General features: G+C 39.4%; 2 protein-coding genes across 2 annotated transcripts; both read left to right on the forward strand.

The window, feature by feature from the left end:
* The first annotated feature begins 13,598 nt into the window (after positions 1 to 13,598).
* Positions 13,599 to 27,556, forward strand: LOC311306078 (uncharacterized protein). The gene is made up of 9 exons (XM_084434261.1): positions 13,599 to 13,813; positions 22,425 to 22,503; positions 22,623 to 22,738; positions 22,860 to 22,932; positions 23,031 to 23,100; positions 23,251 to 23,787; positions 25,777 to 25,870; positions 26,157 to 26,244; positions 26,334 to 27,556. Exons 1-9 carry the CDS (start codon positions 13,725 to 13,727, stop codon positions 26,664 to 26,666), a joined length of 1,479 nt encoding a protein of 492 aa, XP_084290387.1. The 5' UTR covers positions 13,599 to 13,724; the 3' UTR covers positions 26,667 to 27,556.
* Positions 27,557 to 42,213: 14,657 nt separating this feature from the next.
* Positions 42,214 to 42,720, forward strand: LOC311306081 (eukaryotic elongation factor 2 kinase-like). The gene is made up of 2 exons (XM_084434267.1): positions 42,214 to 42,418; positions 42,581 to 42,720. Exons 1-2 carry the CDS (start codon positions 42,289 to 42,291, stop codon positions 42,688 to 42,690), a joined length of 240 nt encoding a protein of 79 aa, XP_084290393.1. The 5' UTR covers positions 42,214 to 42,288; the 3' UTR covers positions 42,691 to 42,720.
* The last annotated feature ends 29,369 nt before the right edge of the window (positions 42,721 to 72,089 follow it).

The raw sequence follows: 72,089 nt of genomic DNA on the forward strand, positions 1-72,089 counted from the left end.
ATCTGGCTTCCGCTCTAAACACAGCACCGAAACTGCACTCCTCAAAATCACCAACGACATTCTGCTTGCTGCCGACTCTGGTCTCCTCACCATCCTCATCCTCCTAGACCTCAGTGCAACCTTTGACACCATCAAACACTCCATATCCTCCTTTCATGCCTTCAGCACCTAATTGGAATAACTGGCTCCGTCCTAACCTGGTTCACCTCCCATCTTTCTGACAGACACATTATATCTCTATAAACAACTGCACGTCTTCTACCACTCCAGTCGCTCATGGTGTCCCCCAGGGTTCAGTTCTTGGCCCCCTCCTCTTCATCCTGTACATGCTCCCCCTTGGACAGATCCTCCGCCAACATGGCCTCCACTTCCACTGCTATGCTGATGGCACCCAACTCTATCTCTCCTCAAAGACCATCACAGCCTCCACCCACTCAACCCTTACAACCTGCCGCACTGACATTAAGGCCCCGTTTACACGATGGGAAAACGCAGATATTTCCCTGCGTTTTGGCCTGTCATTTACACGAAAACTCAGTTTTTATCCAAGAAAACGATTATTTCTAAAAACTCCGGCCAAAGTGGAGATTTCTGAAAACGCCGGTTATGTGTTGCCGTGTCAACTGGGAGAAACGGGGTTTTAGGTTCTCAAACGTCACATTATGCGCCAGAAAATGCTTACGTCATGTGAGCGCCCTAAGTTTGTTTGGCTACTATTTGATCATGGATGCTGTTAAGGTGGTACCAGAGCCAGTCTACGGAGAGCCTGCCCACTCCCTATTAAGCTCTATTGTACCGAATTTTGGTTGTAGTACCACCAGAGTTCCACTGGGGGCGATCGCCATCAGTGCAAAATGAATGGGAGTCAATGGGGCTAGACAGCTAAATTTGTCTCTTTCACCCGATTGCCGTTGAGAAATCTCAGATCTGATTGTAGATTTTGCAAGTTCAATATGGGTTTTAGGTCGAAAGTTGAATGAACGAGTACTTATGTCCTTTTGATTTCTTACAGGTTGAGTTGTTGTTGCCCATAACACGCTAGCATTCTGCTAATGAACGCTGATTGGTCAGTGAAGGACTGATTACGACCAGAGATACCGCTTGATGGCATCGTGTCATCCGCAGCGGGACCAGAAACAAACAAAACAAAAACTCTTCTAGCACGTGTGTTTACCTGTGTCAGCTGTGTTGTCGATGCCTCGAGTGAAAAGAAAGTGCAGAGCGCGAACGCACCAGAGTGAGTGAAGGATTGCCGTTAAGCAGTATCTCTGGTCGTACACGTGTATGACGTCATTGACACTTTAAAAGACTTTTTAAAGCAAATAAGTGACTCAAAAAAATCTAACACCCAGCAATGTGTAATTTCTTTGCATCTCCTTTCGAATACAACATTCAAATTACTAGACAAAAAATTATATCCTGAGAAAAGTGGATTTTTATTGGTATAGCGCCATAGACCTCCATTCATTCTGCACTCGTCCTGTGAGCGCCCTCATATGGAATCAGAGAGGAACTGCAACCAGTTCAGAAGCCGGAAGTGTACTGAGAGTGAAACTTCTCGCCATATTAGACATTCTCTGGTGGTACTCATTTTTACTTTTGTGCAAACGTTTTTGGCCTGTTTGCATTTGCTTCGCTGTCTGTCCACACAAACGAATCTCGCGCCATGTCTGTTGTTTTGAAAGGAACTGGAAGTCGCTCGTGCTATTCGTTGTTGTCGATTTTGAGGATTCTGATTGGCTTGCATGGCTTTACCCTTCTCCCTACACTGCCGCCCATAGGTTTGGCATAATTATGATGTTGCTCGACGGCGCATTTATGCGGGTTGATGTAAACGACAACTTTTTTGAAAACGATGTTGTGTGCACGATGTTATTTTTGAAAACGGAGGGGGAGAAATATTCGTTTCTCTAAATACCCGGCTATGTGTAAATGTGGCCTAAATCATGGATGCAAGAAAACTTTCTCCAATTCAACTGCAATAAATCAGAGATTCTCATAATTGGTCCTAACTCCCTCACCCAACATGCCCAGACCTTTTCCCTCAACATTGATGGCTCCAATGTCACCACTTCCACCTGCATCCGCAACCTTGGAACCATCTTCGATCCTACCCTCTCCTTTGTACCGCATGTCAACCACGTCACCAAAATTGCCTTCTTTCACCTTCGTAACATTGCACGGCTCCATCCCTCTCTGTCTACCATTGCAGCTAAAACACTCATCCATGCCCTTATCACCTCCAGATTGGACTATTGCAACAGCATTCTTTACGGTCTACCAAACAAAACCATCGATAAACTTCAATATGTACAGAACTCAGCTGCCCGCCTTCTCACCTCCACCTGCCGTCGTGATCATATCACCCCTGTCCTCTACAACCTCCACTGGCTCCCAGTTAAATACAGGATCAACTTCAAAATACTTCTCACATACAAAGCACTTAACAACCTTGCCCCTCCATATGGCCAGCAGCCATATCACCCTGTAGCCCAGCAGCCATATCACCCTGTAGCCCAAGACTGGTTGCCCACTGAAGCTAAGCAGGGTTGAGACTGGTTAGTACCTGGATGGGAGACCTCCTGGAAAAACCAGGTTGCTGCTGGAAGAGGTGTTAGTGAGGCCAGCAGGGGGTGCTCACCCTGTGGTCTGTGTGGGTCCTAATGCCCCAGTATGGTGACGGGGACACTATACTGCCAAAAGAGCACCGTCCTTCGGATGAGACGTTAAACCGAGGTCCTGACTCTCTGTGGTCATTAAAAATCCCAGGATGTCCTTCGAAAAAGAGTAGGGGTGTAACCCCGGCATCCTGGCCAAATTTGCCCCTTGGCCTCTGTCCATCATGGCCTCCTAATCATCCCCATACACTGATTGGCTTCATCACTGTCTCCTCTCCACCAGTAAGCTGGTGTGTGGTGGGCGTTCTGGCGCAATATGGCTGCCGTCGCATCATCCAAGTGGATGCTGCACATTGGTGGTGGTTGAGGAGATTCCCCCTTCTATGTAAAGCGCTTTGAGGTCTCAGAAAAAGCGCTATATAAATGTAACGAATTATTATTATTATTATTATTATACCTCTCCGTCCTACTAACCCGCCACACTCACATCCCGCCTCCTCAGGTCCGTTGGTGCTGACACACTCAAGACCATTAGAACTAAGCACCGGACCTGGGGAGACAGAGCCTTCTCAGCTGCTGCACCTACCCTCTGGAACGCCCTCCCCGACCACATCAAACAGTCAAGCACCTTAACATCCTTCAAACAGGCCCTCAAAACTCACCTCTTTGAGCTAGCTTTTTCCTGTTAACAGACTTTCCCAGTTCTTCATCTTCATCCCTTTCATCGCCTCCTCTCTTGCTTTGCCTCTGCTTGTCCTTGTACCTATGTGTTTTTTATTTCTTGTGTTATCTATGTAACCCTGTCTATATACCTTGTTTGTTTTTTGTTTTTTTCAATGTAAACCAATTAACTGTAAAGCGTCTTTGAGTGTCTAAAAAAGCGCTATAAAAAATAAATGTATTATTATTATTATTATTATTCCTGGAACATGACAGATCATACTGCCTCACACAATTCTTTTACCACCCTTGCTACTTTGCAGTAACCCACCCTGTAGCTAAAAGCTATTGATCTGAATGAGTCTCCTGTTGACAGATACCTGAAATAAATACAGAAAAAGTTGCAAAGGGCCCTTAGTTATAAATTCAATGAAACATCTATTTAAATAATACTTTCATTAGCTATAAATTCAATAAAACATTTTTAAATGATGCTTTAATTCTATTACATTTTATTAAAGGTGCTCTAAGCGATGTCACGCGTTATTTAGGCCAAAACATTTTTTGTCACTTACAGCAAACATCTCCTCACTATCTGCTAGCTGCCTGTCCCCTGAAAACACTATGAAAAAACTCGGTCTCTGTAGACAGCCCAGGCTCCACAAACAGCAACAAAAACTGGGCTAACCTGCACCACGAAACATAGCAAACTGTTCCAGCCAATAACCGACAAGAAGGATTTGGGGGTTGGTGTGCGGATGAGGAGGAGGGAGGGTCTAGCTAGCCTCCGTTTTGTTTGACAATACTTTGAACGTCAACAAGAAGTGACGTCACCCAACATCACTTATGGCGCTTTTCCACTACACAGTACCAGCTCGGCTCGGCTCGACTCGACTCGGCTCTGTTTGGTTTTCCACTGTGTAAAAGTTGTACCTGTACCTGCTTCCAGGTACTTTTTTTCGTACCACCTCCGGCGAGGTTCTAAGCGGGCTGAGGCGAGCTGAGGCGATACTAAAATGTGACGTGAAATCACGGTAGACTGCTGAAGTGGCGGTTCTAGGGGGGGACCCGGGGGGGCCAGTGCCCCCGTGTCAACAAGCTTGGCCCCCCCTCTGGCCCCCCTAAATTTGGAATCGTAAAATCAGACCAAACAACTGCGCATTTATTCAGTTGTGGCGCCTTCATCTAGGCTACACTGCAGCACGACGTATATTCACATCAAATGTTAACGCAGAGGAACGGGACACTGCAGTTCACAAAAGTTCATTATTTTCATGTGCTTTAAAGCCTTGCCGGTTAAACATGTCATTCGCTGCTGATGCGCTGTTCAAACATGCGCTTTACTGAGCGCGTACACTCGACGCGCACATGCACTAAAAGCCTGTTACTGGACTAAGTTATCTTTTGAGTCTTATATTGCGCTAATACTGTCAAATACAGACATTGTTTACATAAACAAAGTTGGTTATGTCTAAAGTGAAAGCAAACAGAAAAAATTAATTAAAATCTGCTTGTCATATGCGTGTATATTAGACGTGTCGCGTGCAGTTCTTAAAGAGACAGTAGCCCTAATAATAAACATGCTGCCGCTTGTCCTTAAAGAGATAGTTCACCCAAAACCAAACAGTTGCTGGTCCCCATTGACTTCCATACATAGTAGGAAAAAATATATACTATGGAAGTCACAGGGGTACATCAACTGTTGTGGTTACTCACATTCTTTCAAATAACGTTTATTTTCAACAGAAGAAAGAAACTTATTCGGGTTTAAAACAACTTAAGAGAGTAAATTATGACTTTTTTGGGGGAGAATTATCCATTTAATGTTAATAAAACAACAAAACACACATACCCCTTTTCCACCAACAAGAACCGGGTGCTGGTTCAGAGCCAGAGCCAGAGCTGGTTCAGAGTTGGTTCGACTACGAGCTTACTAAGAACCGGTTTGCCTTTCCACCGGCTAGAGAGCCACAACAGAGCCAGATCTTACGTCACTGTATACGTCTCATGTTGCCCAGCAACCGCTAGTGCGGTAGCGCCAAACACAAACACGCCAGGCTTGTTCGAGATGCATCGGCTTCTCGCAGATCGATCGCCGCATGACATAAAAGCACTGCGATAGCGATCTAAAAGCACAAGGAGTCGTATGCTCTCCAAACACTCCCGCAGCTCCGATCGGTCCTCGCCGCTCCGATGCATCTCGAACAAGCCATCAACAATAACGGACGTTGCAATACTATGGACGCTCATGGGTTTGCAAAAATACATCTGAATCCAACGCGTTCGTGCAGCTCGCCGTAACTTACATAGACGGATATTATAATCGAGCTGCTATTAGCTCGACTAGCTGCTATTTAAAAATGGCGGTCACAAGTTTCTATTCGTCTTGTTGGTCACGGTAACCCCGCCCCCAGCCCCTGATGCAAGCGGTTCTTTCTTGGCTCCGTTCTAGACCCTGCAATGATTTGGTGCTACTTAAGAACCAGTTTTACTGGTTCGGAGCTGGTGCTTTGGCGGTGGAAAAACAAAGAACCGATTTGAAACTAGGCTCTGGCTCCGAACCAGCACCAGCTCTGCCTTGGTGGAAAAGGGGTAACAGAGGAAATCATTCACTGCTCTTGACTGAGAACTTTAAGTCTGTTGTGTTTTATTTTCATATTTGTTCATTTAATTACTTTCTCATACTGTTAAATACACCTATAGCTGAAAAAATAAAGCAGTTTATTTCATTTGTATATTAAGTTGTGTATGTGTAATATGTATCTCTGTTCTTAATTTTTAATAACAAAGAAAATAATGACAAAGATTTTTATCTTCACCACTTTGGCCTAAATGTCTGCCATTCTTTTTTATTTTATATTTTGTTACCTATAAGGCTTTGTTTTTAAAATAGGGAAATTAGTTTGGCTGTAATGCTCAGTCGCTTGCAAAATAGTAAAACCAATATATACCAATAATACTGAAAATAGGTTAAGATGAATGTTAAAGGTGTGCCCCTAAAAGCACAAGTGGCCCCTGCCTGGCCCCCCCAGTTACTGTGGTCTAGAACCGCCACTGCAGAAAGAATCATCACTATTCACTGCGTCATCATTGCACGCGCCAGACGCAGTATCCTGAATAAAAAAACAGCAAAAACAAAAACAAAAACATCCAAAAACAGCATACACTCGATTTCCTCCATTGTCCTGTGTGTGTGGGTAGCGGGTGTGTCTCGCGTAAAAGATTAAGTCATGGCAGTTTCCTGCGGCGTCGCTATGACGACCAGGTACTATTGTGGAGGTACTATCTGCAATGGAAAACGGAACGAAAAGCGAGCCGAGCCGAGTCGAGGCGAGGCAAGCCGGTACTGGTAATGGAAAAGCGCCATTAGAGGACCTTTAAATGATAAATGTGTTTAGATGTGTAAAATATCTTGTATCACTGAAACTTAATTAGCCTACCTAAAAATAATTAAATTTTAGGCTATTTAATACATAAGCTTGGTTCCTCCTAAGGTTTTTTTTTCCTCTCCATTCTGTCACCTGATGGAGTGTGGGTTCCTTGCCACTGTTGTCTCTGGCTTGCTTAGTTAGGGGCACTTAGTTTTCAACAATATTATTGATTTAATTGCACTGACAATATCAGAAGATAACTGAACTGAACTGAATGACTCTTTTTTTCAGAGCCGGTTTAAGACCAAATTGTACTTCAGTAACTACTTTGATTATCTTCACATAGTTTCTGAACGTAACTGAAGCAACACTGAACTGACTTCAAATGAACAAAGACCGTTTTTGATAAGAATTGTACTGAGCTGGACGATGACATCACTGTTTTCTGCAGAAATGCTTAGCCAAATTGAACTAAGGCGCAAGCACCCAAACACAGAGAACATACTGCAGCATAAGAAAATATTTTATGTAAAGCTACCTTTCGAAAATGACTAACAAAAACAGTTAAATAATAGGTAACGTTAGACTTACAGCTTCTTTAGCATATCCAGCCACTAGCCAGTGACGTTACACTGCATCCATCCAACACCGCCGAGTCAAGTAACCCGCAACATTTCTGGAGATAAAACAGACACCAACAACTGTACTTAGACATTGTGACCCTTCATAATATTGATTGGAATAATTGATGACAGACCGTGTAAAAATAATGAATGTTATGTGTAACGTAACGTTAGCATAACGGTCGCTAGTTCGACAGACGCAAAATCTAGACTAGAGCATTTGGTCCGTCGTCAAAAATTCATAGTTCATTTCAACATAACTTCTTGTTGATTTTCTGACTTCTTTGACTAACGTTACTTAACGTTAGGATAGTTTTAATAAAACAGGGTTGCTCACCTTTATGCTCGCTCCTGCTTGAACCTCTCGTCCTCCTGTTGACGTAGTGAATATGTGATTTGAACAGTGTGGTCAAAAGCGCGCGACTCGCGAGGAGGTAAGCGCTGGGTCAAAATTTCCAAAACAAACCCAAATGCTGGGTCATTGTCAGCTGATTCCTGAGAAAATAACCCAGCAACATAGTCAAAATGCTCAACCCAGCATTTGGGTTTAAAAAATAACCCAGCATTTTTTAGAGTGTATGTGCATGTCTGTCTGTGTGTGTGTGTGTATGTGTGTGTGTTTGTGTTTGTGTATGTGTGTGTCTGTGTGTGTGTGTGTCTGTGCGTGTATGTATGCGTGCGTACATGTGTGTGCGCGTGTGTGTTTGTGTGTGTGTGTCTGTGCGTGTGGATGTCAGTGTGTGTGCATGCTTGCGTTTGTTTGTATTCCTGCATGTGTGTGTGTGTTACAGTATCATCCTAAACCAGCAACCCTTCGCTCAACAGCACCATCTACAGGCCGATGAGTGTACAGTCACTAAATGTGCACATAAATGAATTTATTTTATACCCCCCCCCCCATCGATGAAATTCTACGAAACTTAGCATACCCCCAGAGGATGTCAAGTTAATCATACACATGAAATATGGTGCAGTTCTGAACATCTCAACTGAAGATAGGGGCGATTAAAGCAGAATAATATTGCATTTTCATTTTTTATGGGAAGGGGCGCAAATCACTAATGAGTGATTATGGGCTAGGTTGATGTGGGCCCTTAAGACCAACATACCATAAAAAATTTCTTCATCCTCGGTGCCACGGTTCAGGTAGTTATTTAGGAAAAACTGCATTTTTTGGGTTTGGGGGGGCCCAGCGCGGGGGGGGGGGGGGGGGGGGGGGGGAGTGGCCCCCGGGGACCAAACGAAATTTTTCCGTAAAAGTCTAGTGGGGCTACATGCCCACCAAATTTCATGTTCCCCGGTGTTTCGGTGTCCCTGGTATCGTTGACGAAAAATTCAGTAGATGACAAAAAAAAAAAAAAAAAAAACCTTTGACAATCCCTATATGACCGCTTTCGCTAGCTATGCTAGCGGCGGTCATAATAATGCCAGTGGTTCCTTAACCTGTAACCAAGAAGACTAACACACACACCGACACACAGCTTTTCCAAGGTTGAATTTGGCCAGGCTCTAACTATAAACAGGAGAGTCTTCTCTAAACATCAAGATAATACATTCTTTCTCTCAAGGAGCACTACACTTTAGTCTAACTGGAAAGTAAGGCTTTAACAAAGAAACGGTCCTTTAAATTATTGGTTTCAATGACCCCTATATGTTTTAACACATGTTGAAGACCTTTCTCAAACACAAAACAAGTCCCTATTTCATTTCTGGAAGCCAGGCTAAATAAGCAAGCACTGTTACTGCATTCAAATATCAAATACAGACATTAAAGAATACATGAAAAGAACATTTCAGTAATCACACTGGTAAATTCTATAACAAAGTAAAATCTCCAGAGATGTCATTCAACTCATTTGATATTTAGAAGGAAAAATATTTATTAATATCTTGATTATAATCACTCATTACATATACATTGAAGCAGCAGTGGATTCCAATCCACCCCCTTCAATGTATTCAGGGCATCGGGAAGAGATAGATCTTGAGGGCACATCTATTCTGCTGTAGTCAGTGATGCTCTTGATCCCCTTGCACATTCTCCGGGGATCATTGGTGAAAAAGTGACCCTGCATTTTCCGAGCATTTGCCCCCGACCTCTAGTTCCTCTTGATCCCGACCTCTTGATCCCTCCTCGTCGCTCTCAATGCAAGTGCATCTCCTGTCCTAAATGCTAAGTCCTGTGCCTTCAGAAGACACCGCACCTCTCCATTCAGCCAGGGTTTCTGATCATGTAGTTCCCTGAGAGCCATGCTAGCGTTAGCACTAAGGGGGATGTACAATAGACACAATAAACACAACTGTAAACTCCTGAGGCAGGTAGTACGGTCGGTCGGCATTTCAGTGGCAAATATTCCACCGCTTCAGGACAGTGACTGCTTACCGGAGAGCAGTTCGTACACCAGCCTTTGTTTATGTAAACACAGATTCCTCCTCCGTGAGTAAGCTATATTTGTCAGTTGTAGTCCAGTCATTTTAAGCCAAAATGGGGGTCAACCTTGAACAAATTGCAACAGAAGCAAACTCAACTGATTTTGTATGCTCAGTATGTCCTGAGTGTAAACCCGTCTATTGGTCCAATGGAGGTCTCCAATAATACGGGGAAGGTTTCTCTGCGCGTTACTGTCTTTCCTTTTACGCAACACAACAGGATTAAATGCAATATATTTTCTCACATGCAATAGCTCGTTTCATCTGACTCCAAAAATGAAAAGGTTTTAATGATATCTGTGCATCATTAAAACATGAATGAATATTTGATTATTCTCTTAAACTCTGTTTATATTTTACCCACTTAGATCAGGAAGACTATATCGCTCCGAGTTCCTTACCAAGGTCTCCAACACAAGTGATCAGTTCCGAAGATCATAAGCTGAGGCAGTTGGCTAAATATCTCGGATTTTGCCGTACACGCGCAACAATCAAAGATATATTCAATTAGCCCCCTTGGATGTCCTTCAGGAACTTAAAGGGATACTTCACCTCTGGGAAGATGAATGTGTATTTAAAATAGGTCATTTAAGTAGCAGAAATGTGAAGAAATTTTTTAATTTGGAGCTTTCTAGACTGAGAAAAGCCAGAAAATGTATTTTTGGCTTATGTGGATGAAAGACAACAACTCCCAGAATGCACTTGCTTCGCTGCCTTAAGAGGCCACGCCTACCGGTAAGAGTGCGCACTGCAGTTGAAAACCACAAAGCTAGCCTACGTGATGAGTTTGCGAGGGATTTAGAGTTCGTCCAAAATGTCCGGGATTCGGCTTTTGCGTTCTACAGTCGCCATTCATTCATCATGTTTACTGTGGCGAGCAGGACGAGGCTGACGGCCGCGGGAGAACGGCGCGAGGCCGGTGGCGTCATTTCTGAGACGCGCCGGGTCTCGCATCTCTCACGGAGGAGCGGGAATTTTTCTTAGCAATGGTAAAACGCACATCAACCGATCACTTGTTTAGCGTTCATGTAAACACTACATTCAAATTCACCAATCGGAATGAATTCAGTTAGATTGAAAGATGTGCATGTGAACAATGAATGGCGACCGCAGAAAGCAAAAGCTGAATCCCGGACATTTTGAATGATCTCGCCCGCCGGACAAGTCCGGGAAAAGGACGATGGTTACTTACTCAGCTTTCTCCTACTATTCAGCTTTCTCCACAGAACAAGAGCCTGCTAGCTTAGCTTCCACAGAAAGACGGCTGACTGTGTGTACATTCTGTGAGTGAGATCCCACCCTGTATGGGCGGGCTGAAAACATGCGGAACAATGCCATCTACTGGCTGTAGTCTTTAGCCTCAGGACAGAAAATCCTCCGATGACGCAAAATGACGATTTTTGCGTCATCGGAGGATTTTTTCCAGACAAAAAATACATAAATCTCTTGTCTCAGGGGGATATGAGGGTGGAAAGCACGGTAATTCGAAAATACTACAGGTTTTCTAATACAAAGCTTAATGCTAAATCCTGAAGTAACCCTTTAATTCAATAGTTTTCTAAACCTATTAAATTAGAACAGAAGTCATCGGAAGCGTCCAAGCTAGGTTAATCAACCAGCGTCGTGCTGATCCTAGATAGACAAACACATCCACACATCCAAGTCGCCCGCACACTTCCTGATATCAGTTTTAGACGTCGCTAATCTCTGACGCAACCTGTGGCAATATACGAATTCGTTAATCTTATTTGGGAAAAAACAAGCCTCAGAGTCAGTCCGAATAAAATCAAACGTTTACAATTTATTAACCAGGTAATGAAGCAATAATTCAAAATCCAATTCGCAAGAATAAAATCATCAGTTAATCATAACATAGTAACAATTCAGGAATCGAATAATTTGTAAAGATTATTACCTGGTAACGAAAAATTACACACATGCGGTTGTGTGGGCAGTCAACCTACAGACTCGAACTTTCTGCACCTTTTCCTTATATACCCAGATAATTCAATATTCTTACCAAATGGTGGGGTCTGTCATTATAATTAGATTTTGGCTCCCTATTCAGGGATTCACACTATGAGATCAGAATTTGTATTGGAATAGGTTCTTGTTTTACATACAGGAGGTACAGTCTGAATGGAGTATCTGGGGGAGGGAAACACCTTTAAGGGACACATCACTTTTCTCATATTTCATAACTTCTTTTATCTTTTCATTATGATTGGGAGAATGAGACCATTTTACCAGGCGCACTGAGACACTTTAAATGATATCAAACATGAATAGATACTTCTTGTACATAGTTTACATTGCATAGGTTTTCAGTGTATTTCAGGTGAGGAGGAGGGGGGGATGAAGAGGAGATAGTGTGTGAAGTGTGAACTGCATGGTGTGTTGCGTCTTCAGAAATCCCTGTTGCATATGCAGGAGGTAGTTCAAGTGTTAATTCTCAGGAGGGCCTTTTGTTTCATCGAGGGGTCGACCAGACATACTGGCAGCAGCCTTACATGAGTAAGGAAAAAAAGTCCCGAAGAATCCCATTAGGGGAAAGTTTTGAAAAAGACCCAAATATTGCCTATTCATTCTTTTTCTTACGTGAATAGGATAAACATTTTACCTTTAGATATCACCATGAAAATTACTGTGTTGATTACTTGCATCAAGACAAACAAAAAATGTATTACAAGTTTTTTTAAATGGTTTGTTAACATGGACAAACGGTGCATAATCTAATTACGTATGTGCTAATTTGCATAAATACCACAACAGATCTAAACATATAGCCAGGTGAAAATGTCTTGTTGAATCTTGTTGACACATAACAGTAAAAGACTTAATGTTAAGGTCTGAATGGAACCCATTTAGGCTACCCATGAGCATTAATACATAGAGGCAGGAAGAAGTACTTTAGAAACCAGCCTTTATTCATTTTTAAGAGATGGGGTTTGGGGCTGGGTCCGTGGGACTGTTTCTGGGGGACGAGTCTGAGGGAAGAACAGGAGACAATGGTAAGGAGAATGCAGAAGTCAAAAGGTATGCAAAATAAAAAGTGAATCCCCAGAAACAGTCCCACGGACCCAGCCCCAAACCCCATCTCTGCAATAATAATTAATAAAGGCTGGTTTCTAAAGTACTTCTTCCTGACTCTATGTATTAATGTTCATGTGTAACTTCCATTCAGACCTTAACATTAAGTCTTTTACTGTTATGTGTCAACAAGATTCAACAAGACATTTTCACCTGGCTATACCCAATGTTTAGACATGTTGTGGTATTTATGCAAATTAGCACATACGTAATTAGATTATGCACCGTTTGTCCATGTTAACAAACAATTAAAAAAAACTTGTAATACATTTTTTGTTTGTCTTGATGTAAGTAATCAACTCAGTAATTTTCATGGTGATATCTAAAGGGTAAAATTTGTACCCTATTCACATAAGAAAAAGAATGAATAGGCGAAACTTTAGAAACTTTCCCCTAATGGGATTCTTCGGGGCTTTTTTTTTCCCTTACTCAGGACATAGGCTATTGAGGATACAAAATCAGTTGAGTTTGCTTCTGTTGCAATTTGTTCAACCTTTTTTCATAAAATGACTGGACTAATATTATATATAATATTATATAATACTAATACAAAATCCACCCACAACAATACTGTGGGAAACACAGTAGGCTATAGGCTATTTGATGGTCTACCTCTGCCTGTTTTGAGCCAGGAAAAACCCTGAAACTCCTGCAAAAGAGAAACTGCAAAAAACCCTGCTTCTGGTCCCAGCCAACCCAAGACTTCATCACAACTTCACCATTCAGCTAGTCTCAGTAGACCTCATAACTCTATAAAGGTCAGCCAGGAACCTTGGAGTTGCAATTGATGATCAATTGAACTACACAGACCACATTGCTAGAACTAGTATCCGGTTTTCATTGCCGTGTGTCAAATTTGTGACCCGTGACAGTGGATAGACTTTTAATTTTGTATTTTTTTGTGTTTGCTAAACAAGATAATTTGTTTTAAAATGCCTTTGCTGGGGAAGATAGTGGAGATCGAAAAAAATGGAGAAGATGGCACTGAATGTCTCTTCATAGCATCTTGTCTCTTCGGAAGGTCAGTAACATTTTATAATTATCGCTTACATGGCTGCATAGGGCCTTATGAGCAATTGCCCAGGGGCACCACGCAAATATTTCTCATATATTTCTCATTTTTGTCACGATGGCTGTGAATATTTTCAACTATAATGCTGTGAATGTACAGTGAGGAACATGAAAAACATTTTTTGTTGTTGTTGATAAAAGTACTACAATAACACGCACACTATCATTGCAAGTAGAACCACAGTGCAATTTGTTTAAAATGTCAACTAAATAGCAAGTGCCAAACATTTCCATTGTTTCACGTAGACCTTAGATCATTTCAGGAAGTGCTTTGGCGCCAATTCAAGTTAGAGAGACAAAAACTGATTTTTGGTAATTTGTAGTCAATAAATGCATTGATTTATAATCTTTTTATATTACACTGACATGTGAATGTAGTATGGATATGTAGTTACAGCAATGTTGTTTTTAAAAAATAAAAATGTGCTAATATTTGATGATTAGTGTGGTCAACCAGTTTCCTGCCTTTGTTAACATAGCCTATGGTGCCAAAATATAATGTGTTAGATTTCAGGTAAGCCACTTCTGCTTATATCTTTTAATATGGTACACAGAGTGTACCATAATAGTTGGTTCAAGCTTAAAAAATGCAAGATATTTGTTTTGACCATAACCTATGCACCAGAATTTAATGTGGATGTGGGGGTGCAGACGGTATGATCTGCACGCTGCAAGAAGCTCGTCAGCTTTGGTCAAAAGCATTATTGTAATGTGTGAACACGCTGACAATGCGTGTTGCTTGTTTTTTTTATGTTTTAATCAAATAGTTAATAGTGTAACGTTATCTGTTGCATTTACCGTTCAATCACCATTTTGAGTTCTTTGCACGAACATGCTTAATGTGTGACACAATGCAGTGCCTGTGAAATGGTGCAAGTTAAATGACATTATTAAGGTTCTAAAGCAGCAGTAGTTTATGTATTTCTCTTGTGTGTATTTGAGCGACACATTTGTGAGAAACCGCCAACATTTCCGCTTTCCACTTCATTAATGGAAGATCATCCCTTTAATATTTGGTCACTTCTTTACGATAGAAATGTTGCAGGTTTATAGATTATTTACCTTACAAATCTGGTGAAATGGCACACATTGCGTTCCCATATGAATGTCATTAAGCAACCAAAATGCAGAGATGACTCTATTTGTCCATTGTTTATTTCTAAAGAAACACGACAATGTATAAAAGGCTCCATTACCTTGTATCTTACGTTATGGCCCCGTAGAAGCAGTTTTTGTAAAAATAGGCTAATGATTGCGTCATAACCACGCGACTCTCTGGAAATTACCGTTGACAGGAGAAGAAGCTCGCAGTCAATCGGGGGGACGTGGAGGCATAAAGTCCGATAAAGTCAAGGGAGAAGCCCATAGAGAGTCAAAAAGTTTCTCCTGCTCCTAGCTCATGGACAGCTCATACTCATGCTCTCCGTTTCTGCAAGATTCGGAAGGGAATAATTCAGATTTCTCTTGGCACAGCTACTAGAAGACTTACAACTGTCAGACAGGCTGCTCACGTCACATCTACGTCGTCAAGCTCAGTTTGAGTTTGCGCAGTACGCTCAGCCATCAGGAAGTGAGTGCTTCTAATTTGCTTCACTTTTCTCCGTTGAAATCTATGGGGTCGCTGTGTCCATTTCTTTTACAGTCTATGGAAATCGCATACTTTCTTCTTCTTCTTCTTCTATGGCGGCTGGCAACCAGCGTTTTGTTGCATTGCCGCCACCATCTGGACTGGAGTGTGGATCAAGAGGTCAACCTACACTTCCTTAAATTCTTTTTAATAACCCAGTAATCTTCAAAAAAGAAAACAAAAAATGAAAACAAATTTCACCAGATCCTCTTTGCAGTATATCATGTAAATTTAATGTCATCTGGTTCTCACCAAGTTGTGAAATCAATCTTTGTCTGGCTTGATATCGCATACTCTCTTGAGTAGGTACTTATTTTGAATTTGAGTAATTATTTCAGGGCTGCTAAAAAAAGTAGCCTATGTTCTATATAGTATCATATGCACACCAGAATTGCGCTGGAAGTTGTAGGTCATCCAGGTACTTTTTTGCCTACTCTTTTATCAGTACTGTGAATTTGGACATATGCCTACTGCTTTTGTCACATACTGTTTTTCGTCTACTATATAGAAGGGAAGTATGCGATTTTGGACGCAGCTTTAGTCTAACACATTAAAAGGAAGTATAGCCTACGTCATCGTATTTATTTCCACTTTGCAAAATAAGGTGGATAGACGACTCTCATAAGCAATATATTATATTGCTAATATTTATGGTACTAATTCCAAATCTACAAATCAATCGATTAGATCTCCTTTTGTTAATATCTCTTCTCCTCCATCTAAATTGGTTTGGGTTAATATGTTTTCCTCACTTGAGTGGGAACATTTTTGGGGAGTTCTTAGTCGGTATTGTGTAACAAATAAAACCAAAGAAGTGTCATTTAAAATTGCTCACAGAATATATCCTGTGAATGACACATTAGAGCGTTTTCATCCGGATATTGATTACAATTGCTGTTTTTGTAATTGTGAAAGAGAGTTGTGCACTATTTTTTTGAACGTCCCTTTTCATCAATCTTTTGGTATGAAATGTCTCAATTTCTAGGTGTTAAAATTAACTGCAACCTAGTCTTAAATTTGTCTTACTCAGATGAATATGACTTTTCCAAAAGAAAAATATGTTATCGATTTGTTTTTGTTATTAGGAAAATTTTATATTCATCAAACTAAACGGAGTAACTCAAAACCCAAGTTTGCTCATTTTAAAGCAGCCTTTAAAATGCATTTAGAGACTTTACAGTTTTAAAAAAATCGAAAAGCCCAAAAATCTATATCTCTGCTAAATGAATTTAACATATGTTTGTGATGCCCTTTATTTTTAAGTTTATTTATTTTTATTTTTATTTAAACTATTGTTGTTTCAAGTTATAGCCTACTTACAAAATGTGAAAATGTGTAAAAGAAATGTGTCAAGAACTTGATATTGAATTCTGTAATTTTGAAAATTCAATAAAAATAACTAAATAAGGTGGATAAGGTCTGTTCTGATGGCTCATATACTACTGTACAGCCTCCCCCTACTGGACGCAGGGGCGTAAAACTGCCTGGGCCGTATATCTGTCGGCTCCAGGTCTGCAGCCTCTTAGATATAATAAATACATAGATTGCTGCGATACAGGGGCGGATCTAGAAAAATATTTATGAGGTGGCGAGAGGGGGGCAGGAATTTTTGAGGGGTGGCAAAATATGGCAGACGTATATATTCTGAATTTAATCACAGTTAAATTGGCCATAACTTTTCATTTGTTGCTGCCAACAGGGATGGGTATCATTCTGTATTACTACTCTTACCAATACTCCTTATCGATCCGGTACTTTAACGGTATTCTTATCGGTTCTTTTTGTTATATTAAAAAAAAGGGGGAAAAAAAATTAGAACACAATTAATATTGTTTTATATTTTGAAATGTAAAATAAATATCTATAGCAAAAGAAAAAGCAATGATTTAACAAAACAAATAAAACATACGTTATGCAGAAGGGTGCAGGCTTCTGTGTTTTATATTCAGAAGACATAGGACACCAAAAACAAAGTACAAACACATGGTCAAACAAAAAAAAAAAGTATACAATTAAACAAATATACAAATTATATATCCAGTAGTGCTTTAATTTCAGAAATGTCTACTGACATTACTGTTCAGGAGTAATATGGGCTAAAAAGACATCTAATAAAGTCAGATTTAAAATAACACTGCATAGTTTATCATAGATAGATTAAAGCTTATATCATTCAAGAGCTGCGACTGATTTTCTCTGATTCACATTAATGGAGCAATCGTCAGCAGGTTTATTAGACTGCTGCCTCTTTAAGACCAAATGCAGATCTAATCATTATTACGCATCATATTTTCTCCCAACTATTAACGCCCATACTTAATCCTATTGTATTTGTTATTTCCCCAGTTGTAACCTAGTTTCATTGCTGTGATATCTGAGAGGAATTGGATTTAATAGGACTGCTTAGCTAATCAAATTATCGATCTCCTAACTGGCACTGTATTGTGTGTTGTAACGTAACGTACGTCGGCATAACGGCGACAATCAGTAAACGTTATGGATACAAACAATATTTTTATATTTTTTATTAAGCTGTTCTTGTCTTTACTAAAATAAAAATTAGGCCAATCAAAGGGAAGAGTGCTCTTACAAATCACGAGGGAGCAATTTGACCGCTGATTTTTGGCTAACGTAATAGACTCGCTGTTTTTGCTGATGCTGAATCGTCTTTAGCACACAATACATTCATTACAAATGTAACTTTAAGTTAAACGTGTATTTAAACTACACCTGGGGAAACTCACTTCACCTTCAGAGGCTCTGGGCAGCTCAGTCTCTCCAGTCGGGATGCAAGACACTGCGTACAGATGCACTGTGGAGGCTGCCCTGCTGCCACTGGTGAAATTTCATTTTCGCGGGGGTCGCTGCCTTGCTAGTGATGGGTGAAACCATTGTGAGGGGGAGGGGATTCTAAATCGGCGATTTCTGTTTGAGAGGAGTTTGTTGCGGGTCTCCCTGGCCTTCAACGTGTAGGCTATGAACATAAAATATACTTAAAAAATATTATCTGATTTATAAATGGGGTGGCAACAGGGGTGGCAAGACTGTATCCCAGGGGTGGCAGCTGCCACCCTTTGCCACCCCGTAGATCCGCCACTGCTGCGATACGTGTCTGCCATATTGCTGAGGGCAAGACTGAGCTTTAAACAAATGCAAGTAAACGGGTGAGCAGCGGTTTTTCTGGATAAAAACAAAAATAACCTTTACATTTATCAACCGATTTCAGTGGTTTGTACATGATGTATAAAAAGTTCCATCTCTAGTTATTTAAAATCTCGATAGTTAGACTTATAAAATATTTTTTTAATAAGGAATTGTCAAAGCTCAGGCTTGTCATGTATTTGGCTTTTTATTTTTGGATAAGAATTGTGAAGACCCCCATATTGAGATATAGGCTAATTTAATTTTCACATTAAATGAAATAAAGTTTTCTTATTGTGGAAAAAGTATTTTCTGTCTTTGACCCGATTTTAGCAATAACAAAGATAACTGATGGATCCTTTATAATACATATGATACGGTACAGTGCAACTACAGTGCAATGCAAATAGTAAGTAAGATAAAGTGAGAAGTAATAGTGAATAGTTTAGTGTATAGACAAAAAAATAAACAAACAGTATACAGTAATAATAATAATAATAATGCATAGTATAATTACTTAATATCATAAGTACAATAATATAATAATAAATAATAATATATTGAATTGCATATAGTTTATGTATAATACTACATAATATGTATTAACACCATGAATTAGGATGACTTCCATAGATTGATTGACCTATGGCTTGCCACTTTTCTTGAACTGTTTTTCTATCCTCCTGTCAAAGTGCTACTGCTCACTGATAAAAAAATAAAATAAAAAAAAACAGCAAAAGTTGGATAGTGGTAGAAAAAAATGGTTACTTGTTAATGGCATGATGTCATGTTTGACCATTTTTGCCTTTATAGGGTCCTTACAGTACCTTATGTCAATGACAGGTCCTCGCAGAAATTTTTCCTCAGCCTTCAAGATGGACAAATGTCCCACAAAAGCCAGGGCACAGATGATGGACCACCAGAGAAAGAATTGAGATTGATCACACCCCAAATAAGCCAAGCATAATTTTGCATGTTTAATTTTTTGCAACAAAATCAAAAGTGCCTTTTCTATATTAACCACAAAAACTATTCTTTATAAAGCAATGGTCTCACTCTCACATTATAGATAAACTATTTGACATTAAAACAGTGACACGTAAAAATGTGATTCTGACACGATGCAGAGCACAGCTAACACACGAGAACTACCTCTGGAAAAAGGACATCCATAGTGAACTTGATCTTGTCACTGTGGGTGTGTGTGGGTGTGCTGTCCAGAATTGATGTCAGGTGAGTGTGGGTTGCATCAATTTGCTCCTGATCTTGAATGTACAACGGCACAGGCACTGTCTTGGTGGAACACTTGGAAAAAGTGTCACGCCACTTTGATTTCTTTTGGCCACTGATGATTGGTCACTGATGCCACTGACTGTGCAGAGAAAATTGAAAATGACATTAAAAACATGTCCATGTATGTCTCTTTAAGTCGTTTATTTACTAGAAAAGCTATTGGTTTGGAATGCAGTTAAAAAAAAGAGATGGGTGTTTATAGTTTATACAAGTTTAGAGAGAGAGAGAGAGAGAGAGAGAGATTTCATTATAAGTAGCTAAAGCAAACACACACCTTTATGAGAGGTGTGTGATCAGAGTACGATAAAACTCGTGCACATAAATTTTAGTCCAGATCAGTAAGCTATTTTAAGAAAAATGTATATTAAGATATAAATTAGATAATTAGATCATCTCATTTATAAGAAACAACTCAAACCAAAATCTACAGTAGCCTACATTCAAACCATATGGGACTAAAGTTTTTAATGTGGGTTTTATCATGACGTCGGAAATAATAAAAATATGTGCAGTTCAACTCTTTACTTAGAGAGAGAGAGGCATACATATTGTACATACATATATGCCTAAATGTGTACTTTGTGTGTTCACACCAAAAAAACAAGTTCCAATATCACTGTTACTCCAGAAACCATGTGGAGTTTGTTTTAATGCAAGGATCAAACAGGGTCTTACCAGAAGAAGCCATCTCACGCAAGCTAAAGACAGACAACACAATTAAATTAAAATAAAATTAATTCTGAAAGTGAGTGAGACAGTGCGGGTAAAGAGAAGACTAGGGGCAACTAAACCTACACGGTTAAGTTTGAGCCAGACAGAACATCACCCTGACCGTCAAGTACTTTTATTGTCTCTCGAAATAGCCTAAATTATAGAACCATCTATTGACATAAATAAATGAATTGATATCAACCCTTAGCTAATCATTTATAAATAATAAATGTTGCATCATTGCTAAACAACAAGTTCATTATTTAACATACCTCAATCGTGTCGCTTGTAGGCTAGGGGCGTAAAACTGCCTAGGCCATATATCTGCCGGCTCCAGGTCTGCGGCCTCCCCATATAGCCATTTTTGGGCATGAAGTAGCCTACATGTATTCGTGGGACATGTTACAAGACATTTTATAATTCATGTTAGGAATAGTTGACGGCGGGACTTTCAATTATTAGAAAAATAATGCACAGCCGAGTAATGCGGTTACGACGCGAAGTGGAGTCAATTATTCCGCTTATAGGCCTACTACCACACCTCGAAACATTGTTCAGATGATGTAGGCTATTTGATTTCAAGATGTTTGTCAAGTTTTTGTCAGTAAAACGCTCTTGTGTGTAGGACTAATATTTCTCACGCATCTAATCCCAAGCCTCCGTTGCTAATTCCAAAACGGCATTTTAGAGCTACGGAGGTTTGAGCCACTAATCTTGCAGGTATAAAAGCAATTATTAGAGAGAGAGAGAGAGAGAGAGAGAGAGAGAGAGAGATTGCAATAAGGAGCCAGAAAAGCATGTGCGTCAATATTATTTTATTTATTTATGAATTCGTAAAAAATATATATATATTATTGACAGTAGGCTAGCTATAATAACAAGTAGGCCTAGGCCTACAACATTTATTTATTTGTTATAGGCCTATTATCTGCAATAATAACGAAAACCCATGCAGCAGGACTATCAATTTATTCATATAACTTTATTCAGCTTAATTTTCTATTGATTATAGATAGGACTATATACTTTATTTAGCCTATTAAAATTAAACTGACCGTTTCCATTGATTGTGAAGTTAGACATTGAAAATGGCAGATCGAGCGCATTGGGCTGCATGTTAGCAGAGTTAATCCCTGCCTGGAACTACTTTAGCCGTGCGTTTCCCTGAAAATAATTGCACACCTTAGAACGTTCGTCAACCAGTCAGATTCAACAGCCGAAGTATAATTGTTTATTTTATTTACAGTTATGTTTGGCTGGTTTGGCTGTTGATAATAGTGATTTATTAAAGTGGACAAGAGTGAATGGTGACAAATTAAACTAAATTGTTTAATGTGTATAATTAAAAACAGGAAATCTTGAACAACAAATTAATAATGGAGGCTACTTGAATGTGTGGTCCATATATCGTTCGTCTTGCGAACTAATTATTTGAAATACTCTAGACATCAATGAGCAAAAACAAAATGTTACCTTAAAAAATGCACTAATGCAAGAAGCTATTGATAGAATTATATTTTAATCTATTTGGATAATTTATGGTGAAACTATAGAAATACATGGGAGATGCATCTTTGAATATCAACTTACACCACATTAAAACCAGTGCATAGAAATGATATTGTAATCAAGTTGAAATACTGTTGATTTTTGCCATGAATAGCCATTGCTGCTGATATGGCATTGAATAAATAAATACACCACATGCATCATAGTTTAATATTTCTCATTCACCAAAAATGCAAATGTGGCCAAAGAAGCAGTTTTAATGTAGACTCTGCCTTTTTAGGAAGCTGGACTGTGATATTCGTATTCAGCAGCCACAGGTGTCAGATGAGCACTGTAAAATAGAGCTGAATGAGAACGAGGTAATTATGCTGTGGTATAACACTATAAGTGTGACTTTATCTTTTGTTTCCTTAAACTGTTTCTTTGCATATAAGAACACATGACATGCTGTTAATTTATTGTCTCTCTCTTGTTTAAGCTAATTTTGACCAATTTAAGCTCCGTGAACCCCACACGTATTAATGGACAAGTTCTCAATCATTCTGAACGGTTAAAGCATGGTGATCTCATCACAATCATTGATCGTTCTTTCAGGTGAGTCTGATTTTTATTATAATTATTATGAAAAAAGTCTACAGTTTTCTTTAGGAGATTTGGAGAATCTTTGTTCTGGGAATAATTTGTTTTGTGTGGTTTCATCTTGTCATAATGCTAGGTTTGAGTGCCCACCTCCAAAGACACAGAAGAAGAAGAGGCTGTCCACGGCTGGAAAAGACAAAACAGCTCAGGTGTGTAGTTGATGTGAGTCTTGTGAAACAGATGATGGGTATTTTTGTTAATTTATCATTTATTTATTTTGTTAAAGTTTGGTTCTGTCATCCTGTAGGCTTTGCAAGACCAGCAGGAAAAAATCACACCCGTTCATGCAGAGAAGAGGAAGTCAGAGCATTCGTTGGGTTAGTGATCATGAAATCTATTTTCTGTAATGTTCTATAAATGTATTTGTTTGCAACACATTTTATGTAAGTTGTTTTTCCCCCTAGTTTTGCTAATTCTGCTAGAATATAATTTCATATCCGTGATTGTCATGTGTGCTATATTTACAGACACTTGTTTAAAAGATGGGTCAAATTTACCACCATCTGTGGATCAATCTGTTGAGAATGAACCAGAAGATGGCAAAATTAAAAAGGACAGTATGTCACCTTTTTGTGACTTTGCTGCTAAATCACCATGGAAATCTGAGCAACCAAAAACACCTCTTGCAAGACCTCAGGTTGATCACGAGGAAGCTTCTGCTGCAGATGTTAAAAGTAGCCCTAAACCGGTCACAACTCCATCTACCAAGAAGCGAAGATCCTTGAAATCCAGTGCTGGTGAGGTTGTCCAGCAAATTCTCTTAGAGCCTCAGCATGAGGAGAAAACTCCTAAATCCCCGGAAGGAAGGAGAAGTGTTGAATCACAGTATCAGAGCCTTGATCTCCAAATGCCTTTGGGCCAGCTTCAGACTCCGGGCCTAATAGGCAAGAACACTGAAGTGAAAATGTCACCAAGAACATCCGTAAGATCAAATTCTGGCAATAGGTCTGAAGTCCAAGGTGGTCCACATGAGATTAAAGCAATATCTAGTTACAGGATCAAAGGTGAGACCGAGTTTTTTTTTTCCACATGAACACAACTATTTTTAACACCCTAGAAGTAGAGATGCATAAGTAATCGCTCACTCAATCTCATTCCTAAATGACAACAATTCGCCTCTGTCTATTAAACATTTGACAAAATCACAACGGAACATTCAAATCTGTGTTTGCGCTGCTGCTGACCCAGAGAAAGCAGTTATTATGTGTAGCTATGAAACAGCTTCACAAACAGTATTTTCAACCACACAGTATCGTTGTTTCTGTCTTGCAAATATTAAAATGATCACAGAAGCACTGGGATAAAAGTTTATAGTTTGGATATAAACACTGATGTCTGCGGTAGCGATCATAACGGTGCATGTCCACTGGTACAGAATGAGCAGAGCAGAGCGAGCATTTTCAGTTCATTCCTATGGAAGTGGAGCTTCACACTCGCGCAGTGCATTGTGGGATTGAAAGCGTAGAGAGCGTCAAAAGGTTGGGCAGTTCAAGTCAAGTCAAGTCACCTTTATCCATATAGCGCTTTTTACAATACAGATTGTATCAAAGCAGCGTCACAGTGATAACATGAAAATAATACAACAAAATTTGTTTCTAGAAGAAAATTGCGTCATCGTCCATCTTAAGTAAGGCAGATCAATAATATTGTTGAATATTAAATGTCCCCAACTAAGCAAGACAAAAGCCAAAGCAACAGTGGCAAGGAACCAAAACTCCATTAGGCGACAGAATGGAGAAAAAAACCTTGGGAGAACCCAGGCTCAGTCGGGGCCAGTTCTCCTCTGGCCAACGAGCGAACAGTGTATGATTATGATTCAGGCGGCATTACAGGTCAGAAGTCAGATTGGATCAGAACATTCAGAATATTATCGAGTTCCATCTGGTTGGAAGTCGGAGTCATCACGCCGGTATGGAGACGAGTTCTTGACTTTATGCAAATAGCAAGCGAAATGTATTTACAAATTAGACGCTTTGGAGTTGTTATATGTAATATTAAATATTTCAGTTTGGATGTGTTCATTGTGATTATACTGGGTAGGTTTACAAAAGTTTATAAAATTGACAGAATATCTGTATTTTTGGAAACAAAGCTTGCCTATTTTTACAAATCTCGTGCATCTCTGATGATTATATTGTCCGTGTGTTAAATTTTTTTTTATTAAACACACTCGCAACAGACACACCCCAAAGCGGAGGTGTTATAGCGTTGTCAGCGGCACTGAGCAGAGTTTTGCCACTGTAGTGGACACACACTGTTAGAGCAATTCACCTTTTGTAAAAACAACGATTGTATCGATTACATTGTTATGCCATTGTACATTGTTGGCGCTTCAAACAACGATTGTATCGGTTACATTGTTATGCCACTAGTTGGTGACAAGTGACTGTTTATAATATGAGCTTTGTCCCAATTCAGAGGCTGCGTCCTCTGGAGAGTCATTTAAAGTGTGATTGCGTCACATCGGCGCAACGAAGGCTGGATCCCAAATGGCACACTTCATGTGGACTTGCAGTCTCGTGGCCTCAAATTGCGCATGCTCGGCAAGTGAACAAGTCTATAGAGTGTCCTATTCGGCATTTCAGCGCTCAGGAGTGTGCTCGCGAGCGGCGCCTTTGTGCCCCGCCTTTCGTACCCTCCACATGAATTGCCTACCCAGGAATCATTGTGAACGCCCAATCAGATAAATGAGGGTAGAGTTTTGTGGCTGTTTGACTTTTGGTGGTATGATATCATCAAGCCTGTCCCAAAATACACTCTCGCGTGCCCTTGTGGACTCGAAGCCAGGTCTACACTTCTTAGGTCTGCACTTCCTGAAGTCACCAAGTGTGAACTCGAAAGAGGTCCACAAGGCCGGAGTGTGCCATTTGGGATCCAGCCAAAGGCTACCCTGTTCTAAAGTGACTTCAAATGTGCCCTTCGTTTCTCGGGCAATTAAGGATACAACTGATGGACCCTTCGCTTGCAAAACTTGTAATTTTTTTTTTTTTTAGGGCTCCAGGTGCGGACAGCTGAATTTATTAAAATGAGGGCTGACAACGACCATTTATTTACCGGGAACAGTAAATCGAACAGTGTGGCTTGGCGGTAAGGCCTATTTCCACTAGGCTTTCTTGTGTATTATAGCAAATAGTCCTCACCCTACAAAGCCCACAACAATAAGACAACCAGGAGATAAGGCAATAGTCTTTCACTTTGTTGTTTTTTGTAGTGCTGTCATGCAAGGTACATTTACAAATGTTTGAACCAAACTTGAGGACTTTTGTATGCATGTCCTGTTGTGTCATATTTTGTAATGTTAAGATTGCATTTATGTCAAGATTGCGCTCGTCTTAATGTATTTCATAAGTGTTTCCTTTTTCTCTTGTTTTAGGACAGTTCTGAAGAAAATGGGCCTGCTGGCGAAGGCCACTCCCTCAGAGGCCAGAAAAAAATGGAACTACTTAGAAAAAAAATACAAAGTAAGCAAGTTAACTGGCACTTCTTTGCAGAAATTTATTGTGCTGTTGTTGTTTTTGTTAACAGGCATGGTTTATTTGCTCTGCCGTAGGATTGCAAGTGTAAGGGAGCGAGTGCTGAAACTTGGCCGTGGTTTGCCCTCATGGATGAGGTGTTGGGACAGAGGCATTCCACCAACTCCCCTATCCTACTTGACTCCTTCCCTGAGGACACATCAGGGACAAGTTCAGGAGTGGATGACGAAGATGAGGAGGAGCCACGATCACCACCAGCCAAGAGAAAAAGAGGCCACGTCGATGAGCTGGTCGAGGTACTTAGAGAAGACATCAATTTTCAACGAGAGGAAGATGAGAGGAGAGCACAGGAAAGCAGGGAGAGAATGGACCGACTATTTTCTCTTATTGAGAGAATGGTTAATAAATAAAATTTAAGTTAAAAATGGGTTCATTAAAAATGTTCTATATATTTTTTTTTTTTTCAGTGTCACTTATAATTTCTCAATGAAACCAAAAAAATATTTCTGTAGTTTATTTTTGTGATGCAAGTTAAAAATGAAAGTTGTATAGACCTTATGTAGCCCCGCCCCTTTTCAGCGCTGCGCTTGTTGTCTTTTGTCTTCCGGTTTGTATTTCCACAGCGATCTTAAGAATTTATGAATGAACTACCCGTTTTAAAATCTTCCTGGTCTACTGACATATGTTAAGACATCTGCTTTAAACATTACAATGCTCGTGATAACTTTCGTTAACTCTACAATAATTAAATCCACTTCACCAGCTAATTACTCTTCCACAGCGATGCCATAGAAATATACGGAGCTACCGCTAAAACGGAAGTTCAAAGACAATATTCTAAAGATGGCTGTGAGCATGTTTCTCTGGTACATAAGCAAAGAGTATAGTACTTGTTGTTGTACACTGTGACAAGCAGGATGAGGCTGAGGGCCGTGAGAGAACAGCGTGAGGCCGGTGTTCTGAACTATTCACAGTGTCTGAGAATTTCAGTGACACTGGGCAGAGCTTACATGAATATTCACAAGTTTCCTGTTTCGTGTTAAAGCGCCACTGAAAATATTAGTGCACGCTGCTCGGATCGCAGAAACTATTTTTCAGCACTGAATGAAGTTAATTTTTCTTCTTTTTTAATAACTGTTTATGTATGCTCGATAGTTTCTACATTGTATCATGTGATATGATTTAATTACAGCCACTGATTTGCATTGAGTTAGTTTGTTTTAATTATATAGGCTACTTCTGTTTTGCTTTGATGGTCTTTAAATTAGTTTAGTTTGATGACTTGTATAAGTGTATCTGTGGTAGCATAATAAAGATTCAGTGGTGATTATTTTGTCATTCGCTGTTGCTTTCTCATTTGGTAACCTGCCATCGGAGGTGGAAATATATGTCCATCCTCAACTTCCTGGAGCCATACATCACAGACAGGGACACCTCTAGCAATTTTAATCCATCTAGACTGGCATCTATTATGGAATACGTGCTTTTCCCATATTGAACCTATTGCCTTTTTTCCCTTTCACTACATTTGCTTCTTACATCTGCCTCGATTTTTGAGTCCAACACCCATATCTCAAAATCAATCAACAAACGATACACACAAAGCCCTACTTTCTTTTTCGACAATCTGTTACATTAGGACGTACGTCACAGTAAGAGAAAAAAAAGATCTGTTGATACTTTCATTTCATCATGACTTCAAGCACAATTAAAGCTCCAATCTAGAATTTTACAAGCATAAAATCTGATTATAATGTACAGCAGAGATGTTACTTTTTAGTGCTCATTTAACCTAGCTATTTACTATTTGAATATGAAAATTAAAAATAAATTATCAGCTTCAAATATCAGACTTTTGCAAGGAAAAACACAAATTCTTGCCTAATTTAATCATAGGTGTTTTCATTTTTGATTACCTACAAGCCTACCTTAATTAATTTAAGTTATTTGGTCATGATACTATTGAATTCCTACTCTAATATAGTATGTAAGGTTAGGTATCAGTGGTAGTCCTGTACTGTTTAGGAGATGTCTATGTCTACGTGATGTCTTGTGACACATGGGTAACGTTTCTATACTTAAGTGGTTCCCTGTAAAGATGACATTATGCCCATATGTGTCTGACATATATTTGAACTCTGTCTCACTTTGACCTTTCTATAAATAATTGGTTGAATATACTTGGCCACAGGATCTAGGTTTACTGGTTGTTTTAGCATATGGGCAGGTTTACTTCACTGATGACATTTGAACTTGAGACGTTTACTACAGCATAGTATAGAATGCTAGCTCTCTTGCAGTTGTTATTCAGAATTTGCAGCACAAAGTTGATAAAATAACCAAGCCTGGTGTCTACTCCTGACAAATTCTTTGTGGAATCACAGAACAGTGACTCTGTGACTCCGGGAATCAACATATGTAACGATTCTGCTTCCAATTCTGATTCCTATAGGGTGCAAGATGTCATTAAAATTATATATAGGAATCTAATACCATATTTGCTGATGGTATTTCTTTATTTTTATTAGGCTGGTATTAGGATCCCCTACATTAAATCTACTAAGAACTTTCCAGCTCTGATTCAAACTTTCTTTGTCCTTTTATTCTTGCATGTCCTTTATTGTAGCATACCTCTTTTCCTCCTGTTCTTTTCTCGCATCCATAATGTATAGAGTGGATCGCTACCATTTTCACTCTTCAACCCATATAGACAGATGTAGGAGTTTTTTATGGGACGAATGAAGATATTTCTGTTGATCCATTAAAAATCCATGCAACCGAAACTTTGACAGATCAAAGGTTCATACGGAGATTGTAAAAGTATTCTATATTCTGTATAAATGGAGTGATGAAGTTTGCTTTATATGATGAACAGATTTAATTTAGAATTTTATTCACATATAAACATTGATAAACATACATATAGAGCTCATCAAATATGGAAAATGGAAGATCAAACATACTTGCTTAACATTAAGCAAGCACATATAAAAACATGAAGACATCAGATGCAAAAGCCTCTAAGTGCCACCTCTGTCAAAAATGAGATAATGATTTTGAGCGAATGCTCTCTGCATTTAAAATCAAATCTGCTAAATACCAGCCTCAGCCCTCAGACTGTTCATTCATTTTTTAAGTCAGTTACATAAAAACGTAGATTAGTCTAATTTGATAATGAAATGTAAGGCTAACAACTGCTAGTTGGTCATACTAGTTCTTCAGACACAGTCTCAACTTAACGGCTTAGTGTTTATGCAACTGGAAGACGCAAATCAAATCATATAATTTCAAGATGAATGACGGCGTGCATGTAAAGAAAATCGTTAAAGTGGCAATAATGACATGATTTTGCAAGTATCATGTAAACACAACGTTTCGTGTACTGCTGTAACTCTGACAGAAACTGACATAACTTACATTAAAGAACAGCTGTAATACAACATGGACATGGCAGCCACTTTGCATCACAGTTCCCCCTACTGTGTGGATCAGTTTCTTCATTGTTTACTGAAGGGGGTGGATTGGAATCCACTGCTGCTTCAATGTATATGTAATGAGTGATTATAATCAAGGTATTAATCAATATTTTTCCTTCTAAATATCAAATGAGTTGAATGACTTCTCTGGAGATTTTACTTTATTATAGAAGTTACCAGTGTGATTACTGAAATGTTATTTTCATGTATTCTTTTTAATGTCAGTATTTGATATTTGAATGCAGGAACATTGCTTGCCTATTTATCCCGGCTTCCAGAGATTAAATAGGGATTGGTTTTGTGTTTGAGAAAGGTCTTCAACATGTTAAAACATATATGTGTGGAAAATTACTATGTTTATCAATTTCTTAGCCAATCAGAATCATTCAACCTGTAAGCAATGATGTAGCTTAGACCTTGGAAATGGCATAACTGCTGTAATCTTTGTAACTGTAAGCGGGGTGGCCTACGAACTCCTGTGTGAGTCTTGAAGCTGACTTCTGCTCATGAAACTGCAAACAATCTTCAGTAAAACCTTTCTTCAATTTTTTATAATTCTTCTTTCAAACATCTGGTCCTTGGGTCCTAAACTGTTAACCCCTAACATTACATTCCGAATTCTGCTTTCATCATTTTCAGTAGCATATTTAGTGATTTTGCAACTGATTCTCATGTATTGTTGTTCAAAAAGGTGGACTTAGAGGTTTTTGCAGAAAAAAAGCAAACATGGACTAAGCTGGTTTTACAGAAAAAGACAATCAAATTTGTTAAATACAAATAAATTGTCTAAAGTGATATTTTTTAAATTAAGGCATTTCAATAACTGACTAATAACCTTTTCATTGCCATTAAAGTGAAATTACTGTACCTAAACATAGGAGCCTGATAAAAAAATGCTCATTTAAAAGACGGACAGAGGTTTTTGCATCTGAACTCTTAATATGATGTACATATAAAAATTAGTGTTTTTGGTGACAGAAACAGAAAATACACCAAAAATTATTTTGGAAACACCTGACCTACTCTCATGCTATTGAAAAATGTGACGTTTGTAACGTCTCTACTTTTAATCAGTGACTCCGCAACACTGGCCATGAGATTGACCCTTGTGTCCCATCATCACTGAACCTTCAGCTTCCTCCTGCTACCAGTCCTGAGTTTTTACCACTGTGCCACACCACAGACACCTGACACACGTTCAAGTCAAACTCAGAGAATTTGTGATTGCATGTTAAATAAGAGACACACAATGTCAGATGGATCACAGTTTCAGCAACTTTAAACATTTGGAACTTCACACCTCTAAAAATATCCCTTGACTGCCTGTCAATGGTTGTGTGTGCCATTAAATAACTGTGTTTGATGGGTTGGTCTTGTAAGAATTGATTTTCCTGCTAAGACAAAAGCTGAGATAAAACTCACCCTACAATAAAGCAATAAAACGCACCCTGGACAGAAGATCGCAAAGAAAGAGCACAGGACATTGAGTCCAAACTTATCTCCTTGTTTATATATGCATCCCCCTCTCCCCATACTCCCTTCCTTTCCCCCCTGATTCAAGTCACTAAAAGTTCACTGAAAATGCCTATATCACATATGATGTATCTTGTGAATCTATTGTTTTTTCCTTTTCATGTTTGGTATCATTTTAAATGTCTCAGTGCGATTGGTAAAATGGTCTTAATTTCATTGCAGTCATTGGTATTATGAGAAAGATTGAAAACTTAGGAGAATCCTGTTCTCCTCTTTGGGTGGTGTCTCTTCAAGATATCTGATAATTCTCTCCTCTCCCCCGAAACCAGGTGTTACCCCTGGGGTACATGAATTGACCCAAAACAGGTCTAAAATATATTTGTATAACCCTTTTGTTCTGGTCTGGGTATTTAAGGGCAAGTGGCAGAACAGTCTTGGGGAACCTGTAACCAGGAAAACCCCCCATAAAGTGCTGTTTCAGTGTTTTCCTGTTGGAAAACACTCACACACCACTGTGTGTCTCTGTCAGGAATGCATTTCTTACACTTGGAGTAATATTTGAGCAAGTGATGTCATGTATTTATTATTTCTGAATTGGCTTTTAATCATTTACTTGTGTAATTGGCATGATACAATTTTTACCTGACAAATAAAATGTTATATTTGATTTAGTCTGTACTCTCCTGAAATCATTATTTTAGTAGATTATGAGGAGGCTGGTGCTACCACAGATCTTTGTCCAGGATAGGTCAAACTAAAGGCGCATATGAACGGAGCAGTAGGCACGTCATCTGAAGACCTTTTGATTTCTGTCTATCACTGACTTGGCAAGTTGTACGGAAGTGGCTAAATAAACTACTTTTTTTTTGTATGAGTGAGCAGTAGGCAACCAACTAAAGAGGTATTAGCAAACCCTGCACCCTCTGACCAAGATCAGACTGGCAAGACTGTGTCCGTGAGATCCACGTAAACCCGGGGCGTGTGACTCTGTGCGGCATCGGGTCCCTTAATGAATGAATAATTGAAAGTATGGGATACTCAGAATAATTAAAGATCTAAATTAATTCATCTATAATTATTTTCTAATAATAAACACTATCTAAATTTGATTATCATTTGAAATTGGAGTCAGATTAAGCATAGAGCTAAAGTAATATTGAAACAAAATTCTAATAAATAAAGTGAACTTCACTGGAGTGCTGAAAAGACATACACGCATTATACCTTCGCCCAAACCATTGGATTCCTTCGTTGGGCCAATGGGTGGTCTTTACAGTCTACATGGTACACAGTGTTTTGGGCCACGGAAAAAACAACAACACACACTTATGTAAATATTGGACGTGTGCCCTTAGGACTTTGCCCATCAGTATTTGCTGTATTGACTCTTTCACTCACTGTCCCAAAGAAGAAGAAAAATCACTTGTGTATTTTACAAATATTATTTTCATAATATAGAAGATACTTTTTTTAATGGTAAAATGCATTTACATCTCCTTGTAGCTCTCAGCCACATAGTTTGAGGCCGATTTCTAGTCACTGCTGAGGGTAAAAGTTTGATAACTTCTTCCTGAGAATGAAAGGGAATAGAAAGCTACATTTAAAGTGATTTGCATTGGTGTAAACATGTATTCTTGCTCTTTAGATACAATGTGTTTACTGGTGAATGGGCAAAAGACGACATATTTATCAAGATTTACTCTCAGGTACTTTGGTGCCAACATACACTTGTTTTCAGTATGAGCTGGAAGTTGCATTTCTGTAAATATGTTGCTAATACTGATTAATTGTTTTCTCGTTGGATTAATTGGGATATATTTCTTTTACAGCCGTTTGGAAGAGGAGCCATGAGAGAATGCTTCAGATCGTGAGTCAAGCAAATATATATTGAATATATGTACCATTGACTACGTAAATATTACTGCTTATTAATTAATATTTGGAATAGAAGTGAAAGTGTTATTCAGTTTTTCAGTTTTTTTCAGCCTTTTTGCAGTTAATTTAAGTTATCATTTTTTTAACCATTTGCCGGTTCCCACCTCCTCCTTCCCTGAGCTTGAACTGTGTTACACTTATGTTCATGCATCTTGTCATGCATCTTGACAGCTCTGCTCTCCTCTACTGGCACCGGTCACAAGCCGCTGAGAATGCATCATTGGTATGACCGCCTCCGCCAATACAACTATACTCTACAGTTTACCCCGGGCCGGGATAATGTCATTGCAGACCTTCTCTCTCGGTCAGTTCCTGCCCAGGCCCCGCCTGACTGAGTCCACAGTCACTCTACAGGAACTGAAGGCAGCCTCAGAACAGGATCCAGTCATCTCCCAGCTCTGCACCTACATTCGTCAGGGATGGCCAAGGGAATTACCAGAGGAGCTGTTAGCCTTTTCTCGGGTCAAGCAGGAGCTCTCTTGTTGGAATGACACATGTGTGGCGCGTGGGTTTTGCACCGTGATTCCAGGGGCCCTTCGCGCCCGTGTGCTGGCCATGGCACATGAGGGCCACTTGGGCATAGTGAAACTTAAACAGAGATGCCGCGACCTGGTGTGGTGGCCAGGCATACTGGTCGTCGACCCCCGCCACCCCTGTAACCTTTGGCCTGGCCCTCAAAGCCATGGGAGCATCTGCAATTAGACATATGTGGCGAGATCCACGGTGCCCCCCACTATCAGCGGTTCTTGGTCATAGTGTATGATCTACACTCCAAATGGCCTGAGCTGACCACTACCGGCTCCGTCACCTCCCAGGTCATTGTGGACTTTCTGGAGTCCCTCTTCTCCCGCTGGGGCTTTCCACAGACCATTACCACCAACAATGGTCCACAGTTTATATCTGTGAAGTTTACTTCATACCTGGAGAACAGGGGGATTCGACACATCCGTACAGCCCTGTATCATCCACAGGCAAACGGCGGGGTGGAACGCTTCCATCAATCCCTAAAAAATGGCATCAGAGCACATCAAGCCCAGGGCTGTTCCTTTAAACAAGCCATACGTCTAACACTGCTACACTACCGTGCTACCCAGCATTCAACCACAGAGGTTTCCCCAGCCTCACTCATGCTGGGTCGGGAGTTACACCTACCACTGGACAGGCTCCGCCCCACCGCAGTCCAGAACACACTCACATGCACCAATCAAAGCCTCAGTCACCAGCCGTCAGAAGCAGATGAAACAGTGGTTTGACAAGAAAAAGAGGGTCAGGATACCAGATATCACTGTGGCAGACTGGGTGAGAGCTCGACGACCGCACAGGGAAAACAATATGGCATCATTTTGGTCCACTCCACAGCAAGTGGTCCGCCAACTGGGACCAGCCACATACCTCCTAGATGATGGCTCCCGCTGGCACGCCAGCTGGCCTCAGAAGGTGCCACCACCTCCTGCAATGTTAACTCAGAACAGCGGGGACATAATGCCACCCAGAGCGGAACAGGAGGACTCCATACCACAAGCAGCCGCACAGCCTGAAGATACTCCCTCGTTGTCACACCCAGTGCCCCCATCATCATTGTCACTGCCCTTTTCCCCAGCCTCCACACCACTGTTCGCCTCACCTTCAGCTGTGTGTTCTCCGCGCCAGGGCACGGCCCAATTACCTGAAGGACTTTGTGTCTACTTTTCATAGTGGAACCCCCCAGAGAGGGGAAAATGTTATGTCCGCTCAGGACGAATTAAGCTGTTTTTGTCTGAAATGTTTAGTTCCGTTTTCTCCGTGAAGTAAAGAGAGTTGCATTCATAAATCTCTCATCCAGTGTCTTGTTTTATACACAACAGAGACAGCTGGTGATGATGAGTTGCAACTGGGAGGCTTGTGCGGTGATAGCAGCTGACAGGGCATTCATTGTTGCTGGATCTTCGTTTGGCGAAGTATTCTGTTGCGATTCAGAACGCAGAGGCAGGTCCATGTGCAACAATATTTATTGAACAGTTAAGCCAGGCAAAACGAATAAGCCAATAGGCCAGAATAAAGGCGTGAACTCGAAATCCAGAAACGGGCAGGGGTCGAGGCAGGCGGCAGACAACGGAGTGCTGAGACAGGCGAGAGTTCAGGGCAGGCAGCGAGAATCAGAGTCCGGGGAACAGGCTTGGGTCAGAAGTCAGGCTGCAGACAATCGAAGAAGCAAGTTAGGCAAGGATAAATCAGGAAAACGCTCAGACATGCAACACAGGGTGAAACAATACTTCGCACAGGACGCTGAGTGATTGAGTAAGATATAGTATGGGTAATCAGGGATGATTCAGAACAGGTGCAGCGCAATCAGAACGTAAATGATCTATACTAGGAGAAGTATGCAATGCCCTTAGTATTCTGGAGAGGGCGCTCGAGATTGAGTACAGGGAGAATCACGGAGACTGGATGCCGTAACAGTATGTCAGGTCCATACTGAAATGCATATTTTGTTTTGGGACAAATGCACACTAATTTTTATTAATTTCACCTCCAATTATGTCTCTCGAACAGGCTGGTCATTTATGAATGAAATGAATTAGACACATCGAGCTAACACAGATCAAAAGGTCAGTTTGTGAATAAGAATATATATCCATTGTTGACAGTGGTATTAAATTCAGTGATATTTTGTGGAAACTGATTTATACTATTAACTGTTCTTGCATTCACAGGACTCAGAGAATGGAGGAGACAGTGGTTACCCTAGTGAGAAACGCATTGAAGAAGACTTAGTGGAACATCACAGCCAGGTATCAAATATCACCTGGATATTTTCTTTTTCTTTTTTCTTTTCTTTTTATTAATAACAACAGTATTGGTATCCAGCACAGGGTTTTGGATGATTGTCAGCATTAAATCTGAACAAATACAGAACATTATTACATTTAAATTAAACTAGTTTACAACTACTGTTTTGTTTTTTAGATATAGATGGATATAGATTATGTTAATAATAAAGATATTTCATATGTTTAGTGCCAGGTTACTGAGAAATGTAGTTGAAATTATAATCTGTTCTTGCTTGATTTCTTTGTTACTCCGTAACAAAATTTCCTTTCTACTGCATTATAAACTTGTTGTTGTGTGCTGTGCTTACGTGCATCATGAAACGCAGCAGTTATACACTTTTGGGCTCCTAAGATATGTGATGGTAGGTTTTTAATTCATTCATCATTATTTAGGGACGTCACTTCTACAACAGACATTTCTCAGAATCGGATGAGGACAGTGTTCGTCGGGTAACTACAAAACCGTTGATAAAATCCCTGTATCTAATCATGATAGTCACCCATCACCCATTGATTCCTAATCTTTCTTCTCATAGAACATTGATTTAAAGTGGTGCTGTCTTGTAATCTACATTTTTTTAAATCTAAACCTCTCAACCTTTTCATCTCATTATTCTTTCATCTAAACTCCTTTATCTCATCTTACTTTAACCCCCTCACAAGTGGCAAGCTCTCCTTTCCCGTACTGTATACGCATATGCTGGGTCCCCCCAATGTCAGGGAATTTTAAAATTGTGATTTTTGAATGGCATGTAAAAGTCATGCAGTTGTGCTCAAAAGATATTTCATTGACTAGCAGTTGCTGCTTGTGAGTGCAATTTCTATTAAAATAATATATAAAAAATTATTACACTAAAAAAGTGATTTCCTGAATGCATTGCTTTTTTGTGCAGAAATATTTCAAGTGATTTTAAGTGTTTATTTTTGTTTGTGGTTTTCAAAGTCCACAGATGTTAGTTCTTCTGCTATCCATATTTAAGGATTCAAGGAATGTAAAAAAAGTGAAAGCAGTTACATCTAAAAACAGTTTGTCGAATGACAAACCGTTTTTATTGACAATAAAGGACCACTTCACATACCAGCTATGCACTGTTTTTGATATCACAACAAACTAGCGCTCTAAGCTATATGCTTTTCCTGAACACAGTCTATTTCTGACCTTGGTCTTGGCCAGTAATGGATACAAAAGTGTGGATATATTTAAAATTTGAACATGGGACAATTCATAAAGTCAATGTTGTTGTCATTTCTTGCCTCAGTTACTCTAGGGATAATATGTATTTTTGTTGTCTCTCTCAGCTGACAGAAGAAAAATGGAGTTTTTACCATTCATCTCGCTCCCACATACACAGATCCTCCTGTGTGGCAATGGTGGTGGAGAGACTGAACAATATGCTTCTTGAAAGGAAAATTGGCAAATCCATCCTAGGCAAGGTATAAGAAATTGTGTCATGTGTTTACAAACCTGGTCCTGAAACTGACAAATATATTTTTTATACTTTATTTCTGACTTAAAGGCTTCAGTTCAGGTTTTAAAGATAGGGTAGTCAATTTTGGAGAGGCTACCATCAGGTAGGCATTTTTAACTGAATGCAATGATTGGATGAAATATTTTTCCACGGAAGATAAATGTAAATATATTTTTAAACATATTTAGACTACTTTTATTATTGATTGCTATCAGGATGTGAAGAAAGTTTCAACCTGTATAACAAAAAGTGTTTATGAAAAACATTGCCTGCCCTACCTTTAATGAAAATGTTCTGTCCCTCCATTGAAAGTCCATGCAACCAAAACTTTGAAAAGGTCCAAAAAGGTCATAAAGGTGTCGTAAAACTAATCCATATGAATCGAGTTTATTCCAAGTATTGTGAAGAGATACAATCGCTTTATATGATGAACAGATTTAAGCTAAGCATGTATTTGACTTTAACATGAAAGCTCAAACTTGCATGTGTCATACACTAGAACAAACCTCACTGGTTCTCCTGAGGCATATACACGTTTGAGCTTCTGTTTTTACCATATTTGATGTGCTCTGTATGTTTGTTAAATTAAATTAAATCTGTTGATCATATAATGTATCTCTTCACAAGACTTGGATTAAAACACTCAGTTCATATGGATTAGTTTTACGACTCATTTATGAACTTTTTGTATCTTTTTGGAAAGTTTTGTTTGCACAGACTTCCAGTGAAAGGACAGAAACCTTTCATTTACATCATCTTTATTTGTGTTTTGAAGATGAAACAAAGTCTAATGGGTTTTGAGCGAGATAAGGGTGAGTAGATGATGACTGAATTTTCATTTTTGGTGATCATGCAACATCAAACCATCATTACAGAATCAAACTGATATGTCAAAGGTATATATATGCAGGTTATAATGTGTTTTATGTTTCTTCTCATTATGTAAGCATGTATAAACAATGCATTCGGTGAACATGAGAGTAGATCAGCACTGTGCCAGATTTCTTTTTTTTTTCTCTTTTTTTTTTACAGATTACTGTACTATATACTGAATATAATGCTGGAATAATAATGCCTGATAATAAATTATTTCAGCAGTAGTGAACAATATTATACTGAATAACATATCCTGCCATTATTTTGAAAATAATATTTTCCACAAAAAAATTATAAAATTAAAGCAATGTTGTATTTTGAAAACTGAAAAATAAGTGTGGAAAAGTATGGAATTTTAAAATGGAAAATCTGTTGGAACCACTGATCTATATAGAATGACTGGATAGCTCATGACGTCATAAACAGTGAAGCCACCGCGCCGCCATATTGGTATTCCCTAGTGAGCTCACGCGTTCTATTGCGCTCTCCGCTTCCGGCTCATGGGACCTTACTTCGGAAAAAATATGTATCAGTCAATGGCGAGAGACAACTTATCTTTTTATTCCGTCTGAACAGTGCCCTGAATTACACATATGATGTTTGTCAATTTAAAAGATAATTATGAAAGTCAAGAAAGTGGCAGTTTGTCATAAAACAGAAGAGTAACATTTAGTTTTATGTGAAAATTGCTCAATGAACTACATCTCTCGTCTCGCACTATGTACGTCACAAGATCCGTTGCTCGTATGTGTGCAGTCTGGTACAAAACACTCAGGCATGACGGCGTAACGTTACGATTATAAGGTAAGACTATAGAAAAAATGACAGACGTTAGCTTCAGTAAAGTTAGCTTCATTCATTGAGAGAAAAGGTATGACGTCACATGTGCGCCTTTTGGGTTTGTAGTCTCTGTAATTACGTATTTTCACAGTCTTATACCTCAACAGTTTTACATCAAACTGTGACTTTCTTGCCTTTAAAATGTATCTTTTAAATTGATAAACATCATATGTGTAATTCAGGGCACAATTCAAACGAGATCAACATATTTGTTGTCTCGCGCCATTGACTAGGCCTACCATACAATATTTTTCCGAAGTAAGGTCAAAAGCCGCGTTTCCACCGCAGGAACTTTCCCCAGGAACTAGGAACTTTGGGCTGGTACTCGATGTGTTTACACCGCAGGAACCAGGGTCTAAATGAAGTTCCGGGTAAATATTTCCCCCTCCGATAGTCCCTGCTCACGAGGTAGTACTTTTTCAAAGTTCAGGAACTTTCAGGGGTGGGACTTGTGCGCTGCACAAGCTGATTGGTTGTGTTCACGCCGCATTTTGGTTGGATGATTCCACGCAGCATTTATTTATTTTTAACCTCCCTTTTTAAAAAAAATCTATTGCGGTTCGTGTCGTTGCTTCATGCAAATATGAAATTTAATTTAAAAAAAACAACTGGTGGACTGGCGACGAGTTTCAGGCTTTATTAAGGGTATTTGTGGAAGAGGAAACTTTCTGCGCGTTCGTCCCAGCCATCTCACGGTCAATGTCCGCAATAGCTGATAACATACAAATGTTATATCTAACGTTAGCATTACGAGCTTACTGAACACGCTTTATCAAAAAAAGAGTATTGGTAAGGTCCCATGGTGGTCTACCGGAAGGGGAGGGACTTCTATAGGAAATTTTATGATTTGACTGAAAAAACATTGCCTAACCAGACACAGTTTTTAAATCTAAAGTCTCCCTGTACATTCTCACAACGCAAACATCCTAAGCATTTGAATGGGTATTTGTTTAAAGTCGGAATTTTGTCCTGCTTATTAAAAAAACGGCAATTTCTTTGCAAAAGGAATAAAAAGCTGTACGAGAACACTAGTCGGCCTTCACTGAAAAGCTATCTTCACAGGTTAGAAAAACAGTTTGATACTATTATTTAAATAGTGAAAGGTAAAGACCTATATTTTTGTGAATTGGTGAATATTCAGGTGAATATTGTTTCGTAGCGACGAATTAATGATAATACCTCAGCACCTTATACTAATTTGTTCCCTCGTTTTATTATATTGTAGCCACGTTGTAATTCGTTAAATCAAAATGAGGGAGGGAATTAGTTCATCGTTCAAGTCGTCGTAACAACGAATTATTTAGATCAGTGGACAGGGCGCATAAGAACAAGCAGAGAGCGAGAGCCCCGGTCGCGCGCGCGCACTCTCATCGCCTTCAAACAACACGAGCGCTGTATTGCTCTCTCTCTCTCGCGCATATCAACATTAATTGACACAATATAGTAAAAGGTCGGTAGACCGATTGTGTTTTATAGATTTGTAGTGTGTTCATATAAAGTGTTTGATTAGCAAGTACATGTTCAGGAAATGCATAATACAAATTGTATGGGTTAATGTAACGGTAAACGGACTCTGCACGAAGCTCTTTTGAAGCTGTCAAATGGTGTCGCTGTTGGACACTTTGTGATTATTGCTGCTCTGAGGTTTCTTATTGTTTTTTTGAAGAAGCGGCAGCTCTTGCCTCGGAGAAAACAACACGGGCATAGCGACAATTTTGCATATAAATTACTACTTATAGGGCTTGAATTACAACCTGTGGGCAGTTTTTCCTACATCCTTTTGTGAACGTCGTTTTACACTTGTATACTGCACAGCGGGTCATCTTAACCCTCTGGGCTTCTTCGCCCGAAAACGGGCGAAAACTTGAACGTTTCGAATTGTTAAATTTTTTTGCTTCATCGGATGGGGGTGAAACTTGGTGACTTTTGTTTTATTACCTATATGAACACACAAAAAAAATCAAGGAGATGATTCTGATATGTTAAAGGGTCGTAAAAAAAAACGGGCGACATAGGAAATGAATGGGAAATACGAAAAAATAGGAAAACTCAGAGAAACTTTTGGTGGTACAAGCTACAGATCAGCCACTGTGCTGAAAAAAAGTGTTCAGCAATGAAGGGGTGACACTCTAAAACATCAAGAGTGCAAATAAATACAATACTTGCAATACTTAAAGAGTTTTTCAAAGTCGATACATTCACTGTAAAGTTCAGACTCTAAGCTTTCAAATGACATCAACTTTGTGTTAATCAAGGCAAGATTTTTTTTTAAATATGGTAAAGAATATTTTCACAGCGAGGTGGCGCCTGCTGGCGGTACACTCGGTTTTAGAGGGATTACTCAGCACTCGTTAGGAGTTAATAAATGTAGTTAGATTAGATGCATTAAAAAGCTGAGATCCTAAGCTTTAAAATGATATATAATTTGTGTTGTTCCATTCAGTGGTTGCTTAGTAATACATTTTTTTCTTTCCGAATGGGAATAAATCAAATAAATAAATAAAAAAGCTATAGGCCGCCTATAGGCGGTTATAGGACATGACACAAATGAATAAATTTTTAAGCCACTAGATGGCGCTCTTCTCACTTGAAATTTTTTTTTTAGGCCTGCACTCTATTTTGATGTGAAATGTTGCATTTATTGAAAAATAAAATAAAATAAATAAAATAAATATATATATATTAATTCTAATGGAAAAAATAGCTCATAAAAATTATATAATTAATGCAAAGTATCATAAAAAATTCAAAAAATTCTAAATAATAATCAGAAAACATTATAGAACAAAAATATATTTGATTGGTTATCCTGGGAAAAAGTAAAATAAAATTTTAAGGCTTCGCCCGTTTTCGGGCGGGAGGAAGCTAAGTGTGACTATTTTACGAAGAAGCCCAGAGGGTTAAAAGTGCCGTCGGAGCTACCAATCTCTGTATAACAGGCATTGGAGCCCTTTGCTGGTAGGGAATCGTAAGATGACCGCTCGAACACTTCCGGTGGCTTCACTGCCTAGTGGCAGTTTAGAACGTCATGAGCTATCCAGTCATTATATAGATCAGTGGTTGGAACCCACTTTAGAACTGAAAGTTTTATTTTGAAAATGCAGGGCATTGGACTGGAAGCACGCCGTGCACTGGTACGACTCTGCCCTTAAGATGACAGACTATGACGAGGGCGGAGAGTTTGATGGGATGCAGGACGAGCCGCGCTACCTTCTGTTGGCACGATTGGCTGAGATGTACCAGGAGGGAGGGTTCAACCTGGATGCAGACCACCAAAGAGCAGGTGAGTGTATCTCACGGTCTACATTCATCAACATCCAACAGTACTTCAGATTTAACATCAGAAAATATTACAACAGTATGATATCAGATTGACAATTTTAGTTTTTAAATGTGTCCTGAATTTGCTGTAATGTTTTAAATTGGAATTGTATGCATTTTGTAGGTGATCTTTTCACTGAGGCAGCTGATGCAGCTATGGAGGCCATGAAGGGTAGACTGGCCAATCAGTACTACATGAAAGCAGAGGAAGCATGGGCTATGATGGAAGAATGAAAGCGCAGATTAGCCAAACAAACAAACAAACACGAAATGATTCATTTTCTGCATCCAGCCCCTGTTTACATGCTTTTTTCGATGGTCTATTTGACAAATGTTCCATTTTGGTCTTGATAATGTTGATCTTGGATCGAATTTTTAATGAATGTGACAAGGGCATGCGCTGATTCTAGATCAGTGATATACTAAGGTGCTAAATACACACACTCTCATGGTTAATTTCTTTAATTAAGAATAGTTGCGCAGTGTCTGCAGCCTGTTCTAGCTGCTTCATGGGAATTTGGGATATGCGCATTACCTGTCAGTAATTTTATTCTCTTTATTCTAAAAGGTCAACTGGATGTTTTCATAATAAACCTGTTGTGACTGTTAAAAAAACAAAAAAACATCACTGATGATTTAACATACTTCTGTAAAATTAATTTACTATATTGTTAGATCTGACGTGTAAGGATTTAAACCATCAAAAGTTATTGCTGTGAGTTTTAACCTGTTTTTGCATTGATACTGTCAAAAAACTGTACCAGTGTGTGTGATTGTTTGTGCTTTTTTTAATGATTATTAAATGAAATAATAATAATACAATATTTTTTAAAAAGTAAGTCTCATTTCACAATATGTCTGTTTAACTAGAAAGTAATATGATCTGTTGTCTTTAAAGTTCATACCAATATGTCTTTGCAGATAAATTAATGGTAGGAGAAAATAAAGTATAATAAGATGGAATTTCAGGCATGACAAGGACATCCAGCAACTCTAGCTCTTCAATGCACACCACAAAGATAAAATACATTCCTTCAGGGTGGTATAAGATTCTGATCACTCAGTCTGGAGTTTTACAATAATGCCAGCCATATGTGTGCAATGTCATTTCTTATATAGACAGTTGTAGGATTTATTTATTGCCCATTATTCTAGATTTTATCAGCATTCATTTAATTTCAGATACAGTTCTTGGACATAATTTAAGTATTTTAAAATACTAATTATTTTATGTGATAATTACTTATGTATCGTATTTCAATGGAAATGTGTTGTTATTACTGATACGTATGTGAGTGTTATGAATGAATGTTAGTGCCTAAGACAAAGAATCAGACATGTTCATCAAGCCAGAGTCCTCATTTCTCACACACCCCGTTCTATATTCTTCTCAACAAGAAGAGGTGTTGTTTTTCTAGAACATCTGTATCTGTGTTTCCCGACACCAGTAGGATCAGTGTTAAAACGTGAAAGAGTCAAAACATTTATTTAACTCACTGTGAAGGTGTTTGCGAGTCGAACTGGCGGGGGAAGTGTGCGTCCTAAATGTGTTTGTTAATGGTTTTACGACAGTTACTCGCACACAAAAGAGATCTTATATTGATTTAGTGTATATAAATTTGTCGTTACTTTTAATATTTAAGTATTTTTTAAAGAAATGTTTTAGTTTTTAACCCAACCCATAATGTGTGTATGTGTGTTGCAAACGAACAAATTACATATTTTAGTAAAATAAGACGTTTAAACATCTATACATTTGCTTGCCCCAAAAGCAAGGCAAGTTATCTATTTTCTTTAAATAAAACTTTAAGGCTAGCCTACTTTATTTAATTAATTAAAACAGCATTTTTATTAGTATAGCCGAGCAGTTTCCTAGGAACGAGTAAAACACAATTTTCACTTTTCACAAAACTTTTTAAATGTATGACTAAACCTTTTTCTTTTTTCTTTTTCACACCTATAACTGAGGTGTGTAATAACCACAAGGGATACACATTGATTCCTAAGTTTCAGGTACAGTGCAAAGATGCAAAGCTCAAGAAAGCTAATCTAGTGTAATCTTTGTAAGGCCAGAACACAAAACTTTGTGTTGGGTGATCCAGACAGAGCTTCATACTAGAAAATATTATGGAAGTCATTTTCAAACTGTGAGTAATATGATTCAACAGGTAATTATACAATATTTTCAATATGAATATTATGGTTTCATGTTGCTTTAAAGTTTTTGTTTGTTTTTACTAACATGTTTTTAACGAGCACTTCAACATTCAGCACAAAATAAAGGAGATGAGCTTAGGATGTTTCAACTATTACCATCTTCTTTGACCTCAAATAAACGGGTAATATCAAGGTTCTGTCAAAGCGACACAAGTTAGATATTTTTGTGTGTGTAAATAGTTATGCTAAAATCTTTGCGTATTTTTACATGCCATCATATTTTGTCAGGGGCTATGTCACTAATGTGATGCAAAGTTTCACACTCTTGTAAAGGCTATGGATAACTTTCAAACATAATCTTTATACAGAAATTACTATACATGTGTCTAAAACACCTGTCAAATTCAAAAGACCAAATTAAAAAAAAAAAAAAAAGTACCATTTATAATAAATACACAAAATCCATTCATGAGCAATTATGAAAGTTTGTAAATTTTGTTTTGTAAGTGAAGTTGTTATCACTCAACTAGTGTTAGTTATCTTTTTTTGTTTGTTGGACTCTTCTTTGAGAACTATCAACATCCAGTGTTTATAGGAATAAATGCAAATTAGGATTTAAGTGATAGTCTTTCTGCTTGAGAGTGTTTGATTAAATTGATATTTCTTTTAGTGCAACTTTACAGCTATCTATGATGTGGGATCACATGAAGCATAAACAAGAAAAGTAAGTCATGCTGTTTTACACTTTATCTGTTGCAACTGAATCACATCTGACTATTGCACTGAAAGCTGCGCATTCATTAAAGTTGAGGCTGTTAAACAAAGTTCCACACTCTGGTAAAACCCGCAGATAAAATTTAAAAAACGATTTGTGCAGAAAACACCATGTAAATTCAAGAGCCCAAATCACTAAGAAAATAAGGTACACCATACAAGAAAAGCGCTGTTTATGATGCATACAGAATACAGAAAAATCCATTCATGGGCAGCTTGTAAGTTTTTAAATGTGGTTTTGCAAACGACTTTTTATCACTCCACTAGATTTAGCTATCTTGTTGAGATGATAGTGCAGGGCCATATGTAGCAAAATAAAGTGTTTGAAACATTTCATATAGATTTTTGCAAATTATGTTATTTGACTTCTTCAGACCCTATAGTTTGCAAAACTACCTGTTTCCGATTTTTTCCCGCGCTGCACAGGCCCAAAATCCAAGATGGCGGATATATCACCAAATATTGCAAATAATCGTCTTTTAAAAACATTTCAAATGGATATATGTTAGGTATATCATTATATACATACATTTTCTAATTAATTGATTGACTTGGGTAATAAATATGACCATGGGTAACATGAATTATCATGATTATCAACCAATGATGGGTGTAACCACCATTATGCTATTTATTGGCATACCCAGAAAAACGCATTGACTGATTAAAAGTTTCCTTCATATAACCTAATAATCATTTTAATTAAAATAATGTTCTGCGCTCACCACAATAATTCTGTTAACAATCAGATGACATGGAAAATTATTGGCGAGAATGGATTACATGAAGCCAATGGGAAAGATGGGAAAGATAGCCAGCCCTTGTTACTAGGAAACGATAAACAAAATGAAACTTTTCAGCTTTTGCAGGAAGAGGGAAATTATTTTTCCAGCCTGGGCAACTGGTGTTTTTTTTTACTTGCTATGACCCCACTGAATGCAAAACAACCTATTTCCAATTTTTTTCTTCATTTTTAGTGCCAAAATTCAAGATGGCAGACAATATATGCAGAAAAATCACAGAAAATAAAATATATAATTTATTCACTCCTATAAAGGCTTTAAAATGGTAAACTTTTTGATGAATGTATTCCTAATAAGGCAGACAAGTGAGACACAGACTATTTTCAAAATATTTATTGGATCATTTGCCAAAAAATTGGGTGAAAAAAATAGAAAAATTGGAAAAAATGGAAGAAAAAAAAAATCTGCATTTTGTTTCATTATTGAAGAGTTCAACAAAACAGTCAGTCATTGTCACTCAAGTATTTATCCTCATCACTCTCACTGTCACTGTCTGACTTTTCAATATTGGTGCATGTCTCCTCAGAGCCCTCACACCTGCAAAGTTGCGTGCATGGTAAGTTGTTGCTCTTGCAAGAACACCTTTAGTCCAGACGTTTTAAGCCAAAATGGGGGTCAACTGTGAACAAATTGCAACAGAAGCAAACTCAACTGATTTTGTATCCTCAATATGTTCTGAGTAAGGAAAAAAAAAGCCCAGAAGAATCCCATTAGGGGAAAGTTTCGAAAAAGACCCAAATATAGCCTATTCATACGCCTATTCATTATTTTTCTTTTACATGAATAGGGTAAAATTTTTAACCTTTAGATATCACCATGAAAATTACTGAGTTGATTACTTATATCAAGACAAACAAAAAATGTATTACAAGTTTTTTGAAATTGTTTGTTAACATGGACAAACGGTGCATAATCTAATTACAGATGTGCTAATTTGCATAAATACCACAACAGATCTAAACATTGGGTATAGCCAGGTGAAAATGTCTTGTTGAATCTTGTTGACACATAACAGTAAAAGACTAAATGTTAAGGTCTGAATGGAACCCATTTAGGCTACCCTCCCCCTGCCGCCGAGCCAGTGTCTCCGGACAAGATGGCTGCCGCCGAGTCGGTGCCTGTTCCTGTTCTTGAGCCGGTGCCTGTTCCTGTTCCTGTTCCTGAGCTGGTGACTGTTCCTGCGCCGGTGTCTGTTCCTGTGCCATGGCCGCCCAAAGGGTCATCTCCACCATGGTCGTCCGAAGGATCGACAGGGGGAGGGATGGGGGACCAGGACCGTGGAAGGGAATAGGAAACAGGATGGATGGCTTAACAGGTGGTCCGGGTGGAGCAGGTCGTGCAGGCGGCCAGGGTGGAGCAGGTCATGCAGGCGGCCAGGGTGGAGCAGATCGTGTAGGCGGCCAGTGTGGAGCAGGTCCTCTATCAGGTGGCCAGGGTGGATCAGTCGGTCCATCGGGCGGCCAGGGCAGATCAGACGGTCCATCGGGCGACCAGGACGGATCAGGCGGTCCATCGGGTGACCAGGACGGATCAGGCAGTCCATCGGGCAGCCATGGCGGAGACGACCCCTCGGGCGGCCACGGTGGGGACCACCCTTCAGGTGGCCATGGTGGAGACGACCAGGGCGGCGCAGGCTGTGCATGCGACCAGGACGGGGCAGGCCCTTCGGGCGACCATAGCGGAGACGACCAGGGCGGAGACGATCCTTCGGACGACCATGGTGGAGATGACCCTTTGGGCGGCCATGGCACAGGAACAGACACCGGCGCAGGAACAGTCACCAGCTCAGGAACAGGAACAGGAACAGGCACCGGCTCAAGAACAGGAACAGGCACCGACTCGGCGGCAGCCATCTTGTCCGGAGACACTGGCTCGGCGGCAGCCATCTTGTCCGGAGACACTGGGTCGGCAAACGTGACGTGAACAGTCTCTGGATCAACAGATGTGACGTGAACAGTCTTTGGATTGACGGACGTGACGTGAACAGTCTCTGGATCGGCAGACGTGATGTGAACAGTCTCTGGATCGGCGGACATGACGTGAACAGTCTCTGGATCGGCAGACGTGACGTGTCTCTGGATCGACAGACGTGACGTGAACCGTCTCTGGATCAGCAGACGTGACGTGAACCGTCTCTGGATCGGCAGACGTGATGACCTCCATGTCTTGAGGAACGGTGGACGCCTGCTTCCCCCTCCTCCTTGGATCCAATGATGGTCGGTTCGTTCTGTCAGAAGGAGAGTCGTAGATCCAAATGCAAGCAAACAGTTTATTGAAGGCAGGTTGAACAGATGAATAACTCAAAACACCACATATAGCAGGCGGGCGACCAGGATATAATTACAGCGGAGAGGATGAGTGCTATGAATAATTCTGGTTGGATGCCAACCGGGAACTGGAATGAAGAGAACTCTACACGATCTCCAGAAGTATGGGAACACAGACGAGATCGAGGAAATAACTCTGTAAGGAACTCAGGCACCGGAACTAGGTAAGAGAGCATAAACAACACTCCCGCTAGATATAGGCAGCTAACAAACAGAATTAACTAGCTGCAGCTGCGGGCTGATTAAATGATCAGCTGGTTTCTAAGCAACAAACAAGCAACACACACACAGATCCCACACCCACAAACATATCAACAGATACACAAAACCAGACACTGTGACAAAAACAACCTATATTGATCAAAATTATATAAAACAGCCGGGTCTCTCCATTTGATACAAGGAAAAATAACAGTGTGTGTGTGTGTGTGTGTGTGTGTGTGTTTGTGTGAATGAAATCCCGGATGCATGAATGAATATACTAACAAACTAAGTATATTTGTATTGAGATAAAGAAGTAGGGAGGGAGAAAGGTGACAGTGATAAAATAACCAATTATATTTTTTGAAGTCTGAAGATAAGAACACATGTGGACCAGAGTGAGAGATCATTACGAGGCTAAGTATAGAAAAAAAAAAAAAGATGCATTTAAACAGGCATTAAAACAAACCAAAGGCATCAAGAATCACTTTTGATTAGAAAAAGAGTTTATAGATGATGAAGGGCAGAGACAAGAGTTGACAGGCCATAGACAGGACAAGTTCTTATGAAAATTGACAAAGATCACAAACTTGAAGCAGCTTGAGCAATAGTGGCCCCTAGTGAATTGGCGTGATGTGATCAAAAAACAGATAACTCTTGAAGCCCTACCGCACCTGAACAAATTAAGCCTTCCCAAAGCCACCCTTTTGGAATCACTGCTCACTGCATCAGAAATAAAGATAAACCCAGTATTCATCCCATATTTAAAAAGAAAGGCATGGAATCGCTGGCCTATAGAGCTGGTAAGTCCTGCCCCCTTCGCTAACCCCGCTGGACCTCTAGGTTGAAAAATCGTCAATGCAAGTGAATGGGAGAAAATAATTATTTTAAATAATAGGGAGGGGAAATCAGACCAGCACTGGTAGATAATTGGACACTGGAAAAACTGATGGTAGTGGCAGTGTTGAGGAGCAACCCCAACCATACCAGTCATATGTGGGTAGAAATTTGTGAAAACAGAGAAGAGATAGAAGAGAAGTCAGTAACAACTGAGAATGTCGCAACAATGGACGAATAGGAGGGGCAAGAGAGGAAATGGGGAGAAAAATCTTAAACAAAAAAGATAGATTTTTTTTTATTGATTTATTTGAGCCATTAAAATTAGAAAGAAATTAAACATTTTAATCACCATGTGGGGAGGCCATAAAGTGAAATTGACCCCATCTCTCACTTATCTATAAAGGGCAGGAAGTGTAACTGCACAAGGCCGGTGGGTTGAGGGGAACATAATCTGGAGTTTCGAACTGATGTGCCTGGGGGAGGACATCATTTGGAAACGCAATATACACGATTGGCTAGGAGACGTGACGCCGAAGCCATTGACTGATGTACAAATATGAACCATCTTGAAGTATCTTCAAAAAACTAAACAGGTACCTGAATTCCTCAACATAACAGAAAAGTGAAAAACAAGTGATTTGGCTAATTGGGTGGGGATATAAACAATTGGAATTAGAGCAATGGCTTCGACGTCACCACAACAAGAAACCCCTGTACTTGACTTGACTGTAGAGCAGCTCATATCACAATATCCCAAATGTAAAGATACTATAAAAAAAAAAAAAAAAAAAAAGTGCTGCCTGGAATAAGTTTTATGAAGTGGTGAATCAGGATGACACCAGTGCAGGCTATGTCATTTGCAAAACCTGCGAAGCTGTTTATGTTCATGACAGTCACAAGACGGGTACGTCTAACATAGTGCATCACAAGTGTGCTAAACCTCAAACTTCCATGAACACCTTGACAAGTTTCGTCCATCGAGATCCCAATAGAGTACCATAGGATGTCAAATCAAAGCTGACAGATGCATGTGTGGACCTGTGCTCTCTTGATATGCGCCCATTCAATATAGTTTCTGGTAAAGGATTCCACCAAGTGGCCCAGATGTTGATTGACATAGGAGCTAAGTTTGGTGCTGTTGACGCTGGTGCTATCTTACCCCATCGGCAAACTGTGTGCAATCGGGCAAAGAAGCAGGCTTCCATTGATAAGCAGAAACTTTCGGAGACCATCCAGAAAGCTCAACGGTGGTATTGCCGTAACCACAGATATGTGGACAGATGAATTTAAAAAGAGGGCATACACAGTCCTTATGTGTCACTATATCAGTCAGTGGAAGCTGGAAAATCATATTTTGGCAACGGTGGAATTTGACCCTACCCTGAAAAAAAAAACAGCGAAAACCTTGAGCAGATAACCAGTGTGTACATTCTACGGAATACAGAGAGACAAAATAGTTTTTGTCAGTGACCAGGGCTCGAACATAAAGGCCGCACTCCGGTCATACCATTGGATTCAGTGCTCCGCACACATCCTTAACACGGTGCTGAGACATACGTTCAACACAAAGGGGGACTCCGAGTCCGATGGCATTGAAGATGTAGTGGACATGATCAATTACTGCAAAGAGCTTATTGCATACCTGAAGAGAACCGGTGCGATCGCCAGCCTAAAGCACACCGTGAATCAAAAATGTGATGTGCGATGGAACAGTAAAGTCGCTATGTTGGAATCGATACAGAAACAATACCAAGACATAAGAGAGCTGCTAGAGAACAGAGACCAAGAACATCGCCTTGGTGGCATCCACCAGGATCAACTCACACACTTGATCGACTTTCTCACCCTTTTCAAGTTAGCAATCAGCGTGCTTGAAGGGGAACATTACCCAACCATTCACATGGTGTTGCTCTGTTTTTTTAAGCTCAAAAAACACTGTGAGCCCAAGTTTGAAGACCCACCTTACATGAAAAGTCTTCGCTCTCGCGCGTCTGCCCTTCTTGATGAGAAGATGTGCCCTACTGCTACTCTTAAAATTGCCACCTTTTCTCCAGCCGAAATTTAAGTCCCTGAAAATGCTGGTAGAAGAGGACAGATGATAAGTAATTAAGCAAGTTCGCAAACTTCTACCAGAGGAAGGCGTCTGTCTCAGTCATGATGGAGAAGGAAACAACCCTGTCACTGAGCCCATGCCAGCAACAGAGCAAAATGGGTCGATACTTTGCCTAAGGCCAGGGGTCGGCAGCCTTTTTATTATAAAGTGCCATTTTTAAGTTTCCTAATTCATCACTGTGCCACAATCCATATATACAAATAATATATATATTATAATATAATAAATAATATATAAATAATAAATAGTATAAATACACATAAACATATTTTAAATATTCATAATGGCTAACATAGAAATAGTACAGAAATTTAAATATTTCTCATAAAATTAGTTTTAGATTTGTCATCTTTGTTTTCAGGCTTAAATTAGACTTTGAAGAACAGATTTTAAACCTGGTCATTCATGTGTTTTATTCATGACTACTTTGCTATCCGTTTTGTTATAAGTGTTCCACTTACACTTGGCAACATAACTGCATCTTCTCCGCACGCAAATCTAATTAAAAATGAATATTTAATTCCCAGGCTATATGCAAATTCACTTCAATGAAAGCAAGATATGAGCTGCATTTTATTTATCATTAGCTAATTTCAAGAGTGGCATCAGCACTGGTAATATCATTTAGTGTCACTATTTTAATGAAGAACACTGTGTTGAGCTTCAGGATGTGAGCTAAACTTTCAGTTTAATTTGCTTGCTGAAGAGATGCTCAGCCATAACTGTGGCGATGCGTGTTTCAGCAGCGCGTCATTTATAAACCGGGAGCCGTCATTACGCGCTCTCGCGTGTTCATTTTTTACCATTTTGGCAGGAGTAAAATTTACATATATATGACTTCAACGAGCAGATGCATTTTGTTCAGTTTCATCTGGAATATGAAAAAGTGTCCTCTCTGTTGGAGGGCATTACCAAACGCTTGGATAGCTTTCCGATCAGAGAAAACACATGAAGTGACCAGGTACGCATGAACGTTTTTCCACATGCATCACAGTCATTTTAATATGTATGGAATGTTAAATAAGGACTCTGTATACTTGGCTGAAATTTAAAGCATTAACTATTTACAGCGGAACAAGTTGTATTGTGTGCGCTGATGCGCAGGTGGTCGCGCTAATGGTTTGTAGAGCTGCACGCTTTCAATGACTTGCGCTGTTTAATTCTCACACTTTAATAGTATTTATAATTCCTAACTTAATAAAACAAGCTGTTACTACGAGGAATTATTACATAAAAAAAAGTGGATCTATATGCAGGTGGGAGGTAGGCTACTGAATGAAATACATACGGTACACCTCTCTCGCTTTTTTTTTTTTTTTTTTTTTTTTTGTCAAGGACTTTTTTTTTGCTGCATGCCAGTGATTAACCCTTAGGTTGTCGACCCCAGGCCTAGGCTATTAAGTTTAATTAGGCTATCTTGATTGTGTAGGCTATTTATCATTATAAGTGTAAAATATTAGGCTATGTACCTACATGGATCAATATTAGATTTCATCGGTCTTTTGTAAGTATAGCTGATGGGGCACTAATGAAAAAGCCAAGGATTGACTTCATGGAATGGGAGAAGGAATCGGATACAATAATTGTGGATGAAGTACAGGAGTATTCCTCTACAAACTTCCATATAGACGGATCAGCAGAGGAAAATCTTCTTTCCTTTTGGGAGAAACTAGGCCAGTCATTTCCACGACTACAGCACCTTGCCAAAGAGAATTTTATGCATTCCAGCAACAAGTGCTGCGAGCGCTCCTTCAGTGCAGCAGGGCGCGTTATAGAGGCTAGGCACTCTCGCCTGAATCGTGACAGTGTAGATGCTATTTTATTCCTGCATAGTGCTAAGAAAAGTTCTAACTAGACCTAAGGTCAGGCATATTAAACCAATTAGCCTACGTTACCATGGCTACACCAAAAAAGCCCATGTCTAACCTAAGCTTTTGAGTTCGGTCAGCTGAATAATTTTGATGGTTATGTTCGTATTGGTTGAGCCTATAGATATATTGTGTCATAATTATTTGGCCTCGCTTTTATGTTCTGGGACGCGTCACTTAAGGCCAAGTGAAGCGGATTTCTGATAGACTACATGTTAGACTATTTTGCCAGAATTTATTTTGTCGCAACTGTGATGGCGTATTTCATTTTAATTCAGGTTTGTGGGGATGATCTTAAGTCCATGGGCTATTTGGGGCATAGACACCCCCCCATTATTAATTTTCATAATAATAAATAATAATTTCATTATTTAATTTCATAATTAAATAATGAAATTTAATTGCTTGAAAATAATTTCAAGCATGGTAGCCGATTGCCGGACCAGCCAGGGCAGACTCAACTGGTGGTTTAAAAACCCGCTGTTTGCTCCAACACCCGATAGCAAACCTAGGCAGGACCAGGGCACTTCTGGCAACGATGGAGGAACCCAGATAGCACTCCAGGCCACCAGAAGCACCTGTGCAGCTCCTCTGGCACCGTGGGACCATGGTCAGGCCCCCATTGGATTTGACTTTGAAGTGTTAAGCTGATAGCACAGCGTTTTAAAATGGGTTCCCATAGCGTATAGCTATGCAATACGAGAGACCGTTCTCGAAAGGGAACGCACTCGGTTACTAACGTAACCTCGGTTCCCTTAGAGTAAGGGAACGAGGATTGCGTACCCTGCTGTTCAATTATGCTTGGTACAGGTGCTGTCGCTTCAGTCGATTTAAACCTGATTCCAATGGCAAAATGGCCCGCTTATATAACAAGAAGCCACGCCCATTCTGGCGGGCTTCGGCGCGCGAAGCACCATAATTGGTTCGTGCGTCAGCCGCTTCGCCATAGGTTTGTGCAGTTCCCGCTGCATAGCCAATGAGTGCGCTAGTCAGCTCTGCTCTGTGCTCGCTGTGAAGCTGCACTGCGTTTTAAAAAAAAGGCTTCAATATTCTCGAGAAAAGGAGTTTTCCCATAGTGTATAGCTACGCAATACTCGTTCCCTTACTCTCAGGTTATGTTAGTAACCGAGTACAATACCTTCAGCCTTAGCAAGCAGTACTCTGCCTCTCAAGGTCAAGTCTCTCTGCAACCATGCATTAAATCTTTTTTTGGGCTTTTACTATAACAGAATCAAAGTTCAAGGTACTTCTATTATCTTGATTTTTAGTGATCACGATGCCTAAATAAGTAACTTCAGGTTTAACTGGAATATTATAAAAGTGCTGTGCAATCTTTAATAGACATTAACTCACATTTACTTATGTTTAAAGCTTTAAAGAGCCGTTTTGTACAGTCAATTGCTATAGGGATTTGGGAAGCAACTCTTAAAATTAAAGTGGTGTCATAATAACTTCCCGATCTGCTATACGGATACTCTGAATACCGCTTTCACAGAGAGACATTGAGATTAGCTGCACACAAAGTAAAAATAAATAGGGAGAAATGGGACACCCTTGTCTAACTCCTCTAGATAAACGAAACCTTAGGGAAGTCCCATTCTTTAATAAAATCAAACAGGTTCCATTATTGTAAAGGGTTTTTATTACTTTACAAAATATATCTCCAAAACCAAATCTATGTAAAAATGTAATAATAAATTGGTGCTCTAAAGCAGTGGTTCCGAAACCTGTCCTGGAGTACCCCCAACACTGCACGTTTTCTCCCTAATCAAACACACCTGATTCAACTCATCAGCTCATCAACCCATGTTATAATGAGCTGATGATTTGAATCAGGTGTGTAAACGTGCAGTGTTTGGGGTACTCCAGGACAGGTTTGGGAACCACTGCTCTAAAGAATCAAAGGCCTTATAGAAATCTAAAAAAAGAATGAAGCTGTCCTCCTGTTGTAACGCATGTGTGTAGACAGGCAGACAGACAAGGATGAATAAAGTTCCAACACACGGTTTAATAGAATAATCCAAACTGGCAACGAGTCTAAACAGGTATGAGTCTAAACAGGCAGCAGGGTACACACACATAACTTGAAACGTAGACCGAACAGAGAATGAACGTGAGGGATGAACTTATTAAGTAAACGAGGAAAATTAATAGAACACAGCTGACACGGATGAACTAACAATGATTGTAACCAAGGAGACAGATGAGTGGCTGGAATCTGAACAAAGACATGTGACAAATGACAACAAACTGAAAGTCCATGAAAACACGAAACAGAACATAATGTGACATAATGCCCCCTCCCGGTAGGTATGACCTCGTGCCTTAACAAGTGGTGAGGGAGGGATGGGCGCAGGCAAGGAGCCAGGAGATGGCGAAGGGATGGCAGAAGCAGGCAGATGGGACCATGGAGGTGCAGATGGATGTTGCCAGATGTTGCCGATCCAGAGCATGACCAGGATGATAGCCAACGGCGGCATGAATGGAGGAAAGAGCCATGATGGTGACTTGATTGGCATCATCCTGGTGACGATCGACGGACAGACAGCCACTGGAAGAGCCCCTTGCGCAGACATAGAGAAGAAGAAGCGATGACACGCCGACGACCTAGGCGGCCACGGCGGATCTAGAGCGACGACCCCCCGAGAAGGAAGTGGGGACCCTGAGTGCTGAGGACAAGCTGGTGTGACCAAGGGCGGAGGTGATGACAGAGGGAAGGCGGAGCTTGCCGGAGCCGAAGGGGTGGAGGGGCCGGAGGGCAGCGGACCGCAGCGGAGGCATGGCAAGGTTTGACCCAGGCGGAGCCGTCGGTGAGGTCGAACGGCCGAAGGTCAATGCTGAAGTCGAGGGAGGAAGGAGCGCAGGTGCAAATGCCAGAGTGACGAGTCGAGGTGGATCTGAGCGCTCTGAGGCAGGAGGCGGAGCCACAGGCTCATACTGCCCAGGAGGGATTGGCTCCTCGCAGGTCCAAGGTGGAACCATGCCACTGAGAGGAGGTGACACTGATGACGACTGGGTGGAAACAGTAGCTGAGGACTGAGGACGAGCATAGAGACAAACAAAATCCTACCAACAGCAGTCAGGAGAGGTGGTGGGAGAGATGTGGTGGGAGAGGGAGGCTGAGGCAGTACTGTTAACATGACTGAAGACGATTAACCTACAGGTAAGTTAATGGGGTAAAGGGGATCCATTTCTCCACTCCTTTGAAAAGTGTCCATAGAGTCTAGCTGGTACTCACTCTCAGTGACAGGAGGGTGGACGGGGCTCGCTTCAAGATTCAAATAGCTTTATTGGCATGGTAAAAGAAATCTTTACATTGCCAAAGCATTCATAACACTATACAATAAAAATAAATAAATAAATAATATTAAAAATAAATAAAGCACACACACACATACATATATATATATATATATATATATATATATATATATATGACTGTAAAAAATTTTCCCGTTAATTTACAGTAAAATGCAGGCAGCTAGATTTACCTGTAGAATGCTGTAATTTTACAGTGGACCTGCTGTAATCTGAAACAACAGTTTATTACTGTAAAAAATTTCCCGTTAATTTACAGTAAACTACAGGCAGCTAGATTTACCTGTAGAATGCTGTAATCTGAAGTAACAGTTTATTACTGTAAAAAATATTACAGTACTGTGCTGTAGAAAATATAGGCTGCACAGTATAATACTGTCAGGTGTTCAGCTGCATATACACAAACTGTGTATTACTAAAAGTGTATTAAAGTACTCTAAAATGTGAGCTTTACATTGTAATTAAAACATTTACATTAAAATTTGCATTCTAAAACACACTGAAAATTGCTTGCAAACAAATGGCTCAAACAAAAGATGACCTTAAAACATGCTTTTATTAAAGCTAATACCTTTAAGAACAACACAACACTAGATAAACTTTTAGATTTATTCTCATACAACATTAGATAGACGTTTACCATATGCCTTAAAACAGGCATACATAATTACATACATACATACATACATACATAACCTGTTCATAAAATACAAATATACTCTTAAGTCAGGCTTCAGTGAACACTAGCCAATTTTTTTATATCAAAACAAATAGTTTATAAAATATATATCAGCATTTTATACTTTTGGACTGATGGTTAAAGTCTTTTTCTGCAGTTTTCCCAGTTATTTTACACACCTCTTTTCTCTGTGCAGCTTTGGTTCTCTTTTCCGGATTTATTCCAATAAAGTATCTGAAAAATAAGAGGAGAAAATTTTCAATTAAAATGATTTGCAGTGTATAATTTTAGTTATCTAAAAAATTCTAACCAAAAACTACTGGATAATTCACTGAAGACTTGGAATTAACTGCAGAGATCATACAGAGTACATTTATAGTCAGTAGATTCTAGCATGAGGCCCATAAATATGGATCTTATCCTGATAAACAAAAGTTATGTGTCAGTCTGGAGTGTAAGCTTTGTTTTAGAGAAACAAAATGCATGTCTAACATGTCTAATATGACATACTTACCAAGAAGGATCAAACAAGGAGACACAGGCAAGCATTTTCTCAAGGTCAGCAGGTTTGGCAGACATCTATTGGTAAAGAAAACAATTTAAGATGACTGACAGTATTTGTATCTGTAAATAAAAAATGTAAAACTTAATGTGCTACTTGTTGCTTATATTCTACAGAGGCAATAGGCCTAACATATTCAGAATATGAATGGTTTATGTAAAAATTATAATTTTCTCATTTACTCACCCTTATGCAGATTTAAACTCTGATGATGCAAAGGACGATATTTTAATGGAAATGAAATGTCTGTTTGTCCCTACAATGGCAAATAAGAGAATGGGGATCAATAATGGGGAACACCAATAGTCATAGTAAATGAAAGATAAAATTAGCCTAATTTATACGGGTCACATGTTTTAACCAGTTTTCTGAAGTGATTCAATTTCTCTCACCGTACATCTAGCAATTGGAGTCTAGTTTTTTGATGCTTTGGTCTCAAATCTTTGATATTACATGAAACGACAGGTGACTTAGATTAAAGGGATAGTTCACCCCAAAATTAAAATTAGCCCATGATTTACTCACCTTGAAGTCATCCTAGGAGTATATGACATTCTTCTTTCAGACGAATACAATTGGAATTATATATATATATATATATATATATATATATATAAAAATGTCCTGGCTCTTCCAAGCTTTATAATGGTAGTGAATGGCAAGTCCATACAAGTGCATCTATCCATCATAAAAGTAACTTTATCAACTAAAATAACTAGTTTCCGCCAGGCGGCCGTACGCATCGATTTACGGCGAAAGAGTAACACTTGAACATGACGCACGAAGTAATGACGAACGCGGTTGTTCAGCCCTGTTTGTTTGAACTGGCATAAGTCGACTTGCGTATAGCCATCTGCCGGAAGCTAGTTATTTTAGTCGATAAAGTTTTAAATATTACATTTTTTCTTACAAGAATGCAACGCTTTACTTCAGAAGGCCTTTATTAACCACCGAGAGCCATTTGGGACACTTTTATGATGGACAGATGCACTTCGATGGACTTCAAAAAAATGGAGCCCATTCACTCCCATTATAAAGCTTAGAAGAGCCAGGACATTTTTTAATATAACTCTGATTGTAATTGTCTGAAAGAAGAATGTCATATACACCTAGGATGGCTTCAGGGTGAGTAAATCATGGGGGAATTTTCATTTTTGGTTGAACTATCCTTTAATGGTACTGTACCTTTATGTCCCTTTTGGAGTTTGATGGTTTGGTCGACATTCATCTTCCTTTGTTTGGGAAAACAGACATCATTTCTCCACAACAATATCTTAATTTTTCCTCCAAGAGAAAGAGACAACACAAGGTTAAGTAAATGATGAGATAACTACCATTTTTAGGTGAACTATACAGGTGTTAATAGAACAAACAATAGGCAAACTCACAGTTCTTTAAAGAATGAGTCCTTGCTTCTCTACAAAGTTAGCCTTCAGGAGTTTAACTACAATGACAAGGAAAACATAATGTAAAGAAGAGATGCCTAAAAAAATAATCTCAATAAAATAGAAAAATCTGAAAATTATCAACATTCCGTCCATCCATCTGTTATGCTGCTATTTCTGCAGAGGTTTGAACATGCACGTTCACAGTAATCACATAAGATTTATGAATTTTGATCATACCTCACCTATCTTTTGCTTCGATAAAGATTGGGACATGTGTCCGTTGTATATGCATAAACTGTGCATGACGGTAGCAAATACAAACGAAAGGCAGTCTTGAGTGTTTGCTAACAAGCTCACAAGCATGCTATCGTTTTACTCGGTTACTTTTCCATGATTAAAACACGCTATCCTGTCATCTATTTACACTTCACTGGATACTGTATGCTAATATTTAGACTTACGTACCACTTGGTAACTTACAGATCAAAAGAGTAGTTGCAAATATAACAGCAGCAGATAATGGACGGTTTGAATCTCACGTAAAAAAATTAACCACATAATAAAAAAAAAAATAATAAAAAAAAACCATTTCACACTATTTTTTTACTCAGATAAAGTTAAGGAAAATGTGCAAGTTGAATAAAAGTTTCTTACCCGTTTGAATGTGATGTGATGACAGTCTGTAGGCTTACAATGGGCTCACATTCCTGTGGTCAAAGTCTAAAGTGCTTCATCCGATTAAAATTGCAAAAACATCACTGGATGTTTAAAATGTAATATTTAAAAGTAATAGGTAGTTTACATGTAAAATAATACTAGGCAGAGCTGCAAAATGACCTCATGCAGATAAACTAAAATGTCTTCCTAAACTCACATGTGCATGGAAAAATATGGTATTATACTGTTAAATAACAGTGTCATACTGTTGCTGGTCAACACGCAATTTGAAGTGACCAAGTTCTCCCATAATGCATTGCAAAAAACGGTAACTTGCAGTTATTACATGAAAACAGCATTTTGCTGTTAAATTTTCATGTAAATTTACAGGAATTTTTTACAGTGTATATATATATATATATATATCACATAATAAAAATACATATTTTACATGAAAATAAACATAGCAATAAAAATGGTTAATCTTCTAATATTTATATCAGTGTCTCTAGGCGTATAGTTGGTAGTTCTGTCCTGCTGGAGGCTCTTTTTTCGTGACAGGACCTCACATACCTGGGAGCCAGGTTTGAACTATCTGGGCTTTCTCCTAGTAGGTGTGGGAATTTGTCCATGTTTGATTTCTGATGGAAGTCTTTCTGGTGGGTTGTGAAAAGGGGATAGAAAGTGTCCCTGATGTTTGTATAATGGGGGCAGGATGTCAAAAAGTGGAGCTCTGTTTCCACTTGATTCTCTGTGCAGTGAGGGCACAGTCGCTCTTCCTTCGGCAGCCAGGTCTGTCTGTGTCTGCCTGTCTCTATGGTCAGACTGTGTTCACTGAGTCTGTACATGCTCAGGACTTTTCTCAGTTTAGGGTCTCTCACTTTACTCAGGCATCCTGCCAATTCATGTTCTGTTTAGGGCCAAATAGCATTCCAATTTACTCTGTTTGGCTGTTGCGTCTTTCCAATGTTTGAGGTATTTTTCTTTTTGTGTTTTAATTATTTGGTTTGGTCTGGCTATGTTTTTATTGTCAGTTTGTGACGTCAGATCTAATACCAATCGGCTAAGGGCGTTTTAATCTGGCTTCAGCTCTTGGTAGGACAGGGCTTTGTGATGGAGGGTCTGTTCATGGATGGGGGGGTCTGTTCGCTATTTTTTAAGTGGACATGGAATTTAATGGCTCTTTTTTGAATAGTTATTACAAGGGGGTATAATCCTAGTTCATTATTTTTGTCTTTTTGGGGTTAACTGACAGGGCCCATGACTGACAGAAGTTGTGCAGGAGGTGTAGATGCTGCTGTAGACCCTCTTTAGAGGGAGACAGCAGCACCAGATCATCAGCAAACAGAAGGCATTTGACTTCAGTGTCCAGTAGAGTAAGGCCAGGTACTGCAGACTGATCCAGAGCCCACGCTAGCTCATTTATGTATAGCGTGGGACTTAAGCTGCAGCCCTGTCTCACTCCACAACTCTGAGATAGGAATTCTGTGTGTTTGTTTTGCAATATTAACTGCAAATTTGTTGTTTGTGTACATTGATTTGATGTTGTCATATGTTTTTCCTTCGATGCCGCAGTGGATTAATTGAAGATAAAGACCATCATGCTGTTGTAGATTTCTCCCTAAACCTAACTATCCGGGTCGTCTCCAATTGACGTTCCCTGGGTCGTCTCCAATCGACGTTCCCAATCCTATAAAATCTGCCTGGGTCGTCTCCAATCGACGTTCCCAATCCTATATAATCTACCTGTGTTGTCTCCAATCGACGTTCCCTAACGTCTCCAATCAACGTTTAATATATAGTCTACCTAACTAACTTGCTTCCCTAACTAGCTTTCTACCTGCGCAGGAATAATCGACAGACTTCAGCAAATGTCCTTTAAATGCTTTAATCACGGCCGGAGGATCTCTCGAGCAGTTCTCAGAGAATCTTCCCCAAGAAGAAGCAAGGCCAGAGGATCTCAGACAAATTCCATTGAGAATCCCACCAGCTAACACAAATACAACTGTTTTTATAGAATAGGGAGGTATGGCAAAATTATATGAATTTGATTGGTTCTTCATATGCAAACCCTTCTGTTACTAGGTAAAGCAAACTTTGTTTTAATGATTACTTCATTGTTAATCACAAGGTTCAAACTTAGTCATCTGTTTCATTTCTCATATTTGTTATTTTTACACTCACACAACCAAAGTCAAAGGGGCATACACAACATACAACATTAAAAAACAGGACAGAACGTTTTAGTACATTGTGTTTTAAAGTGCCCAATCCTGCTCCTGCCGATCAACTGTCCTGCACAGTTCATCTCCAACCCTAATCAAACACACCTGCCTTTAATTTTCAAGTGATCCTGAAGACCTTAATTGGTTGCTTCAGGTGTGTTTGATTAGGGTTGGAGATGAACTGTGCAGGACAGTCGATCGGCAGGAGCAGGATTGGGCACCCCTGCTTTACATAGTCTTGCCCCTTTCTGCCAGGCAACAGTAAAGCATTCTGGAGGAAAAAAGGGTCTCTGCCTCCAAAGTGATACCTTTGATGAAGATGCTTAATCATGCTGTAACGAGTAAGCTAGAAGGCCTCCAAGTCCAATTTAACAAGGCAGCTGGGTGACGGTGCAGTACATTTAGAATCATACCCACGTTATTGGATCCGATTTAAAAAAAATAAATAAATAGGATTCTTAAGTCAAGGGAAACTGCAAGAAGCTGCATCAAGATTAAAATCTGAATATACTGTAATCAGATATTCTGGTCTCCATTCTGCTTCCACCAATACACCCCCAACTCAGCTGCCAGCCTCTTCAGAAGCAGGTCAATCTTCAAACAACAGTAAGTAGTATATTTCTTTATATCTTTGTATTTCTTTGTATAAGTAGTATAAGTAGTATATTTCTTTATTAGTGAGTAGTACTGTCAACCATTGTTAATGGAGTTTTTTTTCTTTGTACCTCTAATTTTAGGTGACCTTTGGCAACTGCTGGATAGCATGGTTGATCACAGTAAAAGGAGCACAAGTGCCACAGCAGATGCTACTGTAGAAGTGGGCCGGTATTTATCAGAAGTGAATCTCACAAGATCTAAGGATCCACTAGTATATTGGGCTCAACAGAAGCATCAGTATCCTCATTTATACCAGCTGGCACTGGCATGTTTATGTTCCTGCTACGTCCCTAAAGTGGCTAAGGGCATGAGGGAACACAAAATAAATTAATATTTTCCCAGATCGTTTTAACCCTGGTACGTGTTTAAGGCGCTGGTGCAAAAGAACACAGGAACAAAGGGAGTTTAAATTTAAGAAAAATAATAGATTTATTCACAATAGAGAACTAAAAGAGAGAGAGACTAACAAAATACTGTACACAGGGAATAGGAACCTGAGCGGGGCTAAATCAAAGAAAGAAAGAAAGAAAACAAAACCCACAACTATCTCCCCTTCCCAATAAGCTAATTCAAAAAGAAAAGATAAAAAAAAAAAAAAAAAAAGTCTTTGGCGTTCAACATGCCTTACCTAAACTATACTACTTAAGAAAACTCAAAACATACAATAGTGGTACCCGCTCCTTACCTAATGTTTTAAAGTGTTTCCCTAGAGATGTTGCAAAAAATGGAAGTCACGTGACATGCTTCCCCAGTTAACACAGAACGTTCCCCTAATGTTATTTTTTGGTTATTTTTTTGGGAACCAAATACTTACGTTAGGGGAACATTCTATTTTGGTTTTATTTTTATGTAACAATAAAATAACGTTCCCAGAACGTTGCTGGGTGGTTACCATAAAAAAATAACGTTCTGGGAACCATAAACTAACATTCTGAGAATGTTCTGGGTACCAAAAACTAACGTTATGGGAACCAAAAATTGTTAGCTGGGTCCCTGGTCACTTCTCCCTGGTCGGCTGTAAACCAATATAAAGATAACATAAAGACTTAAAGTTTTTACTTGCTTCGAAAACAACAAACCACTGAGAGAAAAAAATAAATAAATTAAACAAAGAATCAGAAAACAAAAACAAAACACGCCAACAACCCAGCGTGGCAAAACAAAACGAATCAACTCCCTCCTTCTCTCTCCCCCGCTTCTGGTCTGCGTCACTTTTATAAAAGGGACGCTCATTCAGGTGTAACCGTCGAAATGATGATTGACAGCCAACAGCACCGCCCTAAGAGGTGATAGCGGAGAAAGTGAAAGTAAAATAAAAACAACAACAGACACCATATCCTCTGAGCATGTAACAGTTCCCCTGCATCCTCTGTTCCTTGCGAAAGGATCTTTTCCAAGGCTGGAGAGGTTTTGTCCAAGAAGAGGAATTGTCTAAACCCCAACACACTTGAAAAAATTCTGTTTGTCAATAAAAATCAATTGTAATCTTTCCTTCACCCACCCCAAACTGCAGTGTTACAGTTTGCTCCTCCCCAGTCCCATAAGCACTAAAACTACCGAGTAACAGTTCACTGCACAAAAACCCCCCAGAAAACCATGCTAAACCCAGTGTTTTTCCCCTGCTAAACCCAGGGTTTTTCCTGCATAGATATTACGAGGCGGCTGCCAACGTCAAATTTCGTGCCGCCTCCCGCTCTCGACAAAACTCGGACAGACAGTCACATGCTCAGATACACTTTTTCCACCATGACGGTTCTGTTGCGGGTTCCCGGCCTGTGTCCATTTTCAAACCATATGCTATAGTTTGCCGATAGTGCTGCGCGGATCATAATCCGCGGGTCAGGCGGGCCAAGAAATAAAAACATAACATTCCAATTAATCGAGGGTGGATGACAGAGAAATCATTAGCCTATAATGTGTTGAGTTTAATTAAGACACGGAACTCTCGTCACGGTAAAATGCATTGAACATGCGTCACTCTTTTACTTTTGTTTTCAACAACCTAATTCTCTTCAGGGAAAACCAATCAAGGAAAACATATCAGGGCTCGACATTAACACTTGTCTGGGACACGTGGTTTTTTTTTTAAGGGACAAGTGAAAGAGAATTGTACTGGCCCAACCGGACAAATGCCCTGATTAAAGGACAAGTTCGGTATTTTACACTTAAAGTCCAGTTTTCAGATCGTTTCTGATGAAATACAATGGTTACGATTGAAATTTGCACAAATGCTGCTGGCCTGAGAATTTTCGGTTTCTGTGGTAGCACCCCCCCACCTACACAATGGTTGCATAGGTGCACTGGAACAATCCTTCCTAAAACGCATTAAACTTTCGTTTACGATGGACTTCCGGTTTGGCAATGTGGTGTTGAGACGCACGGTGTCGAAGCTCCGCATTATTTCATGTAATCTCTTCAGAATACACCCTATTTTATCAGCACTTCGTATTCCTTTAATCTTTTTTGTATGTTTGAAAAATTCCGCCTTCGGAATATTTCACTTAAAATGAGCAAGTCTACGAGGACGGGAGGTAAACAGCAGTCTCAAGTTCAACATGCACAGGCCTCTCAAGAAAGCAGCAAAATGGCGGAAAACGAGCCCGAACCTGCACATCTCACAATCGAATCTCTAGTCAAAGAGCTCGAAAGATTCAGAAAAGACATGACCGGGGAGTTTGTTGCACTTCTAAATAGTTCTCTGGAACCAATTCGATCTTCAATTGAATCGATCGGTACGACCCTGACAACACAGGCAGTGACCATAAGCGAGATGGAATCTGGTCTCTCAGACCATAGCGACCGAATAGCTCAGCTCGAGCATGATGTAAGCGCTGTTCAATCAAAACTGACGACAATGGAAAAGGAAAACACGGCGCTCAAAGCTAGCGTAGAAGATCTGATTTCTCGCTCGAAGCGGCAGAATATACGAGTGGTAGGCCTTCCTGAGGGCCTTGAGGGAAAAAACGCACGAGAGTTTATGACGAACCTGCTTTCTGAACTCCTCGGTGATTCCCTTACAGAACCACCTGAGCTGGATCGCGCCCACCGTAGCCTACGGCCCAGACCTCGTGCAGAGGAATCTCCACGCCCGCTGATTATCAGATTTCATCGATACATCGTGAAGGAAACTGTCATGAATTGGGCTAAATCCCACAAAGTCATGTCTTACAAGGGCCACAAAATCAAGATGTACGAGGACTTCAGCGCCGAGGTGGCGAAGAAACGAGCGGCTTTCAACAAGGTCAAGAGCCTACTTTATCAGAAAGAAGTGCGCTTTGGTATGCTGTACCCTGCTCGCCTTCGAGTGAGTCGTAACGGCGTGGAACGGATCTTTGATTCCCCTGAGGCAGCGGAGTCGTTTTACCACCAAAACTTTCCTAATTAGGTCGTGGACTATACCCGTGTCCGATTTGGGATGGTAAATTCAACAAGTGCAAGCTGCTGTAAATAATTTAAGGTCAGCGTTGAGCTCTTACTGTACTTTCGATTAGCCTTGCCCTTGAAGGAAAATTAGTCTGCCACACTGCGTGTGCATTTGTCTGCTTTATTTAGTTGTTATTCACGCATCCCCAAATTATATATTTTATGGATTGCACAAGTTATTCGGTTGATGATTTTAAATGTCATACCACCTGATCAATGTTGGTAATGCCGTCTTGTGGCGGATCGCTTATATAACTTACCAACCTTAACCCTTTTTTTTTTTTTTTTTTTTTTTTTTTTTATCTAATGTTTTCTTATCATCTACTTGGTTGTTTATTTATTATTGTTATTATTATTATTATTTTTATTTTTATATTTATATAGTTTCTCGGCGGATATCTAAGCCTTGATAGCTGCTTTAGGTGTATATCTAACTTTTAGGAGTTGACAGTTCTACGTGGTTAATCGGTTGTGAGAATTGTTGTTCTGGCTACTCGTCATGTTCCAAAAGACGAGCATCAGAGTTGTAAGTATAAGGTTTGGGTTTTTTTTTTTTTTTTTTTTTTCTCCTCTCTCTCTCCTTCTTTCCACACCTTTTATTTACTCGTCTCAGACTCCTTTTTTTTTCCTTTTCTCTTTTATCCTCACGATAACAAATGATTAGTCCTAAAGTGAACATAGAGGGGTTGGCTGGTCATAATGTCAAATTTGTTACTTGGAATGTTAGGGGTCTAGGTGGTCAAATTAAAAGGTCAAGGGTGTTCTCACACTTAAAGAGCCTGTCTTCGGATATTGTTTTTTTACAGGAGACCCACCTCAAGGTTAGTGATCATGTAAGACTACGTAAACCATGGATTGGTCAAGTTTTTCATTCAAACTTTAATAGTAAATCTAGAGGCACCGCAATTGTAATACACAAACGTATAAAGTTTGTCCCACACAACGTAATATCTGATCCTGATGGGCGCTACGTAATAGTATCCGGGATTTTGTACCAAACACCTGTTATATTAGTTAGCGTTTATGCCCCTAACTTTGATGACCCTGCTTTTATGACCTCGCTCTTTTCCCATCTTCCAAATCTGGATACCCATCACCTTATTTTAGGTGGGGATCTTAATTGCACAGTCAACCCAAGTCTAGACCGCTCACAGCCCAAGTCATCAGCTCCTACGTCAATGTCTAGATCCTTCTCATCTCTAGCAGATCAGACGGGATGTGTAGACCCTTGGCGCTTTCTTAATCCAACTGCAAAAGAGTTTTCTTTTTTTTCAAATGTTCATCGTGTTTATTCACGTATTGATTATTTTTTTATTGACAAGGCTCTCTTATCTCAAGTTAAATCTACAGAATATTCAGCGATAATTATCTCAGACCATGCCCCACACATTTTAGACCTCTCTTTCCCACAAAACTTGTGTAGACATGCTGGAGGCTGGAAGCTCAATACTGGGTTGTTAGCTGATAAAGAATTTTGCGATTATATTTCTAATAACATTGATTTTTTTTTGGAAACCAACAAATCAGAATCAGTTTCACCATCACTTCTATGGGAAACATTTAAAGCTTTTATACGTGGGAGGATAATTTCCTTTAATGCTTATTGGACTAAAGCTAGGAAATTAAAACAACAGAAACTCATTGATAAAATCTTAGAGATAGATAGGCTAAATGCCAGGTCACCAAACCCTGTTTTAGAGACACAACGGCTAAAATTACAAACTGAATTTGACTTACTGACAACCAACAAGGCAGAGTTTCTGCTAAAACGCACAAGAGCAACCTATTATGAGCATGGTGATAGAGCTGGTCGTCTGTTAGCATCTCAGCTCAGACACCAAACTGCTTCTCAGTTAATCACACAGGTGTATGACTCCTCAAATAACCTTATTAATGATCCGGTTAAAATAAACTCAGAGTTTTCTTCTTTCTATTCTAATCTTTACAAATCTGAAGCTAACGTAGACATTGCTGCTATTCAGTCTTTCCTTTCCCAATTAGAGATACCTAAGATTAGTCCTGATATTGCCGACAGCCTCGACGAGCCTATTAGCCTGGAAGAGATAACCTCCTGTATCCTAACTATGAAAAATAATAAAGCTCCTGGCCCTGACGGCTTTTCTGTTGAATTTTTAAAAAAGTTTTCCACTCAATTGTCTCCCTTATTATTAGATTTGTACAATCACTCCTTAGATCAAGGCTTCCTATCATCATCCTTAAACCAAGCTTTGATTTCCTTAATATTAAAGAAAGACAAAGATGCTAAACTTTGTGGCAGTTACAGACCTATTAGCCTAATTAACAATGACATTAAATTACTAGCTAAAGTATTGGCCAAACGCTTGGAGGCTCATCTCCAGTCAATTATATCAGAAGATCAAACTGGCTTTATACTTGGTCGTCAGTTGTCTTCTAATATACGTAGACTCCTAAATGTTATCTTTACTCCATCTTCATCAAAGTCAGAAATGGTTATCTCGCTAGATGCGGAGAAGGCTTTTGACCGGGTGGAGTGGGATTATTTATTCATGGTTTTACAAAAATTTGGGTTTGGACCTAAAATAATTTCATTGATTCGTCTATTATATTCCACTCCATCAGCTTGCGTGAAAACTAATTCTGAAAGGTCCCCTTATTTCTCTCTTTCTCGTGGCACCCGTCAGGGCTGCCCACTTTCGCCTCTCCTCTTTGCCTTAGCTATAGAGCCTCTCTCTATAGCATTAAAATCGTCTTCAGTGTTCTCAGGTATTTATAGAGGAGGAAGGGAGCATCGTGTATCACTGTATGCAGACGACCTCCTGCTATATGTCTCAGACCCTCTAAACTGCATAGATAATATAATGCACCTTTTGAATGAGTTCGGATTAATTTCAGGTTATAAGTTGAATTTTGCTAAGAGTGAGTGTTTTCCCATAGATGACTTGGCGAAACAAATTCCTCCAGCTATGCTCCCTTTTCACATGTCCTCTACAGGTTTCCGCTATCTAGGGGTTCATATTTCAAACTCATTCAGGTCATTGCACAAAGAAAATTTTACTAAATTAATAGACCGCATTAAAGTAGATCTCCAGCGTTGGAACAATCTTCCACTTTCTCTAGTAGGCAGGATTGAATCAATCAAAATGAATATTCTACCAAGAATACTTTTTTTATTTCAGACTATTCCTGTTTTTCTTCCTAAATCTTTTTTTAAATCATTCGACTCCATTATATCCACATATATTTGGGCTGGTAAGCCTCCGCGTGTAAACAAGTCAACTCTTCAAAGAACCAAACAGGATGGGGGTCTCGCTCTTCCAAATTTTCTTTTCTATTATTGGTCAGCTAATATTCAGAAATTATATGCATGGTGTAATTCTCAGAATATTGATTGGTGTATAATGGAAGCTAACTCCTGCTTATCATCCTCATTATCGGCATTAGTTTTTGATCCCAATTTGAAACGGCCTTCTAAATACACCACCAACCCAATTGTGCTTTCATCACTCAAAATTTGGAAACAGTTTTGTCGTCATTTTAAATTAAACTCATTGTCCACCTTAATGCCTATTTGCGGTAACCATCTTTTTGTTCCTTCTACTTTAGATTCAACTTTTGCCCAGCTCAGAGAGAAGGGCCTTGTTCTATTTCATGATTTGTTTCTTGATGATCATGTATTTGCGTCATTCAATGATTTGTTGAGTAGATTCAAAATATCTAGATCCAATTTGTTCCGCTACTTTCAATTGCGTGACTTTGCTAAAGCACACTTTAATACCTTCCCTCACCAGCCAATGAAAACTTTAATTGAAAATATAATGTCTCTCCCGAAATCGCATAGCCATATCTCCTCAATTTATGGCTTGTTACGATCTTCGCAATTCCCTCCTCTTTTTGCACTCAAGGGAACCTGGGAGAGAGAGCTGGGTCTGGAGCTTGACATAGAGCTGTGGAATAATGCTCTAGCTAAAATTAACTCTGTCTGCATTTGTGCTCGTTTGAATCTTATTCAGTTTAAAGTTGTTCACAGAATTCACTTCACCAAAGCTAAATTGAAGAAACTTTCTTTAATAGAAGACGATAGGTGCAATAGATGTTCGCTCTCCCCAGCAGATCACACTCATACATTTTATACCTGTCCTAAATTGTATTCATACTGGTCTTCTTTTTTTGATACACTGTCAAAGGCTCTCAATGTCTCTGTGAAACCCTGCCCAATAATTGCGATTTTTGGAATGACACCGGTTGATGGCTTGTACAACAAACGTCATGCTGATATTATTGCTTTTGCTTCATTGGTAGCCAGAAGACGAATACTGTTGCATTGGAAATCTTCATGCCCCCCTTCTAATCTTTCTTGGCTGAAAGACTTAATGTCCTTTCTACATCTGGAAAAAATCAAACACTCCATCAGGGACTCTGTTGACTCATTTTATAAAGTGTGGAGACCTATTATCTCCTTTGTTGAGACTGTACCTTCACTGGAGATTTGACTTTTGTTTTTCATTTTTTGTGTATGTATGTGTGTGTGTATGTATGTATATAAAAATGTTTTTTTTTTTTTTTTTTTTGTGGGTGTATGGGATGTTTTGGGTTGGGTAGTGTTAAGAGTGTTCTGTATATTTGTATACATTTTCTTTACTCATTCTTATGGTTGAAAAAAGCAGGTTGTGTTGTTTTTCATATGTCATGCACATTGTCATTTAAAAACCTGCCTAATAAAAGGAAAAAAAAAAAAAAAAAAAAAAAAAAAAAAACTTTCGTTTACAAAGACGTGAAACTCACCGAGTGGTCAGGGGTGTTCACTGATATGCTCACACAAAAATCGCTGCAAAAGATGCTTTCCAACAGGTGTTTTACTATTCGTTGTAAAACTGTGGACCTATTTTTCCAAACGCCTCACACCCGTTCATTCTTCCGTTGAGAGCTTGAATAATAGACACTCCAGCCTAGTTGAGCCCAACCGGCGGAGTAATACCATACCTCACAGCACATCCAATAGGAGTCAATGGAGTTGGACAAAAACTACGATAAAACCTGTTGGAAAGCATCTTTTGCAGCGATTTTTGTGTGAGCATATCAGTGAACACCCCTGACCACTCGGTGAGTTTCACGTCTTTGTAAACGCAAGTTTAATGCGTTTTAGGAAGGATTGTTCCAGTGCACCTATGCAACCATTGTGTAGGTGGGGGGGTGCTACCACAGAAACTGAAAATTCTCGGGCCAGCAGCATTTGTCCAAATTTCAATCTTAACCATTGTATTTAATCAGAAACGATCTGAAAACAGGGCTTTAAAGCAGAACTTGGTAACTTTTTTAACTTAATAAAACTGTCTAGAAACCATTTGGATGGTTAAACAACCTGTTCTGGTGATATTGGTGACCGCTCCCCCCAGCGTTCCCAGGCGGAAAACCAACCTTGCAACTTGGGGACTACCGTCCCGGCAAGATAGAAATTGGAAGTCTCGTGAGAAGCGAGAACGAGAACGAGCGTGAAACACGAATTGCTTTATGGCAATTCGACATAAACACACACGCATGTATGACGTATTACCAGATTACCCACCTCGGTATACATAGCTCCACACGATACAGTTGGCTTGCTCCGATCAAAACAAACGCACATGAGCAGCGGTAGAGAGGGGGAGGAGGCCGCCGCAAG

This window comes from Rutilus rutilus (assembly GCF_951802725.1).
Source record: "Rutilus rutilus genome assembly, chromosome: 16".
NCBI classification, from domain to species: domain Eukaryota; kingdom Metazoa; phylum Chordata; class Actinopteri; order Cypriniformes; family Leuciscidae; genus Rutilus; species Rutilus rutilus.

Excerpts from the sequence above, each read along its gene's own strand:
- LOC311306081 (XM_084434267.1), top strand. The coding sequence starts at position 42,289 with ATGACAGACTATGACGAGGGCGGAGAGTTTGATGGGATGCAGGACGAG. Across the intron at positions 42,419-42,580 it reads TGCAGACCACCAAAGAGCAG|GTGATCTTTTCACTGAGGCA; the intron begins GTGAGTGTATCT and ends TGCATTTTGTAG.
- LOC311306078 (XM_084434261.1), top strand. The coding sequence starts at position 13,725 with ATGCCTTTGCTGGGGAAGATAGTGGAGATCGAAAAAAATGGAGAAGAT. Across the intron at positions 22,933-23,030 it reads GAAAAGACAAAACAGCTCAG|GCTTTGCAAGACCAGCAGGA; the intron begins GTGTGTAGTTGA and ends GTCATCCTGTAG. Across the intron at positions 25,871-26,156 it reads TCGAACAGTGTGGCTTGGCG|GACAGTTCTGAAGAAAATGG; the intron begins GTAAGGCCTATT and ends CTCTTGTTTTAG.